The sequence below is a fragment of the Panthera uncia genome (assembly GCF_023721935.1).
Source record: "Panthera uncia isolate 11264 chromosome A1 unlocalized genomic scaffold, Puncia_PCG_1.0 HiC_scaffold_17, whole genome shotgun sequence".
Taxonomy (NCBI): Eukaryota; Metazoa; Chordata; class Mammalia; order Carnivora; family Felidae; genus Panthera; species Panthera uncia.
Genome location: NW_026057577.1, coordinates 1720553 through 1792641, shown reverse-complemented (window position 1 = coordinate 1792641; position 72089 = coordinate 1720553). Strand labels below are relative to the sequence as shown.

The window sequence follows — 72089 nt, the reverse complement described above, 5'->3', positions numbered from 1 at the left end:
TGGGGCCTCACTTATTTATACAGTAGATGATGAGAAGTGTAAATATTATATATGTTTTCTATTATTCCAATTGTTGAGCAAACATAATACATGTGTTTGGTCTAGATTATCTTGTTTTACATTTGATATAGAATTCATAACAATGTTATATGGACAGAAAAAGAGCTCCAATAAGTTACAACTGAAAAAATAAATGCAATGGTGGAATGGCTTTAAATAAACAGGAAAACAACACAGAAAATTAATCACATATAACTTGATTTTTTTAAATTTAAATCCAAGTGAGTTAACATACAGTGTAATAATGATTTCAGGAATAGAACTTAGTGATTCATCACTGACATAAAACACCCAGTGCTCATCCAATAAGTGTCCTCCTAAATGTTCAATACCCATTAGCCCTTCCCCCTACCCAGTAACCCACCAGCAACCTTCAGTTTGTTCTCTGTATTTAAGTGTCTCATATGATTTGTCTTCCTCTTTGTTTTTATCTTATTTTTGCTTCCCTTCCCAAATCTTCATCTTTTTTGTTTCTTAAATTCCACATGTGATTGAAATCATATATATATATTTCTCTGACTTATTTCACTTAGCATAATACACTCTAATTCCATCCACATAGTTCCAAAAGGCAAGATTTCATTCTTTTTGATCCCAGCGTAGTGTTCCATTGTATATATGTATAGCACACGTTCTTTATCCATTCATCAGTCGATGGATATTTGGGCTCTTTCCACACTTTGTCAATTGTCGATAGTGCTGCTCTAAACATTTGGGTGCATGTGCCACATCGAATCAGCAATTTGTATCCTTTGGATAAGTACCTAGTAGTGAAATTGGTAGGCCATAGGGTAGTTCTATTTTTAATTTCTTGAGGAATCTCCATACTGTTTTCCAGACTATCTGCACCAGTTTGCATTCCCACCAGCAGTGTAAAGTTTTCCTCTTTCTCCTAATATTTGCCACCATCTGTCATTGCCTTAGTTAATTTTACCCATTCTGACAGGTGTGAGGTGGTGTCTCATTGTAGTGTTGATTTGTATTCCCCTGATGATGAGTGATGAGCATCTTTTCATGTGTCTGTTTGCCATCTGGAAATATTCTTTGGAAAATTGTCTACTCATGTCTTTTGCCCATTTATTCACTGGTTTATTGGTGGGGTTTGTTTTGGGGGGAGGGTGTTGATTGTGATAAGTTGTTTATAGATTTTGGATACTAACACTTTATCCCACATTTTACTTGCAAATATCTTCTCCCATTCCATCAGTTGCCTTTTAGTTTTGCTGATTGTTTCCATCCCTGTGCAGAAGTTTTTATCTTGATGAGGTCCAAATAAAAAATGTTCGCTTTTTCTTTTGTCTCCCTTGCTTCTGGATACATGACAAGTAAGAAGTTCCTGCAGCCGAGGTCACAGAGGTTGTTGCCTGTGTTCTCCTCTATTATTTTAATGGCTTCATGCCTTTTATCTCTCATGCATTTTGAGTCTATTTTTGTGTTTGTTGCAAGAAAGTGGTCCAGGTTGATTGTTCTGCGTGTCACTATCATTTTCCCATTTGCTGAAGAGACTCTCTTTTTTCCATTGCATATTCTTTTCTACTTTGTCAAAGATTAGGGTCCACATGTATACATTTGTGGTCCATTTCTGGGTTCTTAATTCTGTTGATACATTGACCTATGTGTCTGTTTTTGTGCCAGTATCATACTGTCTTGATGATTAGAGTTTTTTTAATACAGCTTGAAGTCCTGAAGTGTTATAGCTCCAAATTTGGTTTTGTTTTTCAACATCACTTTGGCTATTAGGGATATTTTCTGGTTCCATACAGATTTTAGGATTGTTTGTTCTAGCTCTGTGAAGAATACTGGTGTTATTTTAATAGAGAATACATTAAATAAGTAGATTGCTTTTGGTAGTAGTGACATTTTAACAATATTTGTTCTTACACCTCATGAGCATGGAATGTTTTTCCATGTTTGTGTGTGTGTCTTCATCAACTTTTTTCATATCTTTCTAGAGTTTTCAGCATATAGATTTTTCACCTCTTTGGTTTGGTTTATTCCTAGTTATTTTATAGTTTTTGGTGTAATTGTAAATGGGATAAATTTCTTGATTTCTTTTTATGTTGCTTTGTTATTGGTTGACTGAAATACAAACAAGTTCTATACATTGATTTTATATCTTGAGAATTTGTTGAATTCATGTATCAGTTGTAGAAGTTTTCTGGTGGAGTCTTTTGGGTTTTCCACATAGAGTATCATGTTGTGTGGGAAGAGTTAAAATTTGACTTCTTCCTAGCCAATTTGGATGTCTTTTATTTCTTTTTGTTGTCTGATTGTTGAGGCTGCAGTTCTAATAGTATGTTGAATAACAGTGGTGAGAGTGGACATCCCTTTTGTGTTCCTGCCTTAGAGGCAAATCTCTAAGCTTTTCCCCAATGAGGATGATGTAAGCTGTGGGTCTTTCATATATGGCCTTTATGACCTTGAGTTATGTTCCTTCTATCCCTACTTTTGTGAGGATTTTTATCAAGAAAGAATGCTGTATTTTGTCAAATGCTTTCTCTGGATCTATTGAGAAGATCATGTTGTTTTTATCCTTTCTTTTATTAATGCGATGCATCACATTGATTGACTTGTGGATTTTGAACCAGCCCTGCATACCAGGAATAAATCCCACATGATCATGGTGAATAAATCTTCTAATGTATTGTTGGATCTGGTTTGTTAGTATCTTATTGAGAATTTTTGCATCCGTGTTCATCAGAGAAATTGGTCTGTAGTTCTCTTTTTAACTGGGGTCTCTTTCTGGTTTTGAAATCAAGGTAATACTGTCCTTTTAGAAAGAGTTTGGAAGTTTTCTTTCCATTTCTAATTTTTTGAATAGCTTCAAAAGAATGGGTGTTACCTTTTATTTAAATGTCTGGTAGAATTTCCCTGGAAAGTCATCCAGTCCTGGACTCTTGTTTATTGGGACACTTGTGATTATTTATTCAACTCATTCAATTTCTTTTCAATCTGATCAATTTATTGTATTTCTTCCTGTATCTGCTTTGGCAGTTTATATGTTTCTAGGAATTTGTTCATTTCTTCCAGATTTCCCCATTTGTTGGCATATAATTGCTCATAGTATTCTATTTATTGATTCTATTTCTGGGGTGTTGGTTGTGATCTCTCCTCTTTCATTCATGATTGTATTTATTTGGGCCCTTTCTTTTTTTATTTTTGATCAATCTGGCTAGGGACTTATCAATTTTGTTAATTCTTTCAAGGTAGCAGCTCCTGGTTCTATTGATCTGTTTTACTGGGTTTTTGTTTGTTTGTTTGTTTGTTTGTTTTTGTTTTAATTTCTGTATCATTGACTTCTGCTCTAATTTGTATTGTTTCCCTTCTTTTGCTGGTTTTGGGCTTTATTTGCTCTTCTTTTCCCAGATTTTTTTAGGAGTAACTTAAGTTGTCTATTTGAGACATTTCTTCCACCTTTAGGAATGCCTGGATTGCTATTTACTTCCTTCTTCTGACTTTTCTGCGTACCTAAGGTTTTGGATGGTCATGTTTTCATTTTCATTGGCTTCCATGTACCTTTTAATTTCCTCTTCAATTTCTTTATTAACCCATTCATTCTTTAGTAGGATGTTCTTTAATCTCCAAATATTCATGGCCATTCCAAATTTTTTGTTGTGATTTATTTCGAGTTCCGTGGTTTTGCATATGTGAAAATACACAAGGTATGATCTTGATTTTTTTTGTACTTGTTGAGGGCTGATTTGAGACCCAGTATGTGATATATTCTGGAGACTGTTCCAAGTGCACTTGAGAGGAATGTGTATTCTACTGCTTTAGGAAAAAGTGTTCTGAATATATCTGTTATGTCCATCCAGTCCACTGTGTCATTCAAAGCCATTGTATCCTTGTTGATTTTCTGCTTACATGATCTGTCCATTGATGTCAGTGATGTTTTGAAGTCCCCTACTATTATGGTATTATTATCAATAAAGGTATTTATGTTTTTGATTATTTGATTTATATATTTGTGTGCCTCACATTGGGGGTATAAATATTACACTTTTTAGATATCTTGGTGGTTCACAGACCCATTAATTATAATGCCCTTTTTTATCTCTTTTTATAGTCTTTATTTTAAAATTTAGTTTGTCTGATATAAATATGGCTACTACAGCTTCCTTTGATGAACATTAGCATGATAGTTAGTTCTCCATCCCCTTACTTTCAATCTGAAGTTGTCTTTAGGTCTGAAATGTGTCTCCCATAAGGAACATATAGATGAGTCTTATTTTCTCATCCATTCTTATACCGTATGTCATTCGTTTGTAGCATTTAGTCCATTTACCTTTAGAGTGAGTACTGAATTATATGAACTTAGTGCCACTGTGTTGCATATAGAATTGGAGTTTCTGGTGATGTTCTCTGGTCTTTTCTAGTCTTTGTTGCTTTTGGTCTGATTTGTTTTGTTTTATCTTTTCTTCATTTAAAGAATCCCCCCTTAAACATTTTTGCAGGGCTGGATTAGTGGTAACAAACTCCTTTAGTTTTTGTCTGGGAAACTCTTTATCTCTCCTGTTTTGAATGAAAGCAGTACTGGATAAAGAATTCTTGGTTGCATACTTTTCTGATTCAGCACATTGAATATATTCTGCCACTCCTTTATGGCCTGTCAAGTTTCTGTGGATAGGTCTGCTGTGAACTTCATCTATCTTTGTTAAGTTAAGGACTCTTTTTTCCTTGTGGCTTTTTATGATTCTTTACGTTTATGTGTATTCTGTGAATTTGACAATAATAAGCCTTTGTGATGTTTGGTTTTTGTTGAATCTAAAGGCAGTTCAGTGTTTCTTTGATTTTCATGTGTGTCCTTCCACAGATTAGGAAAGTTTTCCCCTATAACTTTCTGCACACTTTTCTCTCTGTTCATCTTCTGTGACACCTATGATTCAGTTGTTATTCCTTTCTAATAAGTCGCTGAGTTCTCTAAGTCTTGTATAGTGTTCTTTTCCCTTTATTTTCCTCTTTTTTTATGGTTCATTATTCTCCATAATTTTATCTTCTATATCCCTGATTCGCTGCTCTGCTTCATCCATTCTTGATGACATGGCATCTATTTGAGATTGCATCTTGGTTATAGCATTTTTAAATTTGGCCTAACAAGATTTTTTTTTTTTCTTTTATCTCTGCAGACAGGGATTCTCTGGTGTCTTCTATGCTTTTTTTCAACCCCGACTAGTATTCTTATTATCCTGGTTCTAAATTCTATTTCAGATATCTTACTTATACCTGTGTTGATTAAGTCTCTGGCTGTCATTTTTCCTGTTATTTCTTTTGGGGTGAATTCCTTTATTTTCTTATGTTGAAGACAAAATTAACAAAATAAATAATAAAAAATAAAACATTAAAACAAAACAAAAAATCATATAAAGGAAGTTAGATCCTAGGTGTGTTTTGGTCTGCTTGTTGAAAAAAGGTTTATAGACTAGAGAAAAATCTAAAGGAAAAAAAATCTAAAAATTAAAAAAAATAATAACACAATTAAATAAAAGAAATAGGAGAAACATTTTAAAACCATAAAAATAATGTAAAAAGAATAAAAATATTTTTTCTCTTTCTGTATCCAAGAAAAAGAAAGAAAAGAAAGAATGAAGAAAACAATATAAGCAAAATCAGAAGCAAGAAAATGAAAAAGAATAAATGAACCAGCCAACAGAATAAACCCTAATGACATTGCATCCAGTTTCCCCTAGAATTAAAACTGTGAAGCCCTCTATAGTCTGTACACTAAGGAGGTTGACTGACTTGTAATGGTATTCTGGGGGTTGTGCTTGGAAGGCACAGATCATCAGGGTTTGTTGTAACAGCATAGCTCTCCACTAGATGGCGCTACTTACTTTAATTGGATGGGTCAATGTGGTGCCCATGTGCATGTGCAGAGGAGGTGGAAATGGCTTCACCCAGCTCCCTAGTCTCTGGTATAGGTACTTCAAGCTCTCACTGACATGCAATCAAGCACCCCTCCTTTGCCTCAGGCTTCTGTCATCTCCCCACCTCTAGCCTGTCCTTGTCCAAACTGTCCAACTGCCAGGCGGTACCTCATACCAGGGTTTTATTTCAGATAGGTCTGTGTTTCGAAACCCCACCCTTCAGAGATTACCCATGGCTTGGACTCAAGCCTACTTTCTGTGGGAGGGCCTCAGTGAGCAATGTCCAGGTGTTTGTATGCCCCAGAAAATTTTCATGTGATCACACAGCAACAGAGGTTCAGAGATTATGACAACACAGCTGGCATCAGGTTACGCTGCACTCTGGTGTCTTAGTCCCAATACTAGCAAATATGGCTGCTCACCAGGGTCCACTGGGACCTTTGTCTGTGGGGAAAATGTATAGCCTCTATCAAATAATCCCCAAGCAGGGCAATCATTTTTCCCTGTTTGGCACATGGGTCCCTCAGACCTCACTGTCTGGTCCTTAATTCTTCACCAGAGCATCGCCAGGCACTGAGCTCTGAAACTTCAGACTCTGTGCTCCACTGTTTATAGAATCCTGGTGGTATTGAAACTCTCTTTTCTCCCTGTCAATTGTTTTGGAGAAAGATTTCTTATTCATTCCCCTGTGAGTATTTTCACTCCATCTGTGTTTTTCTCTCCAGATACTTTTGGAGGGATTATTGCACAATCTGATGTGCTGCACTCTCCAGGTTTCATTTTCTCCCTGTTGTCTCTCTGTGAAAACCACTCCCTACTTTCTCTGGCTTTTCTTTCCCCCAGTTCACTTCTCCACATTGCATACGTGCTGAGTTCTGTGACTCAGGTTATGCAGATGTTGTGTTAATCCTCGGATTAATCAAAATGGTTTGGTGAAGTAGCTGCATTTCAGGGATAAGACAAGCCCAGGGTATACATGCTTTTCCACCATTGTATCCTCTCTTTATATTCTTGAATTAATTGTAAAAGTTGTTTTCTTCTTTGTCAACATATTTTTGTACTTTATAGAATGTTTGTGCTAATTGATTAACATTTTAATTACATTATTAGTTACTATTTGTACATATTCTCTGTCAAATTGGTTTTCATAGATACTATATCTTGGGTGTATGTAGTTTTACTTCCCAGAACATCTGATAATCAACATATGTATATATGTTGGTAAAACTTTTATTAACCTGTGGTAATAGTGTTTGTGTGACAAATCTAGTTTTATACCAAATAGAGGTGAAATCATGGGGAAACATGGTTTCATTAAAATACAACATCAAGATTTTTATAGAGGTGTTCTGTTGACCTCCCCCCCAACAGAACCTTCCTTTACTCTTATGCCATATGTTAGATTGAGCTGGTGTTATAACAATAAAGTTGACTGTTGTAAATTCTGGACTCCTTTATTTTTCTGGACAGAGCTATATCCCTTTTCTCATCTCACAAACATATGTAGATATCCAGGTCCAAAAGGTATTATGATGCAGTAAAGATAATCCTGTTCCAATAAGAATACATGTAGAATTAATAATCATCCCAATATCAACAAATTCAACATTATAAATATTATTTGTGACTAATTTATGCATCAAGACAGTGACAGAACAAAAGTATAAGTTACAAGTTTGTTTAGTAATTTTCCATAGGTTAGGAAGACTATGTAATTTTCATAAAGTCATATTTGGGGCTGTTGTTGTTAATGCAGATGACCACTGATTCATGGCCACTTTTGATTCCATATGAATTAACCTATCATATAAACCTTGTTTCATTAAACTTCATGCCCTTTCCCATTGCTGAGTGCAGGCATTTGTTTCCATAAGGTTTTGGGCTTGGTTTATCCAATTTATTACTTCTAAGTTATCAGCCCAGGTAGCTTTACAACCTTGACTCTCATCTTGAAGTAACCACTCTAGTTTCCCCTTTTCTACAAATTTGTTTTCCTTTTTGGTGTACCTTTCCTTAGTAAAGACAAATTCTGTTTACCCTAAAATTCCAAGTTCAACCCCAAGGCTCCCAAAGCTCTTTGTTCTTTGGAGCTAATGTTGATTAATCCACCATAGGTGTTGTTGCCATTGTAAAGTACAGTTTGGGTACAAATTTTGAACCCAAAAATTTTGCGCTCCCCATGTCAAAGTTAATTTGGTATTAGTTATTTTGAAGCACAATTTGTTTTGTGTGTATCAAAAGGCTTCCCATAACATTCATGGTCTTATACTTGAATTAGTATATGGGGGAGGTTTTGACCATCAATTTATTCCTAATAGGTTTTTTACTCTTTTCGTTCCTTTATTTTTTATATGTTTTTATTTCTTTTGTTTATTTGTCTTAATCCAACCAGCATGGCTTGTGTATAGATTGAATATTTTGGCAGCTAGGGCAAGCTACTGCTAATCGTTGTCTTTCATATTCTGCAGTCTATTGCAAAAAAAATCATCCAAATTTATTGAAACACAGTGATCAGTTTGCTGAGTATTATAAATTATACAGGTAGGATTTGAATTTGGTGATATTTATTAGAACATTAATCCTAGCATGTGTTTCCTATAATACATATATCCAAATAAGTAGGCACCAAAAGTTAAATGCCTATATGAACTACTCTATGGAGTCATAAACATGTGGTGTAAGTTGTCAGTATAGTGTATAGCTGTGGTGCTCTTCCGGTGACATTAGTAAATCTAGCATGTAAACAGAAGATTTTATCACGGTGTAATAGAAAAGGGGGTGGAGATAAATATGCAGGCTTATGATAATCTAAGTTTACAGAGTTGCAAAGCATACTGAAAAATAGAACAGGCTTGGTCCTCAATCTGGGGATTAGCTGTCTACTCAGTTTTCGTCTGTTTCTCATTCTGGTTAACAGCAAATGTTGCTTTAGGAGGAGCCCAGTGTCATAAATAGGAGTTGAAGTCCACTCAGGTGAAGGTGAGTTTTTTAAAGTGATAAACATGGATCCGTGAGCTTATTTCCCTTAACTTGGAAGCACAGGAATATTTTAAGAGTACCTGGTGAGGTCCTTTCCTTTGCTTTCTCTCTCTGTCTCTCTCTCCTTCATTTGAGAACTAATTTAGGAAGTCAGAAATCAAACCAGTACTTTGTTTTGGGGCCTGAATTAGGCCTTGACAATAGGATAGTATATTCCCTTTTAACAAGGTGGGCTCATATCACCCTTTTTTAAACCTCATAGGTCATCCTGTTATCATTTCAAATGGGTAAAGTTGATGTTTGGCTAAAGGAGTGGACCCGAGAATCAAACACACCAGTTGAAGAACTTTTGGCTATGGTTGGTTAAAATCTTCAGAAAATTTTGTTAATTAAATTTTAATTGCGCCATTAGTTCTTTCTACCAATCCAGAAGATTGAGGATGATAAGCACAGTGAAAATGCTGCATTATTGGCCAAACATTGCATATTGTTTCAATTATTTGTTCTGTGAAACGGGAGACTTTGTCACTATGTAGTTCTGAAGTAACTACCCAATCAGGAATAATTACTTTCAGTTAATATTTTAGCTACTGTGAAGGCAGCAGCTCTCTAACAGGGGAAGACTTTGACCCAATGAGAAAACATGTAACTCATAATCAAAACATATTTATATCCTTGAGTAAGTGGTAAATGAATACAGTCGATGTGCCATATTTCAAAGGGACTCTTTGGGAATGGAAAAGACCTTGAGATCCACTCAGTAATTGTGTTTAAGACAAATTGTACAGTGTTTATATAGCTTATAAGCAGCTTTTGGGAGAATTTTCCAAATGTATTGTTTTCCCCGTTATTTTTCAGGTCCCCAATTAATTAATTGATGAAAATATAATAAAAGGGGCATCTGAGAACTAAGAGAAACAATGGGTTTTCTATTGGCCCTTCCCATATCTGTGATAGGGAGACTAATTCGACCCCGCCTTTTTTTTTCTTAGAAATATTTTCTTATGCCTTCAAAATAAGATTTTTAAAGTTTATTTATTTATTTTGAGAGTAAAAGGAAACAGGGGAGGGGCAGGGAGCAAGGGAGAGAAAGAAACCCAAGCAGGCTCCATGCTGTCATCATGGAGCCCAACATGGACTTGATCTTTTGAATCATGAGATTATGCCCAGAGCTGAAATCCAGAGTTGATCACTTAAACAACTGAACAACCCAGGTGCCCCAAGATTTTTTTTTTTAATGAAAACGAATAGAGATTAAAGGAACATTCAAGAATATGTGTCAAGTCCACCTTCAAGGCTGCCAGGTTGGCAGCTGAATCAGCTAAATTGTTTCCTTTAACTTCTGTGGTGTCTGCATTTGCATGTACAATAAGTTTTTAATAGAAAGTTGTTTTAGTAATTGTATAGCTTCTAGTAATTGGGCTACTTATTTTCCATTTTTTTAATAGGTTGTCTAGTAGAGGTCAGAAATTCTCTTTATTTCCATAGTATGCCAAAGTAATGAGTGACTCCAAAAATATAATGGCTGTAACTATACATATTAGCAATTTTATCTTTTGCTAGCTGGCAAGCTCTAATGAGAGCTATCAATTCTGCCTGTTGAGTTTACTTAACGCTTTGTAAATAAGAGCTTTCAATATCAGGTAGTGATATGATAGCATACCCAGCTTGGTAATGTCCTTGTTCATCCTTATATAAAACTTGATGGTGGACCACGTTAGATCTTCATTATCAAGAGGCATTCCTTGTAAATAATTTCCTGGTGTAAGAAGATAATCAGTTAACATAATACAATCATGAGTATTAAGGTGTTAAGTGCCCTCTGGTGTGGGTAGTAAAGTGAAAGGAGGATTCAGAATATGACATTGCATTAGGTGATGGTAGTTGCAGATAAGAATGATTCATAAGAAGCAAGTCGGCTAGCAGAGAAATGTTGGGTATAATAAGCATTCAGAAGGGCTTCAGCTGAGTGAGGCACATAGATAATTAAAGAAGAGCTCATAATTATTTCTCCAGTGGCTTTACAGTGGAGGGGTGTGGCAGAAATAGCCCTTAAACAAGAGTGAAGGGACGCTTTAGCCTCTGAATCTTGTTGTTGGCTATGATATCCTAGTGGATGATAGTAATCACTATGTTTTTGAGCTAATACTCATAGGTAATGCCCTCTATTTTCATGTATAAAGGGGAAAAAAGGTAATTTATAGTTAAGGTGACCTGAAACTAGGGTCTGAGTTAATATATACCTTAGTGTTTCTGCAGATTATTGTCCTTCAGGGGTCCAGATCATGGGTCCAGATTGGTTTAACTTTAATAGAGTTTTTAAAGTTTACTTATTTGTGTGTGGGAGACAGAAATAATTTAAAGTAGACCATGAACTGTCAGTGTAGAGCCCGACACAGGTTCGAACCCATGGGCCATGAGATCATGATTTGAGCCAAAATCAAGAGTTATATGCTTAACTGACTGAGAGACCCAGGTGCCACTATCTTAAATAGATTACATAAAGGTTGAATTATAATAGGAAAAATTAGGTATCTAGTTTTGGCAATAGCTTATAAGCCCTAGAAATCCTCTTAATTATCTCTTGGTTTTGGGCAGATGGAAAAAAAAAATTCCTCTTATTTTTTCAGCATCTGTCAATAGGCCATCTTTTGATATCATCCTATTTTGATGGTATTTTACTATAGATAAGTAAAATTGCAATATGTTTCTTGAGACTTCATGGCGCTGAGAGGCCAGTTGTTTTAACAACAACAACAAAAAATAGAGTCCTTTTGAGAATCTGTTTCTGTGTTTAAGCATAGCAGTAGGCGATCTACATATTGAATAAGAGTAGAGTGTTTAGGAAAAATTCATTTCTTCTAAATCAGCTCTTAAGATCAGAGAAAAATATCCCTGTGGCATTACAGTCCAATTATATTGACGACCTTCCTAAGAGAAGGAAAATGGATATTGACTATCCTTACCTGCATGAATGTTAAAGAAGAAAAAGCACCACGTAGTTAAACTGGTTAAAAAAAAAAAAACATATCTATCTGTCTGTATATCTATATCTATATCTATATCTATATATTTATATTTATATTTGTATCTATATCTATGTCATATCTATATCTCTATCTATCTATCTAGGCATCAGTGGGTATAGCAGAAAGTATTGCATGAGGATTAGGAACTATAGGGTGTGTTTGCATGACAATGGTGATTATGGATCTCAAATCTTTGACAAATCTCCATCCTTTATCATGAGCTTTTGTTCCAGAAATATTGGAGTGTTACAAGGGGTACTACAAGGAATGTTTCCTTTTTAAGTAATCTTGAATAATTGTCCTAACTCCATTTATAGCTTCAGATTTTAGTGAATATTTGAAAATACTGGGCAATGGTTTGGATTCATCTATAGTTATTTTATTGGAGGGGCAAACTTAAATTTTCCTATATCATTGGAAGAAGAGGATCATAATTATTCTGGCACCTGAGATAAGAAATGCTTGTTAACTTTACAGCCTTGATTAGCTTGACATAAAACCATAACCCTTGCAGAAATATCCTTTTGAGCTTCAATTATATTTTCTAAATTTAAACACAATTTTCCTTTCTGTGAGAAAGAGATATGAGTATTTTATTTTTGTAAAAAAATCATCACCAACTAGATGAATTGGATCACAATGTACCAAATGGAAAATATATTGTCCTGTTACATCTCTGAGTGGGAAATTCATAGGTTTAGATTTATATACCTGGAGATGTTGATTTGAAACCCTATCATTTGGATAATTTCTTTAAAGAGGGCAGTGTATCACAGTAGGGTTAAGTACAAATAATGTGTCTCCTGTGTCCCTGAAGGCCTTATTAATTTCACCATCTATATTAATATCAATTTCTCCTAAAGTATTGGTAAGGAATAAGGGGGATATCTCTTGATTTTATATTATCACCTCTATTATTTCTTTTTTATTATGTTGTTTTCAAATACCATTTCAATTTATGACACTCTATTTTAATATGACCAAGCTTTTTATAATAATAACATGTATGGTCATAAGTTGAATTTTATTTTATCCTTTGGAATGATATTTTTCTGAGCTTTAGTTAACTGTTGAAGTTGAAAATTCATGACCTTGAATGGTTTAGATTTCTTTTTTGCTATTTGCATATCAGTCACCTGATATGGTGACTGATATGGAAAAGATATGAGGGCAGAAGTGGCTAAGGAGGCCCATTCCACATCACATTGTCTAATGACAGTAGCCAACTCTTCATCTAAGTCTTCTGAGAAGATAGAATTTAGCAATGGGTTATTTTGATGATTTTGAAAACTTACAGGAGACATCCCTGAAAACTTTAAAATCATAAAAAATCAAACATGTATTCTCCTTATTTGTGTTTATATTGTTGAATTTTAGCCCAATCGATTTTTTAGGGAATATAGTAGATTTTGCCTGAGATAGTCTATGAGCAATATATCTCTTTCTAAACCAGCTGATTCATATTTAGGAAAATCCTCTATAGGATTTTTCCATTTCTATGTTTTTCACTTATACTTTGGCTTTGCTGTCACAATCAGCATATGCATAAGTCACTATAACTCACGATACCCTGACTTCTTTGCCTTTAAAATAAGGTAAAATTCCTGAACAAACTTATAGGGATCTGCAATACGTTGGGCAAGTCCTTAGTCAGATTTTTAAGTTCTGTCCTTGTTCATGGAGCATAAATGAGGGCTGGTTCACCTTTCCCTATAATGAGCTTTTCATTGAATGGAGCTGCAATAACCTTTATGTCTTTGGTAGCTAGGTTATGAGGCTTAGAGCTTTCAGAAGAAAAAGATTGTGGAGGTAGGGTAAACGAGTCAAAATACGAATTCAGTTAGAAGTAGGTATAGAAAGGTAGGGAGAAAAAGAATTTCAGTAGTTGTTTTGGGCCCTTTTCCAGTTTTTCTATCACTTCTAAAAGTGTCTCATTAGTTTCCTGTAATGAAAGCAGCTTATCACTATCTCTTTTAAAAGTTACTATACACCAGTTAAAGTATAGTTCCCATTCAGATAGTTTAGTTTTGTAGCTGCTCTCTTAAATTGTACACTCAAGAAAATCAATTTAAACATGTCAAAAGAACCCCATTTGGACCATCTAAGGCTCAGGTTACCCTTGATTAGATCCTCTATTTAAACAATCACTTGCAGGTAGAGGATCCACGTGTGTTACAGACTGCCAGAGTTCCAGTGAGTGCTTGTTGCTTTCTTGGTTTTGCTTACCTTTCATGGATGGTTTCCCATTAATTTTCATTTCAGTTTACATTTAGAATAGAGCTTGAACCCCTCGCCCATCCCCCAGCCAAAATCCCAAAGGGAACCAGTTCCTGCCAGGGAATTTGCTTGCTCCTGCAAACACCCAACGCTGTGCTTCTGCGGAGCCACCCCTCCAGCAGCGGGTCTGACTCCCTCCCACTGCCACAGGGCCCCTCATGAAGTGGATCACCGAAGGAGTATCGAGCTAAGCCTGCCCCTCCTGCCCCTGTGCACTTTGCCTACCCAACCCAGCTAATACACCAGATGCCCAGCATCACAAGCCTGGCAGTGTGCAAGTAGCCCAGACGGGCCATGCCACCCCACAGTGAATCCCACCCCGAGGAGAGAGGAAGAGAAGGCACAAACCAGTCTGACTGTACCCCACCGGTGGGCTGGGAGCAGACATCAGGTCTGATTGCGGCCCCACCCACCAACTCCAGTTATAACCACAGCACAGGGGAAGTGCCCTGCAGGTCCCCACCACTCCAGGGACTATCCAAAATGACCAAACGGAAGAATTCCCCTCAAAAGAATCTCCAGGAAATAACAACAGCTAATGAACTGATCAAAAAGGATTTAAATAATATAACAGAAAGTGGATTTAGAATAATAGTCATAAAATTAATTGCTGGGCTTGAAAACAGTATAGAGGACAGCAGAGAATCTCTTGCCACAGAGATCAAGGGACTAAGGAACAGTCAGGAGGAGCTGAAAAACGCTTTAAACGAGATGCAAAATGAAATGGAAATGACCACGGCTCAGATTGAAGAGGCAGAGGAGAGAATAGGTGAACTAGAAGATAAAATTATGGAAAAAGAGGAAGCTGAGAGAGAGATAAAAAAAATCCAGGAGTATGAGGGGAAAATTAGAGAACTAAGTGATGCACTAAAAAGAAATAATATATGCATTATTGGTATTCCAGAGGAGGAAGAGAGAGGGAAAGGCACTGAAGATGTATTTAAAGAAATAATAGCTGAGAACTTCCCTGAACTGGGGAAGGAAAAAGGCATTGAAATCCAAGAGGCACAGAGGACTCCCTTCAGATGTAACTTGAATCGATCTTCTGCATGACATATCATAGTGAAACTGGCAAAATACAAGGATAAAGAGAAAATTCTGAAAGCAGCGAGGGATAAACGTGCCCTAACATATAAAGGGAGACCTATAAGACTCGTGACTGATCTCTCTTCTGAAACTTGGCAGGCCAGAAAGGATTGGCAAGAGATCTTCAATGTGTTGAACAGAAAAATATGCAGCCGAGAATCCTTTATCCAGCAAGTCTGTCATTTAGAATAGAAGGAGAGATAAAGGTCTTCCCAAACAAACAAAAACTGAAGGAATTCATCACCACTAAACCAGCCCTACAAGAGATCCTAAGGGGGATCCTGTGAGACAAAGTACCAGAGACATCGCTACAAGCATAAAACATACAGACATCACAATGACTCTAAACCCATATCTTTCTATAATAACACTGAATGTAAATGGCCTAAATGCACCAAGCAAAAGACATAAGGTATCAAAATGGATAAAAAAAAACAAGACCCATCTATTTGCTGTCTACAAGAGACTCATTTTAGACCTGAGGACACCTTCAGATTGAGAGTGAGGGGATGGAGAACTATTTATCATGCTACTGGAAGCCAAAAGAAAGCTGGAGTAGCCATACTTATATCAGACAAACTAGACTTTAAATTAAAGGCTGTAACAAGAGATGAAGAAGGGCATTATATAATAATTACAAGGTCTATCCATCAGGAAGAGCTAACAATTATAAATTTCTATGCGCCGAATACCAGAGCCCCCAAATATATAAAACAATTACTCATAAACATAAGCAACCTTATTGATAAGAATGTGGTAATTGCAGGGGACTTTAACACTCCACTCACAGAAATTGATAGATCATCTAGACACACGGTCAATAAAGAAAGGGCCCTGAATGATACATTGGATCAGATGGACTTGACAGATATATTTAGAACTCTGCATCCCAAAGCAACAGAATACACTTTCTTCTCGAGTGCACATGGAACATTCTCCAAGATAGATCATATACTGGGTCACAAAACAGCCCTTCATAAGTTTACAAGAATTGAAATTATACCATGCATACTTTCAGACCACAGTGCTATGAAGCTTGAAATCAACCACAGGAAAAAGTCTGGAAAACCTCCAAAAGCATGGAGGTTAAAGAACACCCTACTAACGAATGAGTGGGTCAACCAGGCAATTAGAGAAGAAATTTAAAAATATATGGAAACAAACGAAAATGAAAATACAACAATCCAAACGCTTTGGGATGCAGCGAAGGCAGTCCTGAGAGGAAAATACATTGCAATCCAGGACTATCTCAAGAAACAAGAAACATCCCAAATACAAAATCTAACAGCACACCTAAAGGAAATAGAAGCAGAACAGCAAAGGCAGCCTAAACCCAGCAGAAGAAGAGAAATCATAAAGATCAGAGCAGAAATAAACAATATAGAATCTAAAAAAACGGTAGAGCAGATCAACGAAACCAAGAGTTGGTTTTTGAAAAAATAAACAAAATTGACAAACGTCTAGCCAGGCTTCTCAAAAAGCAAAGGGAGATGACCCAAACAGATAAAATTGTGAATGAAAATGGAATTATTACAACCAATACCTCAGAGATACAAACAATTTTCAGGGAATACTATGAAAAATTATATGCCAAAAAATTGGACAACCTGGAAGAAATAGACAAGTTCCTAAACACCCACACTCTTCCAAAACTCAATCAGAAGGAAATAGAAAGCTTGAACAGACCCATAGCCAGCGAAGAAATTGAATTGGTTATCAAAAATCTCCCAACAAATAAGAGTCCAGGACCAGATGGCTTCCCAGGGGAGTTCTACCAGACGTTTAAAGCAGAGATAATACCTATCCTTCTCAAGCTATTCCAAAAAACAGAAAGGGAAGGAAAACTTCCAGGCTCATTCTATGAAGCCAGTATTACTTAGATTCCCAAACCTGACAGAGACCCAGTAAAAAAAGGGAACTACAGGCCAATATCCCTGATGAATATGGATGCAAAAATCCTCAACAAGATACTAGCAAATCGAATTCAACAGCATATAAAAAGAATTATTCACCATGATCAAGTGGGATTCATTCCTGGGATGCGGGGCTTGTTCAACATTTGCAAGTCCATCAACGTGATACATCACATTAATAAAAGAAAAGGTAAGAACCATATGATCCTGTCAATCGATGCAGAAAAGGCCTTTGACAAAATCCAGCACCCTTTCTTAATAAAAACCCTTGAGAAAGTCGGGATAGAAGGAACATACTTAAAGATGATAAAAGCCATTTATGAAAAGCCCACAGCTAACATCATCCTCAACAGGGAAAAACTGAGAGCTTTTTCCCTGAGATCAGGAACACGACAGGGATGTCCACTCTCACCGCTGTTGTTTAACATAGTGCTGGAAGTTCTAGCATCAGCAATCAGACAACAAAAGGAAATCAAAGGCATCAAAATTGGCAAAGATGAAGTCAAGCTTTCGCTTTTCACAGATGACATGATATTATACATGGAAAATCCGATAGACTCCACCAAAAGTCTGCTAGAACTGATACATGAATTCAGCAAAGTTGCAGGATACAAAATCAATGTACAGAAATCAGTTGCATTCTTATACACTTACAATGAAGCAACAGAAAGGCAAATAAAGAAACTGATCCCATTCACAATTGCACTAAGAAGCATAAAATACCTAGGAATAAATCTAACCAAAGATGTACAAGATCTGTATGCTGAAGGTAATTGAAGAAGATTTAAAGAAATGGAAAGACATTCCCTGCTCATAGATTGGAAGAATAAATATTGTCAAAATGTCAATACTACCCAAAGCTATCTACACATTCAATGCAATCCCAATCAAAATTGCACCAGCATTCTTCTCGAAACTAGAACAAGCAATCCTAAAATTCATATGGAACCACAAAAGGCCCCGAATAGCCAAAGTAATTTTGAAGAAGACCAAAGCAGGAGGCATCACAATCCCAGACTTTAGCCTCTACTACAAAGCTGTCATCATCAAGACAGCATGGTATTGCCACAAAAACAGACACATAGACCAATGGAATAGAATAGAAACCCCAGAAATAGACCCACAAACATATGGCCAACTCATCTTTGACAAAGCAGGAAAGAACATCCAATGGAAAAAAGACAGTCTCTTTAACAAATGGTGCTGGGAGAACTGGACAGCAACATGCAGAAGGTTGAAACTGGACCACTTTCTCACACCATTCACAAAAATAAACTCAAAATGGATAAAGGACCTGAATGTGAGACAGGAAACCATCAAAACCTTAGAGGAGAAAGCAGGAAAAGACCTCTCTGACCTCAGCCATAGCAATCTCTTACTCGACACATCCCCAAAGGCAAGGGAATTAAAAGCAAAAGTGAATTGCTGGGACCTTATGAAGATAAAAAGCTTCTGCACAGCAAAGGAAACAACCAACAAAACTAAAAGGCAACCAACGGAATGGGAAAAGATATTTGCAAATGGCATATCGGACAAAGGGCTAGTATCCAAAATCTATAAAGAGCTCATCAAACTCCACACCCGAAAAACAAATAACCCAGTGAAGAAATGGGCAGAAAACATGAATAGACACTTCTCTAAAAAAGACATCCGGATGGCCAACAGGCGCATGAAAAGATGTTCAACGTCACTCCTTATCAGGGAAATACAAATCAAAACCACACTCAGATATCACCTCACGCCAGTCAGAGTGGCCAAAATGAACAAATCAGGAGACGATAGATGCTGGAGAGGATGTGGAGAAATGGGAACCCTCTTGCACTGTTGGTGGGAATGCAAATTGGTGCAGCCGCTCTGGAAAGCAGTGTGGAGGTTCCTCAGAAAATTAAAAATAGACCTACCCTATGACCCAGCAATAGCACTGCTAGGAATTTACCCAAGGGATACAGGAGTACTGATGCATAGGGGCACTTGTACCCCAATGTTTATAGCAGCACTCTCAACAATAGCCAAATTATGGAAAGAGCCTAAATGTCCATCAACTGATGAATGGATAAAGAAATTGTGGTTTATATACACAATGGAATACTACGTGGCAATGAGAAAAAATGAAATATGGCCTTTTGTAGCAATGTGGATGGAACTGGAGAGTGTGATGCTAAGTGAAATAAGCCATACAGAGAAAGACAGATACCATATGGTTTCACTCTTATGTGGATCCTGAGAAACATAACAGAAACCCATGGGGGAGGGGAAGGAAAAAAAAAAAAGAGGTTAGAGTGGGAGAGAGCCAAAGCATAAGAGACTGTTAAAAACTGAGAACAAACTGAGGGTTGATGGGGGGTGGGAGGGAGGGGAGGGTGGGTGATGGGTATTGAGGAGGGCACCTTTTGGGATGAGCACTGGGTGTTGTATGGAAACCAATTTGACAATAAATTTCATATATTAAAAAAAATAAATAAATAAAAATTAAAAAAATTAAAAAAATAAATAAAACTTAAAAGCTTTGGGGAGCTTAAGTGGCTCAGTCGGTTAAGTGTCTAACTTCAGCCAAGGTCATGATCTTACAGTTTGTGAGCTCGAGCCCCACGTCAGGTTCAGTGTTGACAGCTCAGAACCTGGAGCCTGCTTTGGATTCCACCTCCCTCTCTCTCTCTCTCCCTCCCTACTCACACTCGGTCTCTCTCTCTCTCTCTCTCAAAAATATATGAACATTAAAAAAATGTAAAAAAATTTAAAAAAGAAAGAAAGAAAGAAAGAAAGAACAATAAATGGTATTTGTTTTGTGATATGCTCTCCCAAGATATTTTTGGAAAAGTCAATGCCCAAGGTGTCAGCTGGGATTTCAGCCCTGGCCTTGAACCTCCTAATGGCACTGAGTAATTTTCCAGAATCACCATCTCCCCCACAAGGGTTAAAATTCTTGTAAGGCCAATTTAATTGTAATTATCTCCTTTATCTTTTGTTTGTCTGGAAACTCCTTATCTCCCTTTCAATTCTGAATGATAAGCTTGCCAGGTAAATTGGTTTTAGTTGCCATCTTTTGTTTTTTGTTTTTTGTTTTTTTGTTTTTTTGTTTTTTTTTTCCCCTTCAGCATTTTGAATATATCTTGACACTCCCTTTGGCCTGCAAAACTTATGCTGAAAAAAAAAAAGAAAAGAAAAAGAAAAACAGTTGATATTTTTGTGGGGTTTCCCTTGTAGGTAGCTAATTGCTTTTCTCTTGCTACTATCAAAATTACTTTTTATCGTTAATATTTGATATTTACTTTATTATGTGACATATTGTGAACCTCCTTGTGCTCATCTTGTTTGAAAGTCTCTGACCTTACTGAACCTAGACATGTATTTCCCTTCCAGGCTGGGGTAGTTTCCAGCCATTATTTTTTTCAAGTGAGTTTTCTGCCTCATTCTCTATGTTCTCCTTCTTGGACCCTAGAGTGAAAATTTTTATTTACTTGATGTTGAACAAAAGATTCCTTAACCTATCCTCATTTAAAAATATTTTCTCTTTTTTTCTTTTTTGGCTATTCAGCTTGGGTGTTTTCCATTAGCTGTCTCTAGATTTCTGATTTGCTCTTTTGCATCCCCTAATCTAATATTGATTTGCTCTAGGGTATTATTCATTTAAGTTATTGTAGTATTAAAAAAATTATTGATTCTTTTAAAATATAATTTGTATCTCTTTTGAAGATACAAATTGAAGAGTGTTGAAGAGTTCATTCATTCTTCTCTTCAGTCCATTATGTCCATTACTTTGAACTATTTATCAGGTGGATTGCTTATTACTGTTTCATTTAGCTCTTTTCCTGGGTTTTTGTCTTTTCCTTCATTTGGAGCATCTTTATGTCTCCTATTTTTGCTTCACTCTCTGGAAGAACAGGTATTTCCTCTCAACTTGAAGGAATGGTCTTATATATGGACATCCTATTTGTAGGCTGTGTGTGATTGTTGTCTTTGGCTGGCTCACTTGATATGTGGTTCATGTTGGCTGTGCATCACACTGAACTCTCTGCTGGGGATTCCCTGCTGTATTAGCTGGAGATGAACTAGGAGTAGGCAGGGGCAGGCTGGACTCTCCACAGAAAGCTGGGCATAGCAGGACAGAATTAAATATAGTGTATACAAGCCAACAGGTCCTGGGGCTCCTTGTGCAGTAGTACCACTGGTGGGTTGCCTGAAGCAGAGGCAGGTGGGGGCTGGGTGACCTCAGCCACTCTGCTCAAAGGGCACTCTGGGAAGACACTGGGAATTAAAGTGGTGTAGGCTAGGAGTGATAAGCTGTGTTTTGTACTTGTGTCATCTTGGTGAAACAGCCGGAGACATGGTGAATACTAATAAGGAGTATTTTGGTGTGCACTGTGTTGGGGTAACCCCGGTGGAATGATTATGACTGGTGTGGGATAGGGGCCTGGAGCTCAGTGAGGCAGCAGGGAAGCTGGGTAAACTGAACACTGCTTCTGTTCACACTATCAAGGTTGATGGGAATGTAAACTGTGGAACTCATTAAAGGTTACTCAGACCTTTCAAATTGGAAAGAGTTCTAACTGCTCCCATGCTGTTGGAAGCGTTCTTGAGATGGTTCCTTTTTATTCTAGCTGTCATTTATACTGTGACCATTTACTAGTAATATAGGACTGGTTCCTTTATAGTCCAGTTACCAAATAAAATGCAGCTTTTATTGTTTTATTCTGTGTCCCATGTCAGAGGAAGCTCTTCAGGGTACCTCAGTACTATCCCTCCCTACTGCATCTTATGATTGTTGGGGTGAGAATTTCCTTCTGTCTGGTGTATTTATCTCTCTTGCCCTTCTCTGTGTGCTGTCTTTATTTGTTGTGTAGTTTTTCAGTACCACTCAGTTCTTCAGGGATAATTGTTCTATAAATAGGTTTATATTTGGTGTGTCTGTGGAGGTGGTTAGTGCAAGTTCTTCTTACATCAACCTCTTGGACATCATTCCCTATATACACAAGTATAAAAATAATAAGGACTTCCAAAGTCATGCATGTTTCAGAAATTAGAACCCAGACAGCACGTGGGTGGGGAAAAGTGTGTTTCTGAAGTAGTAGGGCCAAGACAGTAGGACATCATGTGTCATAACAGAGTTATCATTGACTGGTAATAATTTATGGATATTACCTATAATTTATTTTGTATTCCCCCATTCTCTTAGTTACCTGTACTTTTATTTATTTGTTCGATTTCTAGGTAAAATTAGTCTAAACATTTGTCACAACATTTCACCTTCTTAATAAAACCCAGGACCAAATAACAATAAAGGGGCTTTCTACTCACTCTTTATTTCTGAAAATAGTCTGGATGGATTAATCAATTATTTCAAGAAGTTGGCACAGGACCATTTATTACTAGTTGGAACAGGGATCCCTGCCAGTGCGAGTGATTCTTTGATGAGTTGGTTACCCCATGTGTATGAAAAATCCTCAACCAGCCTGTCAACCATAAGTATTTTCAGCTTTGGTAATGCAGAACCCTGGCTTAGTGCTTGGTAAAGTAGTCAAACTGTAGGGAAGTCAGACCAGGACATTCTGGATATTCATACTTTTATTAATAGAGGATTATAGAGCCTGGATTAAGTGCAAGACAATATGCTTAGGACAATTAAAATTGCCTGTAGTGTAAGCAATAAGTCAACCTGCCCTGTAGGAAACATATTTTAGTTGGATGCTTTTAACAGCTCTGTTTTATAGCAACCAACATAGAAGTGTGTTCAGGGAAAGGAGACGTGGTAAGGTAAAGAAAGTGAGATGAGGAGTCAGGCATAGGGGGTTAGATAGTTGCCAATGGTAATGGACAAAAAAATGGGTGGGTATGGTTATGGGGAAACAGAAGGATCCCAGAAGAGGAGCAAGATGAGGAAGGGCAGAGGGTAAGGGACACATAAAGGAAGTCTGAGGAGTTTTCATGAGAAGGGAGAGTCCAGGTGGGAACCAGAATGTGTGTGTCCCTTGCCATATATCTCCTATATGTTGCCTTTTGTAGAAGATGAAGAGTTAGGAAGAAACGATTGAGCAGGAAAGTGGGTGAATCAGAGCTGAATTTTACAGTAGTTATATGGCAGTATTGTGTAGGAAGATTGGAACTCAGAGTTTCATATAAAGTAGACTTTTTATAATAATTCCTTTCAAGCCTTGGTTCTGAATTGTAAGCCTTCTACTTCTTTGAAACTGAAAGAGAGATGGCCTTTCTTAGAGATACTTTCAGCTTCTTACATTCAAGCACTAATCTACAATTTCCCTTATTAAATTTAATTTTAACAAAGGCAAGGAAGATAGGATAAATCTTCTCAATCATAATGTTTCAGAGTTACATCTCATGTCTCCTACTCGTTTTTAGAACATTCCATGTACTATTCAGGGCACTCCTGACATCCCTGATGTATCTTGTGTACAGAGGTAAAACTTGCATTGATGAGAGGGGATTCCTAAATTCCTCTATTTTTTTTCTGAGGAAAGAAAGTGAGGATGGTGCCAATGGACTCCCTACCTTTCTCATTACCATAGAGACTAGGTTTTGCAGCCACATTTGAAGCTTCACAGATCCTAGGTGACTTGAATTGTACTTTCTGCAAAAAGTATTATGACTCAGTCTCTGGGCACAAAACCTTCCTCTACTTGGTCAGGTCAACAGGATGTCGTGGCTCCAGGATTTTGGTAAGCTTAGAGATGGAGATTGATGGGAGCCTGCTGGTTCTGTTCTACATTATTTTTTTTTATTTTTTTTTATTACCTAGTATTTTCTATTGTATTAATACACCATATTTTATCTGTTCAATTCAAAATGGATGATAGACCTAAATGTGGGATAGGAAACTGTGGGGAATAAGCTTAGAAATTCCCTGAGTTTACACCCATGGGTTCACAAGGCATAAAGAAATACATAGTCATAGGATCCTTATACCCGAGTTTGGGTAAAAAAGACTGGTACCACAGAATAGGGAAGTGCAAAGGCACCAAGAATAAGGAGGTGTAAAGGCACCCCAAAATAGAGAGGGAGTGCACAGCCCCCAGAATAGAGAGGGGGCAAAGGCCCCAGAGGGGCGGAAAGGCACCCAATACAAAGGTATATGAGGTAAGCAAGATTAGACATTCAGGGTGGAAGCGTCCCCCAATTTAGTGCTATAGCAAAAAGCTGATGTCACAGGAGGAAAGGACCAAGTTAGGTAAACAGGTAAATTGAGCTACAGACCGTTGCACTGCAGGTGAAGCATCCCAGAGTGGAACTGGTTAGCAAAAGACAAGGTGCCTTGTTAACTCTGAGGTTATTACCCCTATCTGCCTTATCCCCTAGGATACCTAAGATAAACAGACATGGCGCCTCCTGTCTGACATTAACAACCATTGGCCCATCTGCCTAGCACCAGGATTTTGTTTTATATTGACCCATACTCTAAACACCATATATCTTCAAAATCCTGCTTTTCTCTCACATCCCCTAGTTAATGTGCCCACTTTCTTTGTCTCTTTGTGTGTGCCCATCATGTTTGTAAGCCTTCTGATATTAATAAATATGGGGCAAGGACCCTTACTCAGGGCTCTTGTCTTTTCCCAGACATAGCCATCTCTTGCTTCTCATCCTGTGTCCCACTTTTTTGCTGGCCAAAAGAGAACTTTATACTTAGAGTCTATGACAGGAAACCATTAATATCCTTGAAGGGAACACAGGCAGTAATGTCTTTAACATTGGCTGTAGCAACTTCATACTAGACAAGCCTCCAGAGGCAAGAGAAACAAAAACAATGATAATCTATTGGGACCTCATCAAGATAAAATCTTCTGCACAGGGAAGGAAACAATAAGCATATGTAAATGGCAACCTTCAGGATGGAGAAGATATTTGCAAATGATATATCTGATAAAGGGTTCTTATCCAAAATATATTTTTAAAAAATTTATTAAACTCAATCCCTGAGGGGCACCTGGGCAGCTTAGTTAGTTGAACATCTGACTCTTGGTTTTGGGTCAGGTCATGATCTCAGAGTTTTGTGAATTCAAATCCTGCATCTGGCTCTGTTTGGTATTTTCTGTCTTTCCATCTGTCCCTGCACCTCCCCTGCTTGCATTGTCTCTGACTATCTCAAAAGAAATAAACTAAAAACAAACGAAAACAAAAACTCAGCACCTGAAAACTGAACAATCCAATTAGAACATGGGCAGAAGACACGAATAGACAATTTTCCAAAGAAGACATCCAAATTTCCAACAGACACATGAAAGATGCTCAACATCACTTATCATCAAGGAAATACAAATTAAAACTACAATGAGGTATGACCTCATACCTTTCAGAATGGCTAAAATCTATATCATAAGGACTTTGGCAAGGATCTCAATTACATTGTTGACAGCAGTGCAAACTGGTGTAGTCACTCTGGAAAAGAGCATATAGTTTACTCAAAAATTAAAAATGGAATGACCCAGCAATTTCACTAGTAACTACCCAAAGAGTATAAAAATACTAATTCAAAGGGATACATGCACCCTGATGTTTATAGCATCAATACCAACAAAAAAAAATATGTAGCTAAATTATGGAGAGCCCAAGTGTCCATCAACTGTTGAAATGATAAAGAAGTTGCTCATATATACAATGGAATATTACTGAGAATAAGAAAATAATGCATTTTTTTTCATTTGCAATGACATGGATGGAGCTAGAGACTATGATGCTAAATGAAATGAGTCAGAGTAAGACAAATGTTGCATGCTTTCAATCATATGTGGAATTTAATAAAGAAAAGAACATGGGGATTGGGGAAAGAGAGACAAAGGAAAAAACAAACTCTTAACTATAGATGACAAACTGATGTTTATTGGAAGGGAGGTAGGGGGATGGGTAATATAGGTGGTAGGTATTAAGGAGGGCATTTATGTGATGCAAGTTTTATCAATAATCGCAGACAGGCCAGAGCTCAGGGGCATGTGACTTGCAGCAAACAGAGTAGACAGAAAGTGCTGCACTGAGCTCCTCTCAGGAGGTGGTTCTGCATCTATGCTGAGCAGCATGGGAGGGAAATATCTGCTGAGTATTCTTTTGTCCCTGGAGAGACATCTATGCAAATGCCACTTCTCACAGATATGCTCCAAGAGTGAACACTGTCTTCCCTGTGAGCCTTAGGTGTTCCTCAAATAATACCTTGTGCCCTTAGGTTGCTTGCCTGTCTTTTCACCAGGAGTAGGACAGAGTCCTCAGAGGTCTATCCCAGGCAAACACACTAACCTTTAAAAATCCAGTCTGAGCCACACTGGTTTCCAAAACTGGTGAAAATCAGCCCCTCCAGTTTTCCCAGCCAATGGCTTTGAGGAAGTGTTGTCCTTGTGCATTAGTCTGTGTTCCTCTTTCTCTCTGCCTCTCTCCTTTCTATATTACCAGGGCTCCCTCCCGTCTGCAGAATCTGTAATCTGGTTCTCCCCCAAGCCACATCTCTGCACTTCCTACATTTCTTGATGTGGTATCTTCTCTCCCTCTACTTGTGCTGTCTGTTCTGTCAGTCCTCAGGTAAAATTTATGGGTATTCAGAATGGTTTCATAATTATCTAGTTCTGTTAGAGTGATGAGACCAGCTTAGGGTGTACCATCTTAGCTCCCTCTGAAGGTTCTATAATGATTGGGTCTTAGTTTCAAATGCTTTTAATATTTTTTTTAATTTTTTTAATATTTATTTATTTTTGGGAGACAGAGTCAGAGTGCAAGTAGAGGTGGGACAAAGAGAGAGGGAGACACAGAATCTTAAGCAGGCTCCAGGCTCTGAGCTGTCAGCATACAGTCAGACATGAGGCTCGAACTCACGAAGCATGGGATCATGACCTGGGCTGAAGTCAGATGCTCGACCGAGCCACCCAGGAACCCGAAGTGCTTTCAATATTTATTGAAAGTATTAGTTTTAGTTATATAATCTATCAATATGGTGCATCACATTGATTGATTTGGAAATGTTAAACATTTGTCTTTGAGAGATAATACTACGTGTTCATTGTATGTAATTATTTGTAATTTCAATTTTATTAGTTAACATATAATGCAATTCTGGTTTCAGGAGTAGAATTCTGTGATCCATCACTCACTGTATGTAATTGTTTTTATATGTTGCAATTTGCACGTTTTTAAAAAAATAATTCATGTGTCTACATTTATGAGAGATAATGGTCTGTAATTACTCATGATGGTTTTATCTGACTCTCTTTTCTGGGTCTCATACTGGCAGGTCTCATAAAAAGAATTGGCAAATGATTGGTCAATTTCCCAGTTCATTCTCTGTTTTTGAAGGGTTTACAAAGGATTGGCATATATTTTTTAATGTTTCATAAATTAAGAAGAAATCCATATGAGTTTGGACTTTTGTGTGTGTAAGAAATATTTCTTTACTCTTTTTACTTTTTATAGATTTATTCATATATAATATTCCCTCTTGAATTTAGTCAGATAATGTGTGTTTATCTATATAGAAATATAAATTTAGTTTGGAGTATTTCATGTATGTATATACTCAGTTGAGATGGATAAATAAGGAATAATAATATAGAAGAATGAGATTTTAGGGAGACAATGAATACTACTTTCACAGGGTTTTCTGTTTTAGGAAACAAGTATAACTACCACTGGTGTACTTTTTTTAAAATTTTAACTTTATTTATTTTTTATTTTTTAAAATTTACATCCAAATTAGTTAGTATATAGTGAAACAATGATTTCAGGAGTAGATTCCTTAATGCCCCTTACCCGTTTAGCCCATAGCCCCTCCCACAACCCCTCAGGAAACCCTCAGTTTGTTCTCCATATTTATGAGTCTCTTCTGTTTTGTCCCCCTCCCTGTTTTTATATTATTTTTGTTTCCCTTCCCTTATGTTCATCTGTTTTGTCTCTTAAAATCCTCATATGAGTGAAGTCATGTGATTTTTGTCTTTCTCTGACTAATTTCACTTAGCATAATACCCTCCAGTTCCATCCATGTAGTTGCAAATGGCAAGATTTCATTCTTTTCGATTGCCAAGTAATACTCCATTGTGTGTGTGTGTGTGTGTGTGTGTATATATATATATATATATATACCACATCTTCTTTATCCATTCATCCATCGATGGACATTTGGGCTCTTTCCATACTTTGGCTATTGTTGATAGTGCTGCTATTAACATGGGGGAGCATGTGTCCCTTTGAAATAGCACACCTGTATCCTGTGGATAAATGCCTAGCAGTATAATTGCAGGATCGTAGGGTAATTCTATTTTCAGTTTTTTTGAGAAACCTCCATACTGTTTTCCAGAGTGGCTGTACCAGCTTACATTCCCACCAACAATGCAAAATACATCCTCTTTCTCCTCATCCTCGCCAACATCTATTGTTGCTTGAGTGGTTAATGTGAGCCATTCTGACCGGTGTAAGGTGGTATCTCATTGTAGTTTTGATTTGTATTTCCCTGATGATGAGTGATGTTGAACATTTTTTCATGTGTAGGTTGACCATCTGGATGTCTTCTTTGGAGAAGTGTCTATTCATGTCTTTTGCCCATTTCTTCACTGGATTCTTTGTTTTTTGGGTGTTTAGTTTGATAAGTTCTTTGTAGATTTTGGATACTAACCCTTTATCTGACATGTCACTTGCAAATATCTTCTCCCATTCTGTCAGTTGCCTTTTAGTTTTGCTGATTGTTTCCTTCGCTATACAGAAGATTTTTAGTTTGATGAGGTCCCAGTAGTTCATTTTTGTTTTTGTTTCCCTTGCCTCCAGAGACGTGTTGAGTAAGAAACTGCTGCGGACAAGATCAAAGGGGTTTTTGCCTGCTTTCTCCTCGAGGATTTTGATGGCTTGCTATCTCACATTGAGGACTTTCTTCCACTTTGAGTTTATTTTTGTGTATGGTGTAAGAAGACGGTCCAGGTTCATTCTTCTGCATGTCGCTGTCCATTTTTCTCAGCACCACTTGCTGAAGAGACTGTCTTTATTCCATTGGATATTCTTTCCTGCTTTGTCAAAGATTAGCTGGCCATACGTTTGTGGGTCCATTTCTGGGTTCTCTATTCTGTTCCATTGATCTGAGTGTCTCTTCTTGTGCCAGTACCATGCTGTCTTGATGATTACAGCTTTGTAGTATACCTTGAAGTCTGGGGTTGTGATGCCTCCTGTTTTGGTTTTCTTTTTCAAGATTGCTTTGGCTATTCGGGGTCTTTTCTGGTTCCATACAAATTTTAGGATTCTTTGTTCTAGCTCTGTGAAGAATGCTGGTGTTATTTTGATAGGGATTGCATTGAATATGTAGAGTGCTTTGGGTAGTACTGACATTTTAACAATATTTGTTCTTCCTATCCAGGAGCATGAAATCTTTTTCCATTTCTTTGTGTCTTCTTCAATTTCTTTCATAAGCTTTCTATAGTTTTCAGTGTATAGATTTTTCACCTCTTTGGTTAGATTTATTCCTAGGTACTTTATGGTTTTTAGTGTAACTGTAAATGGGATCGATTTCTTGATTTCTCTTTCTGTCACTTCATTGTTGGTGTATGGGAATGCAACCGGTTTCTGTGCACTGATCTTATATCCTGCAACTTTGCTGAAATAATGAATCAGTCCTAGAAGTTTTTTGCTGGAATCTTTTGGGTTTTCCATTTAGACTATCATGTCATCTGCGAAGAGTGAAAATTTGACCTCCTCTTGGCTGATTTGGATGCCTTTTATTGCTTTGTGTTGTCTGATAGCAGAGGCTATGACTTCCAATACTATGTTGAATAACAGTGGCGAGAGTGGCCATCCCATCTTGTTCCTGACCTTAGGGAGGAAGCTCTCAGTTTTTCCCCATTGAGGATGATATTAGTGTTGGATCGCTCATATATGGCTTTTATGATCTCGAGGTATGCTCCTTCTATCCCTACTTTCTTGAGGTTTTTTATCAAGAAATGATGCTGTATTTTGTCAAATGCTTTCTCTGCATCTATTGAGAGGATCATAAGGTTCTTTTCCTTTCTTTTATTGATGTGATGAATCACGTTAATTGTTTTGTGGATATTGAACCAGGCCTGCATCCCAGATATAAATCCCACTTGGTTGTGGTGAATATTTTTTTAATGTATTATTGGATCTGGTTGGCTAATATCTTGTTGAGGATTTTTGCATCCATGTTCATCAGGGAAATTGGTCTATAGTTCTTGTTATTAGTGCGGTCTCTGGTTTTGGAATCAAGGTAATGCTGGCTTCATAGTAAGAGTTTGGATGTTTTCCTTCCATTTCTATTTTTTGGAACAGTTTCAAGAGAATATGTGTGTTAACTCTTCCTTAAATGTTTGGTACAATTCTTCTGGAGGCCATCTGGCCCTGGACTCTTGTTTTTTGGCAGATTTTTGATTACTCATTCGATTTCCTTATTGGTTATTGTCTGTTCAAATTTCTATTTCTTCCTGTTTCAGTTTTGGTAGTGTATATCTTTCTAGGAATTTGTCCATTTCTTCCAGAATTCCCATTTTATTGGCATATAATTGCTCATATTCTCTTGTTGTTTTTATTTCTGCTGTGTTGGTTGTGATCTGTCTTCCTTCATTCTTGATTTTATTTGGGTCCTTTCCTTTTTCTTTTTGATCAAACTGGCTAGTGGTTGTTTATCAATTTTGTTAATTCTTTCAAAGAACCATCTTCTAGTTTCATTGATCTCTTCCACTGTTTTGGGGGTTTTGATAGCATTAATTTCTGCTCTAATCTTTATTATTTCCTGTCTCCTGCTGGTTTTGGGTTTTATTTGCTGTTCTTTTCCAGCTTCTTAAGGCATAAGGTTAGGTTGTGAATCCGAGATCTTTGTTCTTTCTTTAGGAAGGCCTGAATTGATATATACTTTCCTCTTATGACTACCTTTGCCACATATCAGAGGTTTTGGGTTGTGGTGTTATCATTTTCATTGACTTCCATATACTTTTTAATTTCCTCTTTAACTTCTTGGTTAGCCCATTCATTCTTTAGTAGGATGTTCTTCAGTCTCCAAATATTTGTTCCCTTTCCAAATTTTTTTCTTGTGGTTCATTTTGAGTTGCATAGCATTGTGGTCTGAAAATATGCACGGTTTGATCTCGATCTTTTTGAACTTACTTAGGGCTGATTAGTGCCCCAGTATATGATCTATTCTGGAGAACGTTCCATGTGCACTGGAGAAAAATTTATATTCTGCTGCTTTAGGATGAAATGTTCTGAATATATCTTTTAAGTCCATCTGGCCCAGTGTGTTATTCAAAGCCCTTGTTTTCTTGCTGATTTTTTTATTAGATGATCTGTCCATTGCTGTGAGTGGGGTGTTGAAGTCTCCTACTATTATGGTATTACTATCGATGAGTTTCTTTATGCTTATGATTACTTGATTTATATATGTAGGTGCTGCCACATTTGGCGCATAAATGTTTACAATGGTTAGGTCTTCTTGGTGAATAGACCCCTTGATTATGATATAATGTCCTTCTGCATCTCTTGATACAGTTTTTGTTTTAAAGTCTAGGTTGTCTGATATAAGTATGGCTACTCTGGCTTTCTTTTGTTGACCATTAGTATGATAGATTGTTCTCCATCCCCTTATTTTCAATTTGTAGGTGTCTTTAGGTCTAAAGTGGGTCTCTTGTAAACAGCATATAGATGGGTCTTGTTTTCTTATCCATTCTGTTACCCTACGTCTCTTGATTGGAGCATTGAGTCCATTGACATTTAGAGTGAGTACTGAAAGTTATGAATTTATTGCCATCATGATGCTTGTAGAGTTGGAATTTCTGGTGTTGTTCTCTGGTCCTTTCTAATATATTTTTGCTTACATATATATATATATATATATTCATCTTTTCTCCCCTCAGAGAGTTCCCCCTTAAAATTTCTTGCAGGGCTGGTTTAACCACCACTGTACTTTCTACTTACATTTACTGTGTGGACAAATACAGTACATAATCAAAAACAAAAACAAAAACAAAACAAAAATAGGGAACTGTGCCATTTGATTGTGAATTTTATCAAGACCAGAGACTAATCTGACCTTCTCTTCTACATCAATAATTAGAGAGCCAAAATAAATTTGAATAAAGACATACAAAATGACATGAATAAAGAATGGTGTTGAGATGTGAAAATTTTATGCAAGAAGTGGTTAACAATTACACATGCGGGACACCTGGGTGTCTCAGTTGGTTAAGCATCCTATTTCCACTTAGGTTATGATCTCATGGCTCCTGATTTTGAGCCCTGTTTCAGGCTCTGTGCTGACAGCTCATTGTCTGGAGCCTGCTTTGAATTCTGTACCTCCCTCTCTCTTTGCCTCTCCCCCACTCACACTCTCTTTCAAAATAAACATTAAACAAAAATTTAAAAAAGGGGTGCTTGGATGGCTCAATTGGTTAAGTATCTGATCTCAGCTCAGAGCATGATTTTGAGGGGCCCAAATTTAAGCTCCACATCATAGTGTTTGCTCAGTCTCTTTCCCTCAAAAATAAAAACGCATTTAAAAATTATTTAAAAATAAAACAATTACACATGCAAGATGTATACTCATATAGATATAATTCAAATGAGTTCAATATTTAAAACAAAAATTCATGTAAGACAGACACTAAGACATTTAAAATTACATTAGATGACAATAAAACCATCATAGTCATAAAGTAGTTTGTATATATGGCAAACAAAACACTCTTTACAAGTGCTAAATAGCTTTATTAGAAAGTTTGAGTAATTCAGGAGATAAATTGGAAGCATTTTTGATGAGGAAAAGGAGGATGCCAGGGAAACACATGCCAGAGAAATTAATTCAAAAGGCACATTTTAAGGCTTAAAAAACCATAAAATATATGAAAGTAGAAATCTTACATGTCATATTTCTGGGCTCTGTGAAATGACAATAGAAGCTATCAATTTAAGGAAAATCAACAAGTAGCATCTCACTAAATAAATATCTCAAATAACATCTTTTGCATAACTACCAGGTAGAAAATCCAAATCGAGATTACTTCTACAACAACTTGTATATACTAATAAATCATATTGAGTGAAGCAAAAGGACTTGAATACACAAAGTAGTTCTACCAAGAGTAACATAATGTTATAGAAAAACAGTAATGCATTGTGATACACAGACACACTCCATTAATAGTGACTGATTACCCAATCAGAAATTTGTGCAAAACACGAAAATACTTACAAGTATTATTAAATTAATTATGTTGTAAAAATTATATTGTGATACGGTTACTTAAAATATGGAAGAAATTGCCCATATGTATTAAAAATAAATATTTATAAGATTTTGTTGTCTGTCAAAAAGTATGTATATGAAATATTTTCCTCATGTGTACTTGTGAATATCTGCAGTTTTAGTAAAATAATAATAATAATAATAAATGTGTTCCAAATTCCTTTAGTGCAGATAACTAAAAGTATTCAAAATTTAAAAGAACCCTTAAAATATCCAACAAAGCTAATAAAATATAAGAACATTCCAGGACCTGAAGTGAGTCCATAGCAGGATCTAAAAGAGTAATCAAACTAAGAACCCACTTCTCCATCCAGATCCTGGTTGACCACAAGGCAATAGATTGAACCTGTGTCGATTTTCCAATCTGCCCTGAGAGTGAGTGGAACAAACAGAGAGAGTGGAGAAATCCAAAATGTGATATGTACAAAATTTGTAACCAAATTAGAAAAGGTGAGACACACAGATAAATAAGCTAATGAATAAAGGGTTACATAATACAGATATAATCAATATATTCAAAATATTTAAAAAATAATTTTATTTATTTTGAGAGAGAGAGAGAGAGTGCACAGGAGCGGGGAGGAGCAGAGAAAAGGGAAGACAGAATCCTAAGCAGGCTCCATGCTGTCAGCACAGAGCCTGATGCAGGCCCAAATCCACGAGCTGTGAGATCATGACCTGATCCAAGATCAAGAGTCAGAGGCCCAACCAACTGTGCCACCCAGGTGCCCCTGTTCAAAATATTTCAGTAAATACAATGGAAAAATAGGAAACCAAAATACATGGAAAGAGAAACAAGCTATACTCTGGTGAAGAATATTGGTAAAAGAGCTTATATAATTAGGCTAAAATAAGTTAATTTAGAAAACAAAATTGTAATTAAACATTAAATGAGTCCAAGTTTATGAAAGAAATAGTAAACTAGAATATTGAGCAGAAATATCACAACCAAGGACATTAAAGACTGGACATTCATGTAAAATACAGTAGTCACTACAGATAAATAAAGATCAGGATAAGAAGAAAAATCATTTAATTGTTGCACTAGAGTATACAATAACAATAGTATAAAATACAAGAATGATTAATAAGTTTCTAATTTAAAAACTAGACAAAGATGTTCAAATCAGAAATGCACTGTAACAAAATAGATAAATAATGAAACAGCAAAGAAAAGGAATATCCATAGGGTATACTAATTGAAAGGGATACATGCCCTCAGATATTTACAGCAGCATTATCTACAGTAGCTAAATTCTGGACACTGTCCAAAAGTCTATAGACTGATGAATGGATAAAGAAGATGTGGTGTGTACACACACACACACACACACACACAATGGAATATAACTCTGCCATTAAAAATTAATGAAATCTTGTCATTTGCAACAATAGCAATGGAGCTAGAGCATATTATGCTAAATGAAATAAGTCTGTGAGAGAAAGGCAAATACCATCGGATTTTACTCATATGTGGAAGTTATGAAATAAGACAAACAAGTAAAGGCGAAAAAAGACAGGCAAACCAAGAAAGAGACTCTTAACTATAGAGAACACATGGCTACTAGAAGGAAGGTGGGTGAGGGGATGGGTTAAATCTGTGATAAGGATTAAGGAATGCACCTGTTGTGATGCATACCAGGTGTTGTATGAGAATGTTGAATCGCTATATTGTACACCTGAAAATAATATTTCATTGTATTTAATTACCTGGAATTCAAATGAAAACCTTAAAAAAGAAAAGGAAAAAAAATTAAAAGCATTTAGAGAAAGAGAAACACATTTGAAAGTAGTGAAAGGTAAAATAGAGAAAACATACAAATGTGGGAGCAAAAATCTTTGTAGCCTTAAAAGAAGCCAGAACAAAAGAGAAATAAATGTAAATAGTGCAGAGAGAAAATGTCATTTCATCTAAAATTGTATACATAAGTAAATATCTTGAAATTAAAATTGAAATTAATATAAAAATATTATGCTATCTATAAGGAATACCAACATTGTACTAAAGTACAATAGTGCTGTATTAGAGTATAACTTCATTGTATAGAGAGAAAATTTTCCTTAAGGGAGATGAGAAATAAAATGCAAAATGAATGAACTTGTAAACATGGGACTACCAAATCTTCCTGAGTACTAAACTACTGACACTGGAATGTCCTTGGCATCATAAGTTTCAAATACATTTAGATAAATTAGAATATGATGTTAAATTACACGTAAATTAAAATTGAATTTTAAATGTTACATAAATACTCTGCTGTTTGAATAAAAGCAAAATAATCAGTTTTGGAGGCAACTATTTCATGAATATGTAGTTATACATTGGTTGAAATTTTTCCACACTTTTGAAGCACATTTTTATCCTTTTATCAGGACAAATTACCACCAATGCATTGACAGTGGCATACACATTGGACACAAGCTTCTGAAAATCCAGGATGACTGGATAATATCCCCGTAACAAACAGGAAGAGAATGACATGATGATGTCCACCCGGTATATGACCACAGAGAAACTCACCAACAGGACAGTCTGGGTGGCCCTTCTCTCTGTGGAGACTCTTGAGGAGGGGCTGGTACTGTGAAGGTGCTGGTACTGCCTCTGATGAATGGGCAAGAGAATTGCCATGTATTCACTTGACAACAGCATGACTCCTATAAAGAAAACATCCCTGGGTAATGTCAAAATGAGGAGTCCCCTGTTGATAGAGCTATGGAGGAAAGTGAGCCATATTTACTGATATGCAGTAGATATCTCTGGGTCACAGTAGAAGAAGCAGCAGTATAGAAGATGCAGTTACTATCAAGAGACAAACAGAACTCCTAGGATGATAAAAAAAAAAAGTGGAAGATGTACTGTATGTACTTATGTTTAAACCCTGCCAACCAGGAGGTGCTGGGGCTGCTGCTGATGTCCTGGAGGATGCTGTAGTGCTCATGGAGAGACCACACAATACAAGCCTGTGCTCGCTTTGGCAGCACATATACCACACAATACAGGCCACGAAACTCAATCTCACAGCTTACATCATGCTCAGTGGTGGAAAAACTAAAGCTTTTCCTTATATAATTTAAATAAGGAAAAAAATGTCCATTCTCATGCCTCCTATTCAATATTATATTGTAATTGCTAGCCAAAGTAATTGGATTAAAAAAAATAAGGGCATCCAAGTCTGAAAGGAGACAGTAAATATATATTTGTTTGCAGATGGCTTAATTCTAAATATATGTACATAAAACAACCACAGTTAGAACAAAAACAAATTTAGTAAAGTTCTAGACTAAGATCAACACATATAAAGTCTTTATACTAAGAACCCTAAAACAAAAAGATTAGTAAAACTAGACAGGAGGAGGCAGGTAAATTTTTGAGTTGTGTGGGGTAGTGTTCCCCATCAAGGCGAGAATTAGGCAAAGGCCAGGAATGGAAACCATATGGACTGAATAATGACCTAATGCACCGGAGGATATGGGTCAACAGGGGAGAGTTGTAGGATGCAGCAGGAGAGGCAAATGGGAGTCCCACCAGGTAAGACCTTATAAACATGGTATAAGGTATTTGAACTGCACTACAAAGACAAAGGTGCCTCTGGAAACAGGTCCTCTGGGAGCTGTGAATTCATGCCCACTCCCATATGTCCAGGAATTGGTTATCTCCATAGGGATTCAATGCATGGTTCACCCAACAATGGAGAAGGAGCACACTGTGTCCTGGGAAATACACTGTCCTGTTCACTGGGACAGTGCTTTGTGGCACAGGCACTTAATACAGTTTAAAGAAAGAACCTGGATGGATAGCTCCTGTTCAACTACAACTCTATACTGCATAGTACTAAATTGGCTTTGTTTCTTTAAATGTGGCCTGCCCTAAAGAACAATGCATCTGTTAGGGCAAAATACCTACTCTGCATGGACTAGATTGAGGAGTTCAGTCCCTGTGCCCTCGGAGGTCACATTCTGGGGGTAGGGGAACTATAGATAGAAGAAGCAATCACATTTACTGTAGCATCCTGATGCCACCAGTGTGTGTGCACAGGAGAGGGGCAGGGTGGCCTGGGATATAGGCTAGATTGGGGGTGGGGGAGGGCGGCGCTCTCTGTGAGGATCCTAACGGAGGTCACCAGGGGATGAAGAAGATGGAGGCAACAGAGAGCACATGCTCTCAGGTCATGCACTCATACAAAGAAGAGCATATGAGCAGACGGAAAGAAGTTCTTGTTTTAGTTTCCTTGATGTCTTCTCATTTTTATTTTTTTCCTTCCTTCTGCTTAGCTTGGGTTTATTTTGTTTTTCCTTTTTCTAGTTTGTTGTAGTACAACTTTAGCTCATTGACATAGACACTTACAAAACAATCCTACCAATAACTACAAAATTTATATTGTTTTCTAGTGCCTGCAGAACATATAGGAAGTTAGGCTGTATCTTGGGTCATAAAACAAACCTCAACAAATTTGAAAGAATTAAAATCATACAGACTATATTGTTCAACCACAATAAAATCATACTAAGGAATGAAAGAAAAAATATAAGAAAACCCCTAAACAATTAAAAGATAAAATAAAACTCTATATAATCCATTGGTGGAAGAAGAAGTCTCCATTGAAAGTAAAACAATTAAATTATAATAATATATGGCATACTAAAATTTGTGGGGCACAGTTAAAGTTGCCCTGAGAGGGTGTTAATGCAAGGATTAAGTGCTTACATTGAGGAAGAAAAGCCTCAAAGCAATAATCAAAATTCACATCGTGAGAAACTTATAAAACAGAAGGGCAAAATTAGCCCAAAATAAGTAAAAAATAATATTAATAATAAAAATTAGAGCAGAAATTAATGAAATTGGTTGAAAAAAAGGGGGAACTCAGTGAAAGAGTGATCCGTAAAGTTAACCAAACTCTGGCAAACGGATGAAAAGAGAAAACACAAATTCTCAGGATCAGGAATGAACTAGTGGTATGAATTCAGACTCTGCACATACCAAAAGATTAATAAGGGAATACTGTACCTACACAAATAGGACATCTGAGAAGAAAGGACCAAGACTGCAAAAAGCACATACTACTCCATGCCCTCCGTTGAAATAGGTATTTGGGATACTCCTATAACTATGAAATAAATCAGATTTGTAATTTTAATACTTTAAAAATGTTACATCCAGATGTAGATTATTTAAATGGAGAATTCTTCCAAGCATTTTAACAAAATTGACCTCTGTTTTGCATATTTTCCAGCAAATAGAAAGAAAACAAGGAAGTACACTTTTTTTTTTTTTGATGAAGCTGGCATTACCTTGAATCTAAACATGAAAAAGAATATCAATAAAAAAATACAGGCTAACATCTTTCATGAATACACCTCCCAAATTCCACACAAAACATTATCAAATAGAATTCATTCCTACAGAAAAAGATCCATACACCATGCCCACCTGGAGATTATTTCAGAAATGTGAGACAATTACAATACTTAAAAATCAATTAAAAAAATAACCCATCCTATCCCCAGGCTACTAAAGAATAACCACATGATGACGTCCCGTGATGCAGAAAAGCAATTCACAAAATTCAATACACATTCACAAAAAAACCCTCAGAAAACAGAAAAAATAGAAGGAATTCCTCAACTTCATGAAATATCTCTATAAAAAACTCTACCCACATTAAACACAATAGTGAAAAACTGATGTTTTCTTCCTAAAGATCAGAAACAAGTCAAGGTCATGTTCTCCCACCATTCTTATTCAATGCAGTGCTAAAATTCTAGACTAGCAATAAAGCAAAGAAAGGTGTGAAGGAGGTATGTAGACTTAGGAAAGAGAAAAATAAAATTGTCCATACATTAGTATAGCATGTTTGCATATGTAGGAAATTCCAGCAATTATCTATCTAGAAAGTTCTAGTGAACCACAACAAAACAGAAACTGCTTTAGATCTAACGTGAATTCAGGAAGCTGTCAGGGTACAGGACAAACATAGAAGAATACCTTTATTTCTATTCACTAGCAATGAAAACATTGCAGATGAAATTTTAATACACAATTTGTCATTACAACACTAAGATCAAAGACTAAAAACCATGCACAAGACTTGTATGCTGAAATCTATACAGCACTGATGAAAGAAATCAAACATCTAAATAAATGAGAGACATATCATGCTCACAGGTAAGAAGATACAACATAGTAAAAATGTCATCTCTCTATATTGATAGATAGGTTTCACACATTTCCTGTGGAAAGCCAAGTAATATTTATTTTATAGACACAGCCTCATTTTCTAGAAATGAAAAATGAAATGGAATGGAATGGAAATGAAAAGGAATTAGGAGAGGTCAAACAGCTTTGAAAAGGAATAAAATTGGAGAAATTAATATGCTCCATCTGAAGATGTGGTGTTGGTGGAGACAAAGACACAGATTCAACAGGGAAGAGGGGACAAAGAAATAGAACTATGACAATATGAATCACTGATTTTTGGCAAAGGTAAATAATGCACTTTGTGAGGAGAGTCCTGTCAGCAACAGGTGTCAAAGCCATTAGACATTCATTGGCAAAGAAACAAAAACAAAAGAAACAAAAATACCTTGATCTAAACTTCACTGTTTATACAAATGTGAACTCAAATTATCACAGCATAGATTCAAAACAAAACATAAAGCTATAAAACTTTTACAGTGGAGGCACAGGAGAAGATCTTTAAGACCTAGGGATTGGTGGGTTCTTAACCCAAGCACTAAAAATGAAAACACTTGATAAACAGAACTTTACCAAAATTGAAAACATTTATTCTAGTAAGAGCATTTGCTCCTACAAGGAGCATGAAAAGACAAGCTATAGACTAGGTAAAAATATTTGCAAACCACATATCTGATAAAACAAACAAACAAACAAACAAAAAAACTTCTCACTGGAATATTTAAGGAACATTCAACACCCAAAAGGAAAAAAAAAAAAAAAACTACTCAAAGAGAAAATGGGCAAAACAAATGAACAGACATTACATCAAAGAGAACATGTAGGTGGCAAATAAGCACATGAGAAAAACAAAAAAAAACATCAACATCACAGCCATGAGGGAAATGTAAATGAAAATGCCACCTGTTAGAAGAGCTGGAAAAAAAAAAAAAAACAGTACGAACATGAAATGTTGGAAAGAAGGAGCTCTCTCAAACATCATTGATGGGAATATAAATGAAATGGCACAGCACTCTGGTAAGAGAGTTTGATACGTTCAAAACAAGCTATTTTTAAACTTTAAAACACAGCAATCAGTCTCCTGGACTGATTGAGATACCATAAAACACTGTGCACAGATATTCACTGAAGGTTTATTTGTAATAGCCAAAAGAGTAGAAAACAAACAAAATATCCCTCAAAAGGTGACTGGATGAACAAACTGTGACATGTCCACACTAGGGAATCCTACTCAGTGATAAAGAGGCCATAAAGCTGAAGCTGTGATACACAAAACTTGGATGGATCTGTAGGGTATTACCCTGAGTGGAAACAAATAACATCACAGGTCATGGCTTTAGGATTCCCTTCATGAAACAAAAAAGACAAAACTCCCCAAATGTAAAATAAATGGTTAATTGTCATGGCCAGCGATGTTGGGGGGGAGGGGTGAGTAGCATGAGGGGGATCTTTTGGATGATGGAGCTGTTCCACACATGGATTGTGCTGTTGGATATGTGAATGTACATGACAAACTGACAGAGCCAGACATGCCCATTGTGCCACTGTCAGTTTCCTGATGTTAATATTGTCCTGCAGTGATGTAAGATGTTACACTGGGGCAAAATGAATAGATGCTGCCTTTGTGAAATGACCTTTCTGTACTACTTGCAGCTCCCTGTGAATCTATAAATCTACCTACCTACATACCTACCTATATTAATGCTCTACCTGTCATCACTTATCAGAATAGTTGCCTAAATCTAGCAGTCCCACCCTGGCTCCCTGGAGCTCCAAGCCTCCCCAGAACCATAACCTGTGGTGTCAAGCAGCAGGGAAAGAGATAAAAGGGGTCTGATGCTGGGCTGTGACTGGGCAGGTGCTGAGCTGTTACAGACTTTAACCAGGTGTGTAACAGAAGCAGAACCCAGACTACTCCTCTAGAGCTGATGCTTTTCCTTTGAGATGGATGGGCCAGAGCCAAGACCTGGCTCACAGTGGACTGTCCCAATTTTTATCTTTCCTTAGGAGACCACCTCTCATTTGCCCTTTTTATCCTCTCCTGAACCCCGACATCTCCTGTGTCTCCTTTTCACTTGACCACACCCCACTCCAGGTTGTCTGCATTTTACATATAAAGGAATGGAGACTCAAGGAGTGAAGAGTTCTGAGCTCTCAGCCCATCCAGGAGCCTGATATTTCTGGAAAACCAGGGTGTGCTGAACAGAGTCTGAGCTGCTATAACCAGGAGTTTCCAAAGGATGGGATTACAAAAGCGACCCACATCCCCCTTACATCTAAGTGATTTGGACTCCACTGACCTCCCCACAGGCTCCTAAAAGCAGGAGCCCTCATGTCATGTCAGATACCACCCATCTTAGAGAAACAAGCTTCCTACTTCCCATGTCCCCCTGAAATTCATGTTCCACCTCCAGAGTTATCTTTCTCATGGTTTCCATCAGTTTATGCCCAGGTGCTAGGAGCACCCTGTCCTGAGCACAACTCAGTAGCCATGGGACTAGACTCTTCCCCTGCACCTCAGCTGGAGTCACAGATAGGCCCCAGCCTACTGTGATCTGCACCTCACCTAAGCTTCAAATCCACATTCCTGGAGCTAAGAGGGACCATTTTCCAGGAAGAGCTGAGCCTGGAACCTTATAATTCAATTCCCTTCTAATCCCAAGTGCCCAATTCATCATGGAATCTCAACTCTGTTCTTTTTGTTTAATTTTTTTTTATTTTTTAAATATTTATTTATTTTTGAGACAGAGAGAGACAGATTGTGAGTGGGGGAGGGACAGAAAGAGGGAGGGAGACAAAGAGGGAGGGAGACACAGAATCCAAAACAGGCTCCAAGATGTGTCCAAAACAGGTTCCACAGAGCCTGATGTGGTGCTTAAACCCACAAACCATGAAATCATGACCTGAGCTGAAGTCCAATGTCTGACTGACTGAGTCACCCAGGTGCCCCAACTCTGTTCTTGAGAGTAGCCACTTTCCTTCATGCCCATGCACACCCTACAGTCTCCAAGGCACACCTGTTCCCACCTCTCTCACTCTCTGCCTTACTCTGTCTCCCAAACCCTTAAAGACCCAATTTGAATCCCACATGTCTCTCCCAATAACTGAATTGCTTCCTTGGTCAGAACAAAGCCCACCATCATAGCTCCTCGCACCTCTTTCTTTGCCTACCACACTGATACCACACACTCTCAAACAGAGACAGGGAATGGTACAATGCCTCTGGCCTCCCTCCATCCTGGTTCTCTGCTCTTGTCACATTTGCTCTCATACTGCTTTTTACTTTCTATCAGAATGTGCTGACCTCAGCAGCTGTGCTTGAGTTCTATAAGTCAATGTTTGAGAAAGTGTTGATGCGTACAGGCAGGTTGTACTCAGTGTCAGCTCTCTATAGTTCAATGACACATTCTCAGAGCTGTGAGACCCCTATCCACCACCATGACAATATGATGAGTCATAAGATGCAATATTGCCTGCAACCTGGGATGTGCATTACAATAACCCATGGATTGTTTCTCTTAATTATTCTGAAATGACCACCTTAAATTATTTATTTAAAATTCATGTAAATTGTAAACTCATGCAATGCTCCCACTTCTGGAGATGATCACATTTTTCTCAGCCCCCCTTTTATGCCATCTTTAGTGGGTGGGAGTACGTTACCCCTTGGACAATATTGCCTAGGAAGCAAAATCTTCCAGGAAGTCCTTTGTGTGCACAATGAATCTCTGCACTTCATGTAACTGAGTCTTCCTGTCACCCCACTACTACACCTGTTCTAAGGTCTGCACCTCTCCCTCCAGGTGGAAGCACCTCCCTTTAATCTGGAGGACCTCAGACAGTGACCCCTCTGTGCTAAGGGCCTGGGTCGCCTCTACAAATTCCTCCCAACCTCCTCTTCTCCTGTCCTGAAGTTTAATACAAAGTCTTCAAATTGCAGGTTTGTCTCATCTTTTAGGGCCTGGTATTGTTTTCTTCTGAGGAGAACTCCCTGAAAGAGGAAAACTTCAGGTGACAGGCCAAAAGGACTTAAGGCTGAAGTCAATCCTGGGTGATAGGGACTCAATTGTCCTGTGCTCTGCTGGCATGCAGAGATTTTGGTGGAAACTCTCCTGGTCAGCACAATGTCCAGGGTACTCATTGGCCCAGTGCCAATCTAGAACAGAAGGCCTGGTCTCACAATGCTCTTAGTGGGCCTGTTGTCCTGGGAAATCAATTGCTTACTTGTCTGCTGAGTTGGAGGGCTCCCAGTCAAAGAGCTACCAGTTCAGGCTAGTTTCCCAGTGAGTTTTCTGTCCAATGCTAAGCTGAGATGGAGGGCTTATAGTTTGAAGGCTCATTGTGGGCAATGGGTTTGCCATCAACAGGGGAAGACAACCAGGCAAACAACAGGAGGAATAGCAGGAACAGTTGTGGCTGAAGTGTCATCACTCTCCTCAGTGCCACTTGGGTCTTGACTGGCTTTTATAACAGCACTGGTGTGTCACAATGCCTTTTAGTGATGTCACAACCATGCCTGGAAAATCACCAGGGCTCCCTCAGGTTGGCCTTGTTCAGCTGGCCAATCACTGAAGGCTTTCTCATTGGCCTTCCTGACATCATCACCTGGACACTACATTTTAAAGGAATGTTAACTTTCCTTCATGATGAAAAATTAATATGTGATATCTATTTTTACTAAAGTCATGGTGAGGCCAAAAGAGTCAAACAATACAAACCCAAATGTGTCACTCAGAGTCATCTTTAAATACAACACAGCAAAATGAATCAATACATGGATCATGAGACCCCATGAAAGGTCACATGTCAGTATTAAATCTAACAACATGACTTTAGAACAAATGCTAATCTCAACTCATCCATCAAAGCCTAAAAATAAGTCGAGAAAATGGTACATACTATGCATTGTATATCTTACCATAATAAAAACATTAAACCTAGAGAAGATGAAGCTGAGACAGAAATTATCAACTAATTGCCAAAATGGCATTCAGCACTCATAAGAAGGGTATAAAAAAATCCAGATTTTCAACACTGTCACAGTCTCATGTCCACCCTCCAATAAAAAATTACTTGACATCCAAATAAGCAGGGTAATGGGACTCATGACAGTGAGAATAAGCAGTCCACAAACAAAGACCCCAAATGGCCGGTGAAAATGTGAAAAGAGCCATTATAAATATGCTCAGGAATTAAAGGAAAATATACATGTGATGCGGGGACAAAGGGAAATCATAAAGAATAATAAAATAGAATTTACAGAGCTGAAACTAGGATATGTGAAATGAAAAACTATACCAAATGGGCTTTAAGAATGAAGGGATGAGTGGCACCTTGGTGGCTGAGTCAATTAAGCATCTGACTTCGGTGCACGTTATGATCTCATGGTTTGTTGGTTCAAGCACCACGTCTTGTTCTGTGCTGACAGCTCAGAGACAGGACCTTGCTTCAGACTCTGTGTTTCCCTTTCTGTCCCTCCACTACTCATGTTCTGTTTGTTTCTCAAAAATAAATAAACATAAACAAAATCAAACAAGAAAGATGATGGGTTGATGCAGACAAATAAAGTGTGAGAACTTGAAGATACAGCAATAGGAACTATGCAAATGTAAGCCCAGAGACACTAAGAGATGGGAAATAAATGTAAAGAGCATCAGTGATTCGTGGGACAACACAAGAATGGGTGAGACCCAACAGTAATTGCCTTAAATCTCCAAACTGGATAAAACCATAAACCCATCCATGCAAAAGTTTCTGTGAACCCCAAGCAGAAAAACACAAACACAAAATCAGACAGTGACCTATAATAATGAAATTGTGGAAATGAGTGAGAAAGAAAAATCTGAAAACATTCAGAAAGCACACATGATACATATGGGTAAAGGCTAAATGGGCTGCCAACTCTTTATTAGAATAAATTATAAACCAATAATGTTAAATGACATCTTTAAATCATGAAAGAAGGAAAATGCCAATGACAATCTCAAATTCCACATCTAGAAAAATTTCCTTAAGTAAATGAAGCAAATAAATCCATTTCAGGCATATCAACACTGCAAGTGTCATAGAATAGACTCATACTACAAGAAATGTTGATGAGAGTTCTTCAGGCCAACAGACAATGGTAACAGATGGGCACTGGTACGTAGGAAGTAATGAAGAGGGTAGAAATAGTAACTGGAAAAATATCAGATTTTCATCATCTCATTTAAAATTTTCCTTTAAAAGATACTGTAAGGTTTAAGGAAATGTAAAAGCAAAATACTGCTTAGCCTATAGCAAGTGTCAAGTAAAACAGAAGACATGAATGGCACAAAGGTCAGAAAGGGGAAATGGAAGTTTATTATTGTGTTCGGTTGTATATTGTTCATCTAGTGAAGTAACATATATATGTGAGGGAATATTATTTGATGGCAGAGGTGACAGATTAAAGAATCAAGTTATAAATCCTTGAGCACATACACCCCAAAGTTTATAGTAGTTATATGAATAAAATATAAACTATGGAAAGAACCCAAATGTCCAAGAGCTGATGAATGGATAAAGAAGGTGTAGTGTATATAGGCAATGGGATATTACTCAGGCATAAAAAAGAATGACATCTTGCCTTTTGCAATGACATGGATGGAGTGTCAGAGAAAGACAGATATCATATTTCACTCGTATGTGGAATTTAAGAAACACAACAGATGAACACAGTGTAAGGGAATGAAAAATAAGATAAAAACAGAGAGGGAGCAAACCATAAGAGATCTTAAACACACAGAAGAAACTAATGGTTCCTGGAGGAGGGGTGGGTATGAGAATGGGTTAAATGGGTAATGGGCATTAAGAAGTGCAATTTATGGATTGAGCGCTATGTGTCATATGTAAGAGATGAATCACTAGGCTCTACTCCTGAAGCTAAGAATACAATTTATGTTAACTAACTTTAAATTGAAAAAAGAAGGAGAAGAAACATGAGGAGGAGGAGGAGAAGGAGGAGAAGAAGGAGAAGGAGAAGGAGAAGGAGAAGGAGAAGGAGAAGACAAGGAAAACAAAAAGGAAGTATGCTTAGGATGGAGCCATTGCCTCAATAGTCAGAATACCTAAGTGCTGGTCCTCATTTGCACAAACCAAGGGTTTGTCTTTAGGCAAGTAATTTCTCTGCTGAGAATCAGTTTGTCTATCCATAAAAGGAGGGGATGAACTCCAAATTTTCCTCCCACAATAACAGTACATGATCACAACAAAGTCATTCCACCACAAGACATTTACCAAGCAAGTAGAAGGAAAAGACCAGAGACCTCAAAGGGAAGTATACTCATAGAAATTAAAAGCTGGCAAGCAGCTGCCATGACCCACTGGAGGGAGTATAATAGAGGCTCACACAGATCACAAGGAGGGAGATAAGAAATGAGAATGAGGCCATGGAGCTCAGTCTTGAGAGAAGACAGGGTGGGTGATTAACCACCAGCAGAGGGAGCCTACAGTAACTCCTCTCTCTTCCCTTTCCCTGGCTTTGTGCAAATACCCTTTTGAGTTTCCTTTTCTCTGTGAAGGTGTTTTTGACAGACACACCCATGTGTTTTCTCAGAGTGCCCTGGGTTTTCTTCTGCTAGAGCACTGATCCCACAGCACAGCTATCTGTTTCTTCCACTGCACAGTCAGGAGTTCCTTGAAGACAGGGATGAAAGACAGGGTCTGACACAAAACTGCCTCCTTCCCTGATTTGCGAACACTCCTCAAGCACTTGCTATCTGCTACTACTGTATTAGCAAAGAGACACATGAGGGGCAGAGGGAACACAGGTGGTCTCTGCTTCATGGAGCCTGGTTTACTGGTACATGTTAAAAAGGGCACCAGGGACAAGTCCACAGAGGAGGCGATGCATGTGTTGGGGGAGGGTAATTGGAAGACCAAAGGAAAAAAAAATGCCTCATTGGTCAGAGGAGGGATTGGTTCTGGAGTAAAGAATGGAATACACAGAGCTAGGGAGTCCATGGTCAAAATTTGGTCTTATCTCAAGAAAACATGTAGCCACTAAAAGGTTTTATGTTTTACAGCCCTAGTGGTCAGCTTTGGTCAAGACATCTACAGGGCTAGTCTTCCAGCAAATACTCATGACAGAGCCACTTCTGTCATGCTGCTAGATGCTGCTTACTTTCAATAGCCAAATTATAGAAAGAGCCTAAATGTCCATCAACTGATGAATGGATAAAGAAGATGTGGTTTATATATACAATGAAATATTACTTGGCAATGAGAGAGAATGAAATATTGTCATTTTCAGAAACATGGATGGAACTGGAGGGTATTATGCTAAGTGAAATAAGTCAGACAGAGAAATACAGATACCATATGTTTTCACTCATGTGTGGATCTTGAGAAACTTAACAGAAGACCATGGGGGAGGGGGAGGGGGAAAATGTTACATAGAGGGGAGGGAGGCAAACCTTAAGAGACTGAGAACAAACTGAAGGTCAATGGGGGGGTGGGGGAGAGGGGAAAGTGGGTGATGGGCATGGAGGAAGGCATTTGTTGAGATGAGCACTTGGGTGTTGTATGGAAACCAATTTGAAAATAAATTGTATTTTAAAAAATAATAAAAAATTAAAATTTACAAAAATCTAAATTCTGCTCTACATCTTTCCCACCCCTTTTCTTTATGGCGTAGCACACCACAAATATGTCCTATCCTCCTCCCAGACAGAATAGATTCATCTGTGCTATAAATCAGTTATCTCAAACCTTTGAATGTACACTCCAACAGGAAAATCTTTTTGCCCATGCAGCCTGAAACACACATCCATTTTCAAACTATATTCATGCTCAACTGTGTTTTTATACATAGCGTCAAACTCACATGACCAGGATTTAAGATATGGGGAAGTTGGCGGCAGTTAAAGTTTCTTTATCCGCACACAGGAATGTCTCTTTTTCTCTGAGTCTGACTCCCATTTGTGAGCTGGACGTGGGCATCACCAGGAGACAACCTGCCCCTGTGCCACTTACTAAAATCCCCTATCTGCTCATAACATAACTACTATCAAAATACAAAAGCAACTCCAATTACAAAGAGATATTACACAAAACAGCATGGTACTGGCATAAAAATAAGCACATGGATCAGTGGAAAAGAATGGAGAGAATAGAAATGAAACCACATACATATAACTAATGAATTTACAATGAAGGAGCCAAAAACACACAATGGGGAAAGGAAAATCTGTTCAATAAATGGTGCTGGGAGAACAGACAGCCACATGCAAAGCAAACAAACAAAAAGAAGGAGCCTGGGCCCCTGTCGTCAACCACACCCAAAAGTCACTTCAATATGTGTTAAGGAGTGAAACATAAGACCTGAAACTATAAAACTTCCAGAAGAAAACATAGGTGGGAATCATCTTGACATCAGTCTTTGAGATGATTTGAGGGGAGGGGGGGAGGTTGACACCACAAGTAAAGGATAAATATAAAATAAACAAGTGGGACTACATCAAACTAAAAAGTTCAGCACATCAAAAGAAACAATCAGTAAAAATTAAAAGACAACCTTTTGAATGGGAGAAAATGTTTTCAAATCATAATGTGAAAAGAGACTTGTGTGTGTACTGGATAGGACTCAATAGCCAAACAATGAAGCTGTGGAAGGTGCTGAAATTACTAACCAGCATGGAAATGATAAGCAACATCACAAAGGCTATCACCTCACACCTGTGACAACAGATCTTACTAAAAAAGACAAGAAATAACAAAGTTTGGCAGGACTGTGGATAAAAGGAATCCTGTGCACCATTGGTGTGAAAGTAACTTGGTACAGACCCTCTGGAAAACAGCATGGAGGGTCCTCAAAAACATTAAAAATGGAACTACCATAAAATCCAGCAATTCACTTCTGGGCATTTATCTGAAGGAAACAAAAACACTAATCCTAAGAGATATACCCACCCTCACATTCACTGCAGCAGTATTTACAATAGCCAACATCTGGAAACAGCCTATGTGACCATAGATGGATGAATGGGTACAGGAGACATCACACACACACACACATACTGCAGTTACTATTTAGCCATGAAAAGAATGAAATCTGGCCACTTTGTCAACATGAATTGACCTTGAAGTCATTATGCTCATGGAAATAAGAGACAAATACACACGATCACTTATATGTGGAATCTCATAAAGAGAAAAAGCTCACAGATACAAAGAAGAGATTAGTAGTTGACAGAAGTGGGGTCAGGAGGTGGGCAAATTGGCTGAAGGTGGTTAAAAATCAGCATGGTGACTCTAGCTAGTGATCTTGTCTATTTAATACTTGCTAAAAGTTGATTTTCACTATGAGAGATATTGTGAATATTCATGGTGGTGAATATTAACATGTATTTTGTTGGTATTTTTACACTATATATCAAATCATTATTTTGTACACATAAAACTAATGTAATATATCATTTACATCTCAATTAAAAAAGCACCATACAAGGTGTAAGAAGATACATTGGAAGAACATGAATATTTAATGATTAAGGGTATATTACCCTTACTGGTGATCCTTATTGGGTACTTTCTTAGGATAGACAATGTGCTCAGTATTTAACTCAGATTATCTCATTTAAACAATAAACAACCCTAAAAAGACCTGCACACTAGCTCATTTTGTAGACAATGACACTCAGGCCTACTGAAATTAAGCAATTTTCCCAAGACAGCAAACAGTAGGGCAAGGATTCAAACCCAGGACCTTCAAATAGCAAAACTAATTCAGAGCACAAGTGATGAACATTCCCTAAAAAGTAACTCACCTGAAGCAGATAACTGCAGGCTCAGGTGACAGGATATCTGAGGAGATGTGGGAGGGAGGGACTCCAGGGGGTGGAACTACAGGAGCTATGCGGCTCGCCCACTGTGGGGAGGTTCCCAGGTCCAGGACTGTGGGTACCCTGGAAACTGCTTCAAACTCTGCCTTCACTCCCAACCACTGCCACCCACCAGAGGACCACAGGCTGGGGAGGATTCTGATTGGCTGGTCCTCTATGACATCATGTATGCCCAAGGCATACTGCTTGGGATGTTGCCATGATGTCATTTGTGATGCAATCCTCCATTATTCTTCCTAGTGCACACGCCTAGCACACACTAGCATGCGCACACACACACACACGTATACACTAGTGTACACATGGGTGTACATTAGTACACATCTAGTACACACAGTAGACGACAGCATCATGTCTAGCACACTCTACTACTCACTAGGATACAATAGCACACAAATTAGTACTCATATTAGCACAAATACAAGTAAATGGCTAGTAAACACATAAGTACATGCTAGTATAAAACTGCTATGTCAGTACACACAATAGTATGTCCAGTACATACTACTACGCACTAATACACTGTAGCACACAAGCTATGCTCAGTGTAGCACAAATACTAGCACACAGCTAGAACACATGCTAGCTAGCACACAGAGTTGTAAACCTATTACACACTATCACACACTAGTATATATGTTAATACTAGTGCATGCTAGTATATACACTGTCATTTACTAGTACACACACTAGTACATATTAGCATATATTAGCACATCTCATATACACTCATACACACTTGTACACATGCTAGTTCCCAAATATTATTTCACACGAGTACAACTATTAGCACACACACAAGCATATGCAAGTACACATGTTAGTATAAGCAAGAGCACACTCCAGCATTATTTCTACACTCACTGGCACACCTAGTACACATACAAGCAAACACAATAGCAGACACAAGTACACTTGCTATATACCCATGAGTGTCCACTAGTGCTAGTTGTACACTCTTTGGCACACTTAGTACACATACTATCACACACTCTAGTACATATGCTGGTATACACACAAGTGCACACTGGCACACCTAAAACACATTAGCACACACACGTATCACATGTTAGTATACACATTATGACACACTAGGATTAGTTGTACACTTACTGGCACACTGAACATACATACTAGTACACACACAAGCACACACAAATACACATGCTAATATGCACATGAGCGTACCCTAGCACTAGTTGTACACTCACTGGCACACCTAGTACACATACTAGCACATACTGTAGTACATATGCTATTATACACACTAACTAGTACACACTGGTACACCTAGAACACGTTAGCACACACAGTGGCAGACATAAGTACACATGCCGGTATATACACTAATGTAGTGAACACAACTATCAGTGCACACAATAAAACTCCTGATACGCATCAAGTGGCATGTCTGACACAAAACTTGTGTGTCTAAATACTGAATTTACTGTTCTCAGTACCAAAAATATACACTGCAAGGAGAGCCTGGGTGGCTCAGTTGGTTAAACATCCGACTCTTGATTTCAGCTCAGGTCATGATCTCACACTTTGTGGGTTTGAGCCCCACATCAGGATCTGCACTGACACTGTGGAGCCTGTTTTGATTCTCTTACTCCTCTCTCTGTCCCTCCCTGACTCTCATCCTCTCTCTCAAATAAATAGTTTGGTTTACAATTAAAAGTAGCTGGCAATTGAAGAATGTCATTTGAGACTTTACAATTAAATTTAGTCTCCTGCAGGTATAGTATGTATAAGTTCATGTGTGCAAATAATAGTGGGTAGGTACAAAATATCAATTTGTGGCTTCCAGCAAGAAATTGAGTAATTTATTATGATTAACAATAATTTCAAAAAAGACATTTTTGGTTTGTTTTGCTGTTGAATAACATAAACCAAGAAATGAAACAATTTTTTCAGGTTAAGACCAGTTCTTTGATAGAAACATAATTTTGTGTTATGAAAGAGATAAATAGAAAACACTTTTCTAAAGCAGTTTTTTCTGTTAGGAGCCATGATCATAAATGTATAAATACCAACACTCACACACACACAACCTGTGGCAGCTGCTCTGATCATCTAGAAAAGGAGGTGTGGGGCAAACAGAAAAAGAAAGGCAAACAAGATCACCACAGAGAGAGGACACATGCACACATCTGATGAAGTAGGGCATTAGTTTTCTATCCATTTTAACATGTTTATGCTAAAGAGTTTATAGAGGTGTGGTGCATTTCTGGGACACAGAACACTTCAGGGTTCTCCTTGGCAAACCTGCCCTCTTGACTGTATGGAATCAGAGTGTGACCCAGTGAGTGTATGAGAATTACCCTGTCTGTACTTACATTAGCACAGAGTGTGTTTCTGAAGGACAAGTGCCTGGATCACTGCAGTGTAACTCCCGTCCTTCCAGTGTTGCTTACCATTAAACACTGTCAGTCTTAGTGACATAAATTTCAAAGTGTTCCCAACACAGAAAGGGTTAAGGGCATTTCTGTTTTCACCAGGCCCCTTACACAAATTAGTATTAATAGTATTCAAAAACAAAGAAAGCTGGATTGAAATCCAAATAGAGTAAATTTAAAACACCTTGATTTCAGTGTATTTTTGGAAACAAGACTATTATTATAGCATGCTTATTCAATATATTTAGCTTACACTTGTGAAAACAAACAAACAACAAGACAGCAAACATGGTTTTCCTGGGCTAGGTTTAAATGAGGGAAGGGAAGTATCAATATAACAGGTGACCCTGGTGGAAAACCTCATCATGGATTACTTAAATGCCTATCTATGGGTGCCTAACATTTACAACAACATAGGATTATATGCAAAGAAGATGAAATCTTTCTTAAATGATACTTTTTGGTAATTGTATGGGGTACAGGCACTGAAACACTTATAACAAAATTTTTGAAATGGCTTTAAATCACTTATATTTCAATGGATGCAGATTGAAATGAAATAGCCACGCCGTTGAGTATCTTGACATTGACCAATGGTCCACTGTGAACAACTGGTGGGTACTAGGCATATTATATTTATAATTCAATTGAATCAGACAAGCTCTAAGTAGCAAAGTTGAGAACCCACTGCTGGCATGAAAGATACAGAAGAACACCTTTCTGAAAGTCATCAAAACGTAACAGAGTCACAACAGTTGTATAATGTGTGTGTCTATTGTGGGTAGACATGAAATCTTAACAAAACCTGAGCTACATTAGTGACTGGCTTTATTCAAGTAACATTTCATTTTACAATATGCTAAATGTATGTGCTTTTTTATGGTTAGGTGTTTTCTATTTTATATTTCTATGTCATATATGTGTCCCTGTGTTATTTTCATCTCTATATAGTTTATTTTTTCCACTGAGAATTAAATTATACTGTTTTATTAATTGATCAAGAGCAGGATTGGTCATTGATACATATGTTTTTCAAACTCATATAACTGTTTCAAAGCATACACTGAGGAACATTTTCAACTTGTACGTACAAAATGAATTCTGTTACACATTTCAGTGTCATTGATGAGAAGTTGCTACAACCAATGTCAAAGAGGTTACTGCCTCTGTTCTCTAAGATTTTGATGACTTCAGGTCTCATCTTTAGGTCTTTCATTCATTTTTAATTTACTTTTTTGTATGCTGTAACAAAGTGCTCCAGTTTCATTCTTCTGCATGTTGCTTTCCAGTTTTCCCAATACTAGTTGCTGAAGAGATTTTTTCCCATTGTTAGTTCTTTCTTGATTTGTCCAAGAATAATTGACCATATAACTGTGGGTTTATCTCTGAGTTTTCTTTCCATTCCACTGATCTATATGTCTGTTTCTATGATGTCATCATATTGTATTGTTTATGACACTTTTGTAATGTAACTTGAAGTCCAGAATTGTGATGCCTCCAGTTTTTCGTTTTTAAGATTGCATTCGATATTCTTGGTCTCTTGAGGTTCCATATAAATTTTAGGATTGTTTTCTCTAGTTCTGTGAAAAGTGCTGGTGGTATTTTGATAGATATGGCATGGATTTGTGGATTGCTTGGGGTAGTAGATACATTTTATTAATATTTGTTTTTCCTATCCATGAATATTGAATGGCTTCTAATTTCTTTGTGTCATCTTCAATTTCTTTCATCCATATTTTGTAGTTTTCAGAGTATATTTTTTTTCTGGAGGAAAGACTGAATTCTCTTTTTATTCTCTCTTTGCAAAACATAACAGAAAAGCATTGTCACGTAAAAAGCAATCAAAGAATAGGCAAGCGAAAAACATAGAAAAAATATGGAAACTTGACAGGTAGTTATTTAATGAAAACATTATATTTTCTGAATTTTTAATGTTTATAGTATTTGGCAACTTTGTTAAATTTGTAATTTGTTATAATTTCTTTGTTATTCTAAGTAAATTCTTATTTCTATCTAAAATTTTATTTGCAACTTTGTATTCTTATTCTTTTCCTTTTTTTTTTTTTTTTTTACTTTGGATGAGTATGATCTTTCATATTCACGTTGATTATTTTTTATATTAAATATAATTTATTGTCAAATTCGTTTCCATACAACACCCAGTGCTCATCCCAACAGGTGCCCTCCTCAATGTCCTTTCACCCCTTTGGTTAGGTTTATTCTTAAGCATCTTATTATTTTTGGTGCAATTGCAAGTGGCATTGTTTTCTTAGTTTTTCTTTCTGCTATTTCATTAATAATGGATAGAAATGCAACAGATTTCTGAACATTCATTCATTATCCTGAAATTTATTGAATTCACTTATCAGATCTAGTATTTTTTGGTAGAGTGTTTAGGGTTTTCTCTATAGAGTATCATGTCATCTGCAAATAGTGAAAGTGTTCATTCTTCCTTAACAATTTGGATGCCTTCTCTTTCTTTTGGTTTCCTAATTTCTGTATCTATGACTTCCAGTGAATCATAGGGCAATTGAGTGCCCACACACCAGGCTTACCAGCAGCACTCTTGCCAAACCCCTGCAACCAAGCTTAGCACCGGACAAACATGACACCTGGACAATGGAGCCATTAGGAGCCTTAAGAGATAAGAACTGCAACCCATGTCTGCACTGAGAAAAAGAATCACCCAGACAGTGGGCCAAGTGGGACCCCTCAAATGCAACAAAGGACAGGAAAATTGAGTGCCCAGAACACCAGGCCTTCTGGGACACCTGAGACCTCCAACCCAGCTGGGCAATGTGCAAGTGAAGACCCTGGGCACCCGGCTGAGGGACATTCCTCTGAACAGTAGCCCTCCAAACAAGAAGATCAGAAGGCAGCCAAGTCCAAGAATACCAGGCTTGGGAGGAACCTGAAAACCATGAGCCCTCCAACCCAGATGGAAACTGGCAAAGGAGACCCCTAGACATGGTGAGTGGGAGTTCTCTAACTTGGAGTTCTCTTTCCCAGAAGAGAATAATGCTATTGGGTCCTCACAACACCAGACCAACTGGAATCCTTAGGCCCATGTCCTTGTACCCAGCTCAGCACTTGAAAAAGGAGTCATCTGTACACTGTGCTGACAAGGAGCCCTCAGCTCATGAGCCTTTCAACCAAGCAGAGCACAGGGTCATCGAGTCCCCAGAACACTACACCCACCAGGAGCCCTCAAACCACAAGCCTACCAAAAGAGCTGAGCACTGTACACAAGAATCCCCTGGATACCAGGCTGACCAGAAGCCCTCTTATCAAAAGGCCTGACCAACAGAGCACAAGGCAGTTTCCCCAGAAAACTGGTTGACCTCAGGCTGGGAGACCTCCAACCCCATCTGGCACTGAGCAGATGAGTTTCCAGGACATTGGACAGTGCAGGAGCCTCAGACAACAAGCTCCCCAACCCAGCAGAGAATAAGGCTATCAAGTCCCAAGAATACCAAGACTTCCAGGAGTGCATTGACCCAAACCTCTGCAACCAAGCTTGGCATTGGGCAAATGAGTCCCTCAGACATTGGGCTTACTGGGAACCCTTACATAACAAGCCTACTAGCCAAGCTCAGCACTGGGCAAATGTGTTATCTGGACAACAGGATGACCAGGAACCTTAGGTGCATAAGTCCTCCAACCCAACTCTGCAGCAAGAAAAGAAGTCACCTGGACTCTGAGACAAATCAGGGGAGCCTTCTAACTTAGCAGAGAATGGAGCAACCAAGTCCCCATAATACCAGGCCCACTGGAATCCCTGAGACCATGACATTTCCATGACACACGGACAACTCAGACACCAGACTTACCATATGCCCTCTATGGGAGACCTCCAAGCCAGCAGAGACCTGGCAATCTAGTTGTGAGAACACCAGACAAACTTGGAGCCCGTGGACCATAATTACCACACCCCAATGCTGGAATAGAATCCCCCCAGACAACAGGCTAGCCAGGTGGCTTCAGAACAAAACCCTTGCCACCCAGCACATTATACAATCGGATGCACAGAATACCAGGTCTATGGGGAGCCCTTTGGTAATGACTCCTCTAACCCAGCTTTATACTCGGCAAACAAGTCTCCAGGACACCAGGTCAACTGGGAAACCTTCAACACAGGAAGAAACAGGGCAACTGAGTTCCCACTGGCCTGAGATGGACTTCAGCAAGAGGTCCTTGTGGACTGTCACCTGTGCAACCTTTCTCTTTTGGGGAGTTCTCCTCACAAGAAAACACCACCATTCAATCAAAGAAGAGAAAGACAAGTGGTTCAAAGGCTTTTTATTAAAACTCATTTCCAGACATAAGGATGGGGGATGGGAGGAATTTGCAGAGGAGACTCAGGCCCTGGGTACAGAGGAGTAATTGGCTGAGGTCCTCCAGATAAAGGAGAGGTGTTCCCACCTGGAGGGAGAGGTGGAGGCCTTAGAAGAACAGGCCAAGCAGTGGGGAGAGAGACAGGTTCAGCTCCATGAGGTGGAGAGATTCTTTGTATACACTATGGACTTTCTGGAAGCTTTTCCCTTCCAGGAGATGTTGTCTAAGAGGTGATGTCTCTGCATTCACCCACCCAAGATGTCATAAAATGGAAGCAGGGAAACGTGGGATCATCTTCATGACTGGGGGCATGATATGAGTTTACAATTTATATGAGAGTTAAAAAATAATTTTGAATGATCATTTCCAAATAATTAATTTAGGAAAAACAACCCCTGGGTGATACTGATGTGCAGTTCAGCTTATAGTTATGAACACATCTTATGAATCATCACCATTGTCCTAGTTGTGTGAGGAGGTCTCCATGGATCTGAAAAAGTGTCAGTGAACTACAGGGAGCTGACACTGAGCACTGAGCACAACCTGCTTGTCCCCATCAATATTTCCCAATACATTGACTTCTAGAGCCCAACACCACCTGCTGAAGTTGACATTCTGATAGAAAGGAAAAGAGAAGCAGTATGTCTGTACAGGTATTTCTGCATAGAACATTTCTAGGCTGAGACCTCCCGGAAGATTGTTGCTAAACTTGAGGTTGGACCCTGATGTGAAGTTTCCAAACTCTGGCCACCACAGCAGATATTTCCTGACTATAGGTTCCTGTCTGATGCAGACCTTCTAAGATCAAATGTGACAAGACAACTAGGCAACCAGGGCAGAGAGATTCCATAGACCAAACCCTGTCTCTGGATGAGATGCTGTGGGGTAAGGCAAGCAGTTAGAGGCTAGATGAAGTCACATGAAGGGTGGGTTTTCTTCACTGAGCCACAGAAGCACTGCAGGATTTGGGGGAGACATCCACATTCCTACTGGTGGATCCAGGTGGAGGGGTAGCTGGATAAAGTAAGGCAGAGAAGCAGACAGGTGGGAACAGGAAACAGATGCATCTGGGAAACTAGAGGTAGTCTGAAGATATGGAAGAAGTTGGACTCTTCTAAAAGGCAGAGATGAGAATCAGTCATGAATGGGACAGAAAGAAGGTGGAAAGTAAGGTTTGAGGCACTGCTTGTTCCTGGAGATGGCCCCTTTCACACCCAGGGACTACATGGGAGCTCAGGCCCCTTGTAGGATCCAATGAGATAGGGCTTGCCTGTGGCTGCAGCCAAGGTGGAGGAGAGCATAGCATTATAGTCTCTCTATGGAGCTCAAGGAAGTATGCTCATAGCACCTGGGAAGAACTGAGAACAAAGAAGAACCTGGCTTTTTGGGAAAAGATAAATTTGAGGCGGACTTGGGAAGAGAGAGGCTGGCATCTCTAAGATGGATGGTGTCTAAGATGGTAAGAAGATTGCTGCTTTCAAGAGCCAGTGGGGAGGCTGGGAAGTGTGTACTGTGTGTTGAGGGCATGGAGAGGTTTAGTTTACACTGAAGGAAGTAGGTAAGGATGGGCTTTACTGGGAAGATTGTTGTGGGTCTTGGGATTTGTCAAAACTTAAATCAAGGTGGCCCCACTTATATGTGTCCTCAGCCTAGGTACCATCCCCCAGGACCTCCTGATAGGGATCAGGTCAGGAGTGGGGGGAGCCCTGAGCTGGTGTGCTGACTTGTGTGTTATGGGACACATTCCTTTATACCCAATCTTCGCAAATGTTTGCTTGGGAATGACCTTTGCCCTCATCACCACCACATGGAGTCACAAATGGAGAATAGCCTGGTGGTCAGCTCACCTGGAAGCCCAAAGGCCAGTCTCTCCCTCTCTCTGCATGAACCTGAAGCAGGTGTGGGGTCCTCTGACATCCTCCTTGGCACCACCTAGGGATGTGGACCTCTCACCACTAACTCAAGAACCAGGGGTCTAAAGGATGGTTCTCCCTTCATGCATACATCCAGGACCATGCCCATCCCTGGTCCAGCCATCTCTGAGCTCTAAGCCCCAGGTGCTTGTTTCCTGACAGGTTACCTCTTATTCTCTTTAGACAGAGCCATCATCTCCACAGTGACACAGAATGGCTGGAATAAGTTGATTTTTCAGATCACCCCAATTAGATTGAAGGGAATATCCTTGTACCTCCAAGTCATTTCAACACAAGCATGTCTCTACCAGAACACCTCCCCATACAGTCCATCAGTCTGGCCCCTCAGATGGGAGAGTCCATTCATTATGGTCTAAGTAAAACATATCTTTGGGAAACTTTTTTTTTTTTTTTGTCAAACTTAATACTAACACTTTCCTGCAAGAGTGGGTTTCCTGAAATGGAAGCGATGTCCATAACCACTTCTCAAAGTCAGGCACTTAAATTCCACACAGGGAAACTGAAGATGAGTCAGCTTGTTCATGCTGTGCTCCTCAGTGTGGCAGCAGTGGGAGGACTGGACTGTATGGTGGAGGACTGGAGGGGCTGATCCAGGCACAACTGCAGCAATTCCCCGGGTACTGTGAGGGTGAATCTCCATGTGCCTTGTCCCTTCAGCATTACTTTAGGAACCCCTAAGAGAAAGTCTCCCTTGACAAACTAGTCCATAGCCTTCTCCATCCATCCCCTGAGCTAACACTCTGGCCCCAGGACTCATTGTGATTGCCTCACTTCACTGTGTTCTTTCTCCCAGAACATTACCTCCATGAGTGCAGGGATTGAACCCTTACCCAGTGGGTAAGTGCCTGCTGGTATTTTGCACTAATGAATACATTGTTCTTTAGGTCAAGCCACATAGAAAGATACAGTCTAATTCAATCTAGTTCTATGTGATATGGTGTAATATCTAAACAGTAGCTGTTCATCCGAGTCCCCACTGACTCCAAATCTTTATTAAGTGCCTTTGCCCTAAAGAACTGTCCTGACGAACAGGATAGAGTACTTCCCTGAACCCAGAGTCAGCATGATTTGTTCTTTGGTAAACCATGCATTAAATTCAAATGGAGACAAGACCACAGGGCAGATGGAGCTTCAGGACAGGACCATGGTAGGGAGTTGGGGACTAAAGCCACAGCTCTGAAAGGTCCATGGCCATACCTGTTGGGAACATTTCAGACTCTGGGTGCTTCACACAGGCATCAAGTATGCACTCCCCATCGGCACCTCTCAACCCTGCTCCTCAGGGCTGCAGGTGGGATGAGGTGACCAACGGTGCCCTTGTGTCCCTCTTTGGGTTCAGTGTCCAACCTCAAACTTCTGCATCCTGGGCTCCTGCAGAGTGCTTCATGGACTACTCTGCATAATGACTCACTAAGGCCATTTAGTGGTTCAGTGGCAGACGTGCCTCCCAGGTAGGTCATCCCCAGGATACCCTGAGCCTTGGCTGGCTGGCCTTGGGTGATGCAGGAGTAATTTATGCCCAGAACTCTGCAGAAGATTGTGACCATACAGGACATAGTGTCTGGCTTGTTTTGCAGGTGTACTTGGAGGCCACTGGGGAAGCAGTTCTTCCAACCAGCACCACTGTGAGGGCACTGCAGACACAGGATGTGCCTGGAGAAGTCTGCATTCAGACAGGACAGTCCATGAGCTGGCATGTCCCCAAGTCCCAGGCTTACTGGTTCCTTCAACACAAGCCACTGGGCATAACAAGAGCTTGGGCAAAGGTAGGTAGAATGGCAGGTTAACTGGCTTCTCACCTTTTGTAAAGAACAGGTAGGTATTTTAACTACTCCAGTGCCCTTTATCATATAAGGTAAGTTTTCCCTGACTGTAACCATCTCTGCTCCCATGTTTCTTCAACCATGTAATCATTTAGGAAAAGTCTTGGATGCCTGTGACTCTTCAAGCCTCAGTGGGGCTGAGGTCAGGTGGCTTTACCATCTGTGGGTGAAGACCTTCCTGGGAAGAGTACCTGCTCACATAGTGACAGCTGGACTGTAGCCTCTGGCCCCTGATAAGTCCTCTTATTGGAGAAAGGGATCTCAGCAACACTGAAAGACAACATCAGAGGTTCATACACCCAGAGCCAGGTTGTCCACTCAGTCCTCCACCTACATGAACCTGAGCCAGGTTGGCCCCTGAGCCCTCATCCCTCCTCCACCTACACACCCCCTAACAGACCCAGACTGTACCCTGTGGGACTCCCAGCACCATCAGCATCAGCACCAGGACCTGGACCCCTCCCTCAGTGCAGTCAGGGGTGGGGCCAGAGGAAATAATAGGACATAGGATTTGTAGATGGGGTGTGGTGACAGCTCTCGAACTGTCCACCAGTATGGAGCATCCATCCTCAGACAAAAGGTGTCTGGCCATGACCAGGGCTCTGGGGAACACTGGATCCTTCTGGGCACTAACAGATCTGAGCTTTCAGAATTGTAACCCCACCACACCCACACATGGGTGAGGAGAAGAAGGGTGGAAGAGCACCATGAATTTGGGATCCTTAGCTTGAGGTCTTGTCTCTTCCTCACAGTCAGTCGTGTGCTGCTGGTATGAAGCACCAGATCTCCTTGGACTGAGGTCTCCAGAATGAACTGTTGAATGAAAATCTAGTCCCTTTCTCCTGACACCTTCAAGAGCTAAAACTTCACCTGGGGTTATCTTGCAGGTTCGGTGATCAGAGGGAGCAGGTGGCCTGATGCTAAGTCAGAATTAGCTGGATTTCTTGATATTCATGCTTTCCTTCCCCCTCTGTTGTCTCTGTAATGTAGTGATTTTGTGCACGTGGCTTCCATTTACTTTTCCAGAACAAACAAGTTATTAATGTAAACAATCTTGGCAGCATCAGTCAAACATCCTGACATCTTAAATTGTCATTTTATGACCAGGGTACAATCTTCTGACATAGGACCCAGGTCTGATTACCCCATGCCTTGGTTCCCATGATCCCCCTGGAGGTCATCTAGGGGACACACTGCACTGAGATCACACAGAATTTGTGTTCTCCAGGATGCAGGGACAATTTCTGTGATGCTGGCCCAGATAGCAGCCTTTCACCCACAGCTTGATTGTTTACATGCACAGCCTAACAGTGAAAAGGAAAGAGTGCCCTGCCCGCCTCCCTGCTGGTCTGTCTGGACACACAGCAGACCAAGGTCGCCAGGCCCCCAGGCATGTCTGGGATGCTGCACACCAGACTCTGTCCTGCGGACACACAAGTGGTGTCACCTAAATATTCCTCATGTATCAATATCTTGAAATCTGTGTGGGTGAACAACAAATACCATCATCACCTGGCCATTGATTCACCTTCCGTTGAGGTGTGACAGCAGGGAAGAGGCAGGCTGTGGGTGGGTGGGCCTGTCCTCACCAGGAAGGGGCAGGCATGAAGTTGATAGCTCCAGGGGACCTCCTGGTCTGCAGGTGCCAGAGTGCTCACCTGACACCTCACGTCCTCCTGCACAGGGGTCTCCACGTCAGTGTCCTTCTGCATCTGAGGAACAGGGGCAGGAGATGGGAGTCCCCAGAGTCCCCTTCAGGTAAATGAAGGAGCCTGGTATGACTGAGCCTCACTCACTGCTGTGGCCCGTCCACCCACTAGGTCCTTGCCAGCATGTCTCAGCCCTTGGCTCCCATCAGCAGCACCTGAAAGCACGTCCCGAACCTCCAGAGTGGGTCATTCCCTATGACAGGATGGAACATGGGCACCTGAATTTCCATCCAGCTGATTCCTGGGACCTCCACACTGACCCAGGGCCAGCACAGCCCTCAGCAGGGGCCACCACCTCACCCACCTCCAGGCCCGTTGTGTCCACATCACTCTGGTATCACACCAGAAATTTAGGTACACTTTTCACATAGTTTCTCCACATCTTTTGGTAACTTTAAATCTTCAATTAGGATGAAGTTAAGGGCTGTGTTAAGTTAAATGTGCCACTGCATATCTGGATAATTTCCAAATAAGATTAAATAAGGAAACATTCCTTACTGAACACAGGTTGACCTACTTTTGGCTTCCTCATTACAGAGAAACTGAAGATAAATTTGGGTCTCTTAGTAAACACGTCTTGTGATTTACTGAAAGACTGATCTGTGAAAAAGTACACGTTTCTAGGACTTATGAAATGTATTCAGAAATTTTCCTCTCGAACGAATGGTGGCACAGCAGACAGTTCACAACTGCTTAATACTTAGTTCTGTTAGAAAAAAAAGTGTTAAGAATTTTCTATGCAGTTGAAGCAACTAGAATGAATAAGGGAAACCTCTCTCCTTGCAGAAAAATAAGATGCAGTCTTTAGTTAAAGAAAAGCAAAGGAAATCAGTTTATGTTGAAGAAATAAAAAGCAATTGGGTCCAAAAGTGAGGCTGATTATTTAAAGAATGAAAACTTAGGACAAAATATGAATTAAAAAAAATTGTAGAAGCGTCGTGGAAAAGGAATCTTTGAGAAGAAATTTTAATGTGTGGTCAAGCGGGTCAAGATCAAAATGAATTTATTCTTTCCCCTATAAAAAGGGAAATGTTCAACTAATCAGGCTATTTAAGCATGGTTAAATTATACAGGAAGTATCATAAAACATTTGACTCTAATCCTTCTGAGATTTTATTTATGTGGATACGTGCTATTAATGTCAGCAGCCCAGAAACTGTATGAAATTCTCAGAGATCTGATATGTCCTCATGTATTGTTAACACCTGTAATTCTGGTTACTGTGTTAAAATATTTGTACTAAAATAATCAAATTACCTCAATTGGTCTGTAATGACCAAACTTTTATCCATGCCAATCTTAAGCAAAGTTTTATCTAAGAAAACCTTTATCCATGCCAATCTTAAGTCTTTTACAATTTACAGTCAGTTATTCTTTTACTCAAATCTTTTCACAAAAGTGTTACTGCAAAAATGCTTCATCTTCAAGGAGTTCATGAAAAAGATCCTAGAGAACAGGTTTCTGTTAATGTTAAGGTCATAAAACTGACCTGGGTAAAACTTTCTAGGACTAATTTAAAAATTTGAAAGTGCAAAAATTAATTACATGAGCGAATAAACTATGGATGATCAGAATTGTTATCAGATGATCAGAATTGTTATGACTTGTTGGAAAACTTGTTGCTGTTTCCTTAGTATTTTGTTGCCAGATATAAGAACACCTTTCCTTTCCAGCTAACTATGACTTACAGAAATTTGGGAAATGATACCTTAGTCAGCAGAATGAACACATTTATTTTTTCTCCCTCCCCCTCTCTCCAATTCTTCCAGAACTCAGACCTGGGGTTATAACCTTCTCCAGTCTATGATCTGCTCCAATCTCAACCTTTTTTTCCTTTTGTTTCCACAGAAATTCCCCTTAAAAACTGGATCCAAACACTTACACCCCAACTTTGGTGCATCTGCACCCCTACCACCTGAAATGAGACACCTGCACTGACCTCTTCTCAGGATTAAGAGCCTGGCTTGATGACATAAGAAACACAACCGATGCAGGACAGGTCCAACCCTGATCACACTGCATCCCCCAGGACCTGTAAGCCTCAGGTTACTGTCACTCCTACAGTTTCTCACCTGGGACAGGAAGGCTGTGCCACAGGGGATATGGGGAGAGGACATGCGTTCATGCTGTTTCCTCTACTGCAGGATCCATGATGGTCCCTGGGGAATGAGGGAAGGAGGGTGGGGTGAGAGCTGCCTGGTGCTTGGACACAGGAGTGACACCATTGTGAGAGCTGCTTTGTGACTGGCCATTTGAGTTAGAAAACGCTGAGAGTTTCCCGGTGATTGGCCCAGCAACCTGTCTGATGAATAGCTGGCCGATCTGCCTAATGATTGAAGAATTTAGTGAGACCACAGGTGACAGCCACCTGCTGATTGTTCAGAAAATGAAGGGGACAGCCATCTGGTGATTGGTCCTGTAAGCCAGCCCATGCTGAGAGCCGCATGGCGCTGTAAGTGATGCTAGGGGCAGTAGGCTATTATAAAATCCAGGCACTCAAGACTCCCAGTGTAGAGAGACAGGGTTACATTGCCCCTCCCATGCCAATGGTTCCTTACCACACAGTCAGCAAGGGACAGCCCCCAACCTGCCCTCAGAGATTCATGAAACAAGCCCACATCCCTTTTCTAATTGTATGGTTTTCACAACACACTCCATGCTCAGCAAAGGGAAACTTATTGTGTACACGGAGAGACACTTGCACCTCTGTGCCCCTGCAGACACTGCACACAGTAAGGCCAGCTGCCTACCTGTCCCTTACCCTCTAAGACCCACCCACATGCACAGTGAGGGTCCAGCCCCTGGCTTTCCTTCACTGTTCTCAGAGCTGTTCTCTGCCTGTGCAATTCAGTATCACTGGCTGTTCCAGGGGAGCTGGCTGGAGGAGTCTGCTACCAGTCCCCACCCATCCCATGCTGCCTTCCATGAACGTGAGCCCAGAAGTTGCAGGCAGTGAGGACAGGGGCCTCAGAAACCTCCCACTGCCTCCTAATAGCCCTGGCCATGAACACGTTCTTGGCCCCCAAGTGGTGCCCCCATTGTCAGAAATGGACAAACTGGACCCAGGGCCCCTTCCACCCTAACACGATCTGTGACTCTGTAAGGCACATGGAAGGTCAGGACACAGCAGGAAGAACAACCCAAACCCAGAAAGGTGGGGCATGTGTACCCAGACATGAGGAATTTGAGGCTATTGCTCAGGCACAAATCCTCCCTCCAGCAGAGGGCAAGGTGTAGGGTCCCCTGTGGAAGTTGAGGTTGTTCCATCTGTTGGGGGCTTACTCCCACATGTCAGTGATTCATGGCTGGATGCCAAAACTCAGCTGGTGCTTTCAGCTATTCAAAGTTCAGTACACACATTGGATCTCTGTGCCCGGGTGTTGGTGAGTCTATGACCTGCAGGCCTGAGGCCCACTTCAGTCTGATGGCCTGGTAACATACCACTTGGGGAAAGTTTATCTTTTGGGGAGTTCTCTCTGCCATGACTAAGGACAAGAGAAAGACCTGCATCTGGGAAGCTGTCTTTGGGAATGAAAGCCATAGATACAGCTTTGGGAGAATTGGGTACAAAGCTCACATTTATACAAATGGCTTTTAACATAGGCAGGCACAGTAATAATTAACTCTCCAAAAAAGTCTGAGCTAAAGAATTCCCTCACAGTGTGTGTAAAAGAACATCAAAGTATGTAAAATCTGCTTTTTAATTTTGTGTACCTGAAGGACAATATTGAAAGACCTTGCCAGAGGGTCAGGGCTCCCTGGACATGGCCCAACATGAGATAGGGGCTGGTAGAAAGGGAGGAGACCCAGGACCTGAGAGCAGAGGAGTCACAGGCTGAGCTACTTCAGTCTAAGGAGAGGTCATCCAAACTAGAGGTGGGGATGTCAGGGCCAGGCTTATGTCCCTGAGCTTCAGAGATTCTTTTTCCAAATTCAGTGCTTCCTTGGAATTTTTGACTTTCAGGCCACATTTTCAAAGGACAGAGGTCATGACACATGCTTACCCCAGGAGGACATAGAAGGAAAGCTGTGGTGGTGTGTGATTTAGCTTCTGGAGTGGGAGTGGCATGACATTCAGGGTGTCTACCAGTTTTAAATAAATAGATGTGTTGGAATGCAAACAAAGAGTTTCTGGTATTTGTAATGCACAGCTCAGGATCATAGTCACCACTGCACAACACTACTCACTGCATTCTCCAGAGAGTGAGCAAGGGTCTCCATGGCTCTGAGAAAGGATACTACAGGGAGGTAACACTCAGCACAACCTGCCCATCGTAGTCAAATTTATTACACATGTTGACTCCTCTAGAACTCAAGGACAGCTGCTGAGGTGAGTGCCATTCTGATAGAAAGGAAATTGGAAACAGAATGTCTGCACACAGGTATTTCTGCATAGACAATTTCTGACCTGAGACCTCATAAACAGTTTGTGACAAAACTTGGCCCTAAGATTGGGCCAGTAAAATTTGTGGTTTCCAACTATGCCATTCACATCCCATTGACCAAAGCCGGTCAAACAGCCAAGCCCATTTGAAAAGAAAATTAAATGTGGTCCACCAGGAGGGCCGTGTCCAAGAAGGAAAGGTGAAAATATGGGGACAAATAAGACAACTTACCTTTCTCTTCTAGCCTATAATCCCTAAAGGGAATTGTCTTATTTATTCTGTTTTTCCAGTGACCAGCACCAAGTCTGGCGTTAATAAAGAAGTCAAGAATATTCTTTTTTTTTTTTTAATGTAAATTAGAGTTAGCCAACATGCAGTACAATATTGGTTTCAGGAATAGAATTTAGTGATTCAACACTTACAACACCTATTCCTCATCACAAGTGCCCTCTTTAGTGCCCGTCACCCATCTAGCTCATCTCCCACCCACCTCCCACATCAATCCTCAGTTTGTTCTCTATCATGAAGAGTCTCTAGTGATTTGTTTCCCTCTCTCCTCTTCCACCCCTTCTCATATATTCCTCTGTTTTGTTTCTTAAATTCCACAAATTAAATAATGATATGGTATTTGTTTTTCTTCTTTCCAGCTCCATAATGCATTTGTTGTAAAAATCTGGAAGGAAATAATATGACCAGCTTTCTTCTAGACATAGTTATGGTTCTATTTCTTCTCATTTTGGATCCAGAAGGATTTAGGTTTGAATCAAAGCATATTTTTAGCACATGATTTGTGGAAATAACATCAATAATAGTAAAAATAAGAACAACCAGCATTTCTTAAGTGTTTACCATGTGCTATAAACACTGCTAAGGATTTAAAGTTTTTATGTCATTTTAATCTTCAAACAAATTTATGAAGTAGGCATTGCTCTCTCCATGTTGTAGATGACATGACTGAAAATCAGAGAAGTTCAATAATGCACTCAATGTCACACAGCTAGGAAGCAGTGGAGCTATGATGCGAATCCAAGCCCAGTAGGCTCTATAGCCTCCTTTTATGCATCATGCTACATCGCCTCTACATGTTAAGTGAAGTCCAACCAATGTCACTTTCCTCATCTATAAAATAGGGATAAACAAGAAAATGGCCACTTTGTGGAACTGTTTGAAGGTTAACGGAAAAGTCCTATATCAATTCCCTTATCCTTACCCTGAAGCTTACACTGTGGGCACATAACAAATATTATGCCCTTTTGTCCTTGTCCATTTCACATCTGATTCCTGCTGCAAGATTTGTTGGAAACTCTCCTCAGGGTGTGATGCTCATAATCCATATTATAGCTTTGTTAAGCCTATAGTTCTCAACCTCAAACTTCCACATAGGCCCTCTACTGACATTTTCTCCAAAATCAAACCATTAGCAGTGGGTTTCTAAAAACCTTGGGAAGACTTTCCAACTCTCAGTATTAATCTTGGCTGCTAAGTTATGAATGAACCTTGATGAATTCTGAAGTTAGCTTCCTTCCAAGGAGGAGGGTTGATAGAGGAGGCTGGAGTAAGTCATTTTCACATTTCAGTTGACTAGATGGAGAGAAAGCAGGAAAGTGGTATGGGTAAAGTTGCCAAAGTGACCTGTGGTGACCTGAGGTGCCAAGCCTAGGAGGAGGGTGGGTCTTCTCAAACTCTGCTCAGAAATTTCACACATTGAGGGTGGGAGGAGCAATTTGTATCTGCAAAAACAAGGGTCATGTTTGTTTTGGAAGGCACAATGTTGGACAAGAGGAAGAAGAAACATTTAATAAGTACCTACTGTGTGCCAGTAACCTTAGACATGTAATCCTATTAGATCATCAAAAAAAAAGGTCTATTTCACAGACAGGAAGATGATACTAACAAGTGAAATAGCTTGAGCAAGTTTATAAAGATGAGTCGGGGTCCAAGATGGGGACCTAACTCACCTAATCTAAGGTGAGGAGGTAAACTCACTTCCTCCATGGACACACCACATTTACATCTATTTATGGAGGAGTTCCTCCTGAAGAGGAGGTGAGGGCCCTCCAAATAGATTCAGCACAAGGTAAGATGCAGATACAGCACAGAGAGAGGCAAGAGAGACAGAGACCCAATAACACAGAGGATCCCACCCTCAGCATGCCAACCTCAGTGCGGAGGGATAGTTCTGGAGAGCTGTAAGCAGATTTGTCTGCCCTGAGACACAGATAAGAAGCTGCAGTTGAAAAGAGCAACCAGAAGGTAAAGTATCCACCTCTAGAACTTCCCCAAATGGAGGCGAACTACTGGATTTCTTTCTGTGTCAAGGAGCTGACAAGCACATGGTTCACATTCCCCTCAGCCTTGATAACCTGGGCACCAGCGCCCCATGCATCCCACCTGCACTCCTGCACTGTCCCAGACACTGCTGACCCCACTTACCTTGTGCAGCACCCCCAAGTCTCTCACAATCCCACTCCCACCTTCTCCTCCCCCCTGCACCCTCGCATCTCTGCACCGCCCACCTGCATGCCCCCATTGTACTCTCGAGTCTCCTCTTCCCCCATTCCCACTCCTCCCCCATTCCTCCATCCCCACACTCCCACTTCCCTTATTTATACTCCCACACCCCCATATCCCCTCTCCACCACAGCTCCATTTCTCCCTGCACACCCTCATGTCCCACTGGTCCTACCTCATCCCTGGTCTGGTTGGTATCCCCCACGCACCCATGTGCCCACAAACCCTCTCTGGTACCCTCCACTCCCTTCCATAACCCCATATCTCCGTGGACCAGGAAACTGGCACACTGAAGAAATTCCAGTTGGAAGAAGAGGCACAAGACTCAGAAAGTATGTTTACAGGAGATTCATGAGGTCACATAAGTGTTACCACATCAGTCCAACCAGTTCAAAACTTGTTGTCTCTGGTAGTGCATGATAAGTTAGAAAGGTCTTCTTTATCTTAGAAGCCAATGGTGTTCCAGCAGCATCACTGTGGGAGAGTTCAGAACAAAATCTTGTAGGAATGCTAACAATTAGAATTCATAAATACACCAGTAGATACTATCCATCATGGTACATTTTATGAATTAGAGGAACATAGGACAGAAACTTGGAGGGAGTTTATTTACAAGAAACATTTACCTTCAGTGAATACAGCTTCAGATGCAAGCCTCTTTCATGTTGTATACTTGATCAAAAATGAAAATCCACACATTGCCAATTGTTGATCCTATAAGTGGAATGTACTTCATATACGTACCCACAAAAGAATCCTCAAGTTCCTCAGGTTTGTGTGTCTGATATTCCAAAGTCTGCTTTCACGAAGCGGGGCCTAGATGCTCTTGCATTTGGGACCCACTGCAACATCGCCTTTATCCGCCCAGACACTCCCTTCAGTGGAGCCTTGAACCTCTGTGTAAACAAGTATCAGGCTTGCTTATGTTGCATGAGTCATGAAAAGTTGTAGATATTTACTCTAAATCTGATGTTATTAACCTTGCTGCTGAAAAAACATACACTAACCTAGATATCACAGTGGCCCAGACCCATCAGCATTTCTCACAGCATTTCATGGGTGTTGTGAGGTGCAGTAATCTGGAGATACGGGAGATATCCTGGACAGCATATGGTGGGCTGAGGTGCATGGGCTGCTGGTAGTGAATGATGCAGATAGCATCATGGGTAATATTTCCCTGTCAAACATTCTACAGATTCTTTTCCCTGTCAAACATTCTACAGATTCTTATACTCACACCTGCAGGTGTCAACAAAGGGAGACAGAAACAGAATGTCCACTGTGAATGGAGAAGCCCTTGTAGGAAAACATGAACAAGGATTCTGGGTCTCATTAAGAATGTATATCAGGGATTGGTGATTGGTATCTATTTCCAGTGATGTTGAAATCAAGCATAAGTAATACATTTATGTGCTTGAAGATTCAGGCTTGCATTAAAAGACTCTTTTCAGACCTTCTTCTGAACAATTTCTGATGCTGTATGTTATTAAAATGCAGTGTCCTGAAATTTTTATATTTTTTGTCTCTAAGAATTCACTGGACTGTAATAGGTAATATGACATAAGGGGAGTGCATGGCCTATTGAGACCTACTGCCTATGTCAGAACATGCGGTATGTCATCACTGTGGCCCATTGCAGCTGCAGCCATACAGTAGTGAGGTGTGAAATTCTTTGAACCTTTACCAAATCAGTTTATTTTATTTTTTTTATTTTTAAATGTTTATTTATTTTTGAGAGACCAAGAAAGATACAGTGTGATCAAGGAAGGAGCAGAGAGAGAGGAAGACACAGAATCAGAAGCAGGCTCCAGGCTCTGAGCTGTCAGCACAGAGCCGTACATGGGTCTCAAATTCACAAACCATGAGATTATGACCTGAGCTGAAGTTGGACGCTTAAACAACTGACCTACCCAGGAACCCCACAAATCAGTCTTTTCATCAGATTTGTTGAACACCTATAATTTTAATATAAATAGTTGCTTTATAAAACTTCAATGGCAGCTTTATTTTTAAGTGTTCTCAACTATAATGTAAAGACTTCTTATGATAGCTTTAATGATTTTTACTTACATGCAATATTTCTTCACATTGTGCTGGATAAGCTTCACCATACCCATTAAAAAAATTGGTTGTTATTTGAAAATGGCAAGTTCCTCATTTAAATTTGAATCTGGAAAGAATGGGACTTCAAAAATATCTGCTGTTAGAGATTAAGAGCTGTAGTTTCTACAAGCAAGTTATAAAACATGTACTAGACTGGAAATAGGCAGTGTTTATGGGGAAATATAGTGCTGGGAAGATGTATATATTTCTTTGTTAGGTATTGAAATGTAAAATCATGATGTATGTGTGACTGCTGATGTGATTGTTTTCTAAAATTTTATTATGGCATATGTAGTATTTTCATGTGGTTGAAGAGAAACAATGCTTCCTCATGTAAGTGCTCTGAAAATATTAACGCTCTATATATGAATATATATAATATGGAATCTCTGATGCTCAGGACTTTTGTCC

The 72089-nt window shown here is 39.3% G+C and overlaps 2 pseudogenes; one reads left to right on the top strand and one right to left on the bottom strand.

Moving 5' to 3' along the window:
* Positions 1–35739: 35739 nt before the first annotated feature.
* On the bottom strand, positions 35740–50688 carry LOC125935070 (vomeronasal type-1 receptor 90-like; annotated as a pseudogene).
* Positions 50689–65123: 14435 nt separating this feature from the next.
* The window catches only part of LOC125935069 (5'-AMP-activated protein kinase subunit gamma-2-like), a 9513-nt pseudogene continuing 2547 nt past the window's right edge, over positions 65124–72089 (top strand).